Source organism: Ranitomeya variabilis, chromosome 1 (assembly GCF_051348905.1).
Source record: "Ranitomeya variabilis isolate aRanVar5 chromosome 1, aRanVar5.hap1, whole genome shotgun sequence".
Classification (NCBI taxonomy): Eukaryota; Metazoa; Chordata; class Amphibia; order Anura; family Dendrobatidae; genus Ranitomeya; species Ranitomeya variabilis.
In genome coordinates, this window is record NC_135232.1 from 150,499,527 (window position 1) to 150,571,615 (window position 72,089).

A 72,089-nucleotide genomic window follows, 5' to 3' on the forward strand; every position below is an offset into this window, starting at 1 on the left:
TGAGGGGACTGCATTATATTCTCTGGGGGGTTACATTATAATCAGGGGGCTACAATATATTCTGTGGGGTGGCTGCTTTATACTCTGGAGTGGCATCATTATACTATAGTGGGCTGCATTATACTGTATCAAGGACTATGGGGAATACATTATACTATATGAAGAACTATGGGGTGCATTATACTATGGGAAGTGAATTGTACTACATGGATGACAATGGCGGTGCATTATACTATATGGAGCACTATGAGGAGTGTATTATACAATTTGGAGGACTGTGGCAGTATATTATACTATATGGAGGACTGAGGTGTGTATTATACTTTATGGAGGACTGAACAGTGTATTATACTATATGGAGGACTGAGGAGTGTATTATACTATATGGAGGACTGAGGAGTGTATTATACTATATGGAGGACTGAGGAGTGCATTATACTATATGGAGAACTGAGGAGTGTATTATACTATATGGAAGACTGAGGAGGGTATTATACTATATGGAGGACTGAGGTGCACATTATAATATATGGAAGACTATGGGGTGTATTATACTAAACAAGCAAAATGCTGCCTATTCATTGAGTGATTGGATTGTTTATGTGGGAACAGAAATCCTTGTTCTCAGCAGCACATCGCCGATGTAAACTGTAGATGTGCTGCTGATAACATGATACTGTATAGGGACAGATTGATCTAATTGTGATTGTTCTGTCCCATCATTCTTTCTCAGTTTTTGTAAAGAGGCTGGGAAACAAGCGAACGACTTCAGTATTGTTGATCACACTCGTTTAGCGGCCTGAGATCAGCGCATGTAAATTCAGCAGAAGTGCTTCGCAGAAAGGTGAGGCAAGAATGATGACAGTTGTAGTTAGCACTCGACGCCTGGGAATAGTGCTAACTCTACTGCTTTTCCCAGCTGCCAAAGCATTTAATTCTGGTATGTGTAATGATTTTTAGGGTTGATGTCAGCTGCGTAATGCCAGCTGCTATCAATCCCTGGTGTAAGTAATGGAGAGGTGTCTATCAGACACCCCCACTACTAGCCCAGACCTGGCGAGACCCAGCGACTCTGAAGAGCGGTGACGGTAGTAACAGTACCGCTCTTCACAGTCGCCGAGCTCAGCACAAGACCCGGAATATCTGAAGAGCGGTGACGTTACTGATGTCACCGCTCTTCAGAGTCTCGTGCTGCGCAGCCGATCCAAAAGTGGCTGTAGGCAAAGTTTATGGAGCATCAGAATGAGGTTCCATAGCCTTTGGTCATCTTAAACCCTTCATTATCTATGAGATCCAGTTAGGTAGGTAAAGTAGCGCGGCTTTTCTTGGTACTGCAACTAAAAGCAATAAATAGGACTGAGCTGTAATACTGGATACAGCTGTAATTATATGTTATGTAGTCATGTTACACTCCCCTCACTTCTTGTAACCTACAAGTGTACAAAGATATTATACAGTCACCATGTGACAAGTGGGCCTGTGTAACTTCAAATGCCAGGGCTGAATTTTAGTCCCAGTCCGGCCCTGCGTCCAACGCATCAACCTCCACAACAAAGGGTTTGGAAACATCAGGTTAACTGAGAATAGGGGCAAAACAGCTCTTTAGGGAGGAAAAAGCCTGCTGGGCGGCATAAAACAATTTGGAAAAATCACACCCCTTCCTTGTCATGTCAGTTTCACAACAAAGGGTTGAAATTGACATGACAAACAACAAATTGTGAAACAAAGGGTTTCACAATTACTGAATAATTTTGGATAAATTTCCAGTAAAAATTAGTAAAGCCCAGAAAACATTGTAGAGCCTTTAAATGTTTGGGACAGGCCCAATCAAGGACAGCATGGACCTACTCAGGATCCATCCGAAAACCTGAAGTTGACAACAGATACCACAAAAACTGCACCTCCTGGATGGCGTAAACAACATTTTTCTAGTTTGACATATAGTTTTTTATCACTTAATATTTGTATCACCTGTTTAACATGCCCCCAATGTGTCTCAAAATCAGATGAGTAAACCAAAATATTTTCCAGATAGACCACCACAAACTTGCCCACCAAATGATGGAAAATATCATTAATGAAATGTTAGAATACCGCAGGTGCATTGGTCAGACCAAAAAGCATGACTAGACTATCAAAATGACCCTCGGGGGTATTGAGCGCCATTTTTCATTCATCCCCTTCTCTGATTCTAACCAGGTTGAAGGACCCCTTAAATTCAACTTGGAGAACACCTTCAGGGCCAGAAACATTATACAGTCTGGAATTTGGAAGTTTAGCTCCGGGGGTTAGGTTAATAGGACAGTCATATGTATGGTGAGAAGGCAAATCCTGACAGACCCTCTCTGAAAAAACATCCTCAAAACCCGACAAAACACAGGTACGGTTACCATAGAGACTGTGGAAACAAAAATATTTAAGCAGTTCTCAAGGCAGCAATCCTCCCACTTAATGATCTGCCTGGCTTGCCAATCCACCAACGGATTATGTTTCACCAACCAGAGAAGACCCAATACAATTGGAGTGGAAAGACCGTCCTGGACATAGTAAGGAATTATCTCACAATGAATCGACCACATCCTCAGTCTTACATTATGTACAATCTAAGTCAGAGTTCCAGGGTGATCGAGCCGTATCGGGTGTCAGCCATTGTCAGCCCAGGCACTTTCCAGTTGGAGTAACCCCCAGTTATTGATGTACACAACTCATTCCCCAGGTCGGCGCTCTGGAGGTTTGTGGCGCCTCCGGAGCATTCGTTGTTGGCATTTCCATCAGGCCTTTTGCCATAAACCTGAGGGTCAGGTGACTGCCGAGGAGAACTCTGGTGGATCGAGGCGTCCTCCCTGAAGGTTGTTTTCTGGTGAGGTCTAGTGTTGAAGGTCCAGAGGCCCCTCTTTGAAAGGGGGGTACTGTCACGATCCATTTTTGGATCTGTGGCAGATCTGGTTTTTCATATTTAAAACTTTATACCTTTCAGGTCATCGGGGGTTAATGCAGCTTTCCCCGGTGGCCTGCTGGTGTAATTGCATTGCTGCTGGGTCAGCTGATGTGGGTGGTGACCACTCCCACCATCCTTCAAAATGTCACTTGATGCATCAGCTGACTGTTGGTTATACAGGTCCTTTTGGATACCAACCGTGCTGAAGACTGGAGGTTGCTGGTGCAGTGGTGCTTCAGTTGAATGCTATGATTTGGTGCCTTACACTGCTGTGCTCTGCATTTCAGCAGAGAAGAGCTAAGTGTTGTTTTGTGTTTCCTTTTCCCGATGGTGTTTGTCTTACCTTACCTTGTGTTGTTTTAATGCAGCGGTGGGACCAGTGTCTTCACTTGCCAATTCCCTACTTAGGGATAGGAGCAGGGCAAGTGAGGATTTAGGTATCCTGCTCAGCGATGGGGTGAAATAACCCATATAGGGACATTAGGGAGATTAGGGTACAGCCTCAGTTGAGTGCAGGAGGTATCCATTTCCCTATTCCCTATTGTCAGGGACCACCGTTGTTATTGTGTCTCCAGTGTACCCTTTTGTGTTTCGCTGTTTTGTGACCGTCCACTCGTTGGGTCGTGTCACGCTAGGACATTCAGTTTGTGACATTATAACCAACCGTCCCATTTATTCTGGTGAGCCATGGCTCAAATGCAGGCCTTTGCCTAACTGCTTCAGACCCTCACTGAGGAGTTTAAGGTGCTGCGCGGTGAGGTGGTGCAGCAGCTGCAGCAGTTGGTGGGGTTTTGAGCTTCGGCCCAGGTGCAGGCTCAACCAGAACCCAAGATATCTCTTCCTGACAGGTTCTCTGGAGGGAGAGATAAAGTTTTGTTTATTCAGGAAGCCTGTATATTGTACTTCAGGCTCTGCTCTTGTTCATCGGGGTGTGAGGAACAGCGTGTGGGGATTATAATCCCCCTTCTTAAGGGTGATCCCAATCCTCGGCTTTCTCCCTGCTGGACAGTTCTCCATCTTTATGGTCAGTGGATGAGTTTTTTGCGGCATTGGCGCTTGTGTATGGGGATCCAGATGGCGTCTCCCTGGCGGAATCCCGTCTGCATAAAATCAAGCAAGGGGGACAGCCGGCTGAGGAGTACTGCTCAGAGTACAGGAGGTGGGCCACTGACACACAGTGGAATGACCATGCCCTTAGGAGCCATTTTAGGCAGGATCTGTCTCCTAGGTTGCAGGATACTCTTGTGCAGTATGCTGCCCCTAGGTCATTGGAGGCCGCCATGTCCCTTGCCATCCGGGTAGATAGATGCTTGAGGGAGAGTCATACACCGAATGTGCCCACTGTAGTCCTTGCTAGGGAGGGGGACACACCTGAGGAGTTGGACAAACCCATTCAGGGGGGAGAAGTTGGTTCCAAAACCGGGTTGCCTGCGGTTCACCGTGGTGTGGGGGCATGTTTTACTGTGGGCAGACTGGTCATTTCATCGGTGTCTGCCCAGCTTGCGTCAAAATATCTTTACCACCTAAGCCGCGTCCCCCTGGTTGTGTGGAGGGAGGCGACTAGGGAGTGTATATTTCTTCCATTTCTTCCCACCAGTGTACCTTGTCAGTTGAAAGTTGAAGTGTTGGTTGGCGGGGTAACTGAGTGTATACCAGTGCTTGTGGACAGTGGATCAGGTGTCAATCTGGTGGATGCTCATTTTGTCCAGACCCATGGCCTGAGGTGTAGGACACTAACTAAACCCCTAAGCATCCAGTCTATTGACTCCATACCACTCAGCCAGGGGACAGCAGAGGTGCTGCCAGGGAGTAGGGGCAGGACTCAACCCTCACCACAAGCTAACCCTGAGGGTCAGAGTCCTCTTAGGAGGAGGGTTCAGAGGAGGGTGGTGGTTCCCTCTCAGCTTTGTGGGGGTTTGAGTGTGGTGACACAGGGGTATGCGTCTGTTGTCGATTCCTCAAAGAGTTTGTCATCTTGTAGCAAATGTATGCGTGGCAATAAACGTTCAGGTCCGGACCTGTGTGTGAATGAGTACATATGGGTGTCCACCAAAGACATCAGGTGGAAGTGTGCAACTGGGACCTGGAGTTCCAGGGTGATCGAGCTATATCGCGTGTCAGCCATTGTCAGCCCAGGCACTTTCCAGTTGGAGTAACCCCCAGTTATTGATCTACACAACTAATTCCCCAGGTCAGCGCTCTGGAGATTTGTGGCGTCTCCGGAGCCTTCGTTGTTGGCATTTCCATCAGGCCGTGTTTGCCATAAGCCTGAGGGTCGGTCAGGTGACTGCCGAGGTGAACTCTGGTGGATCAAGGCGTCCTCACCGAAGGTTGTTTTCTGGTGAGGTCTGGTGTTGAAGGTCCAGAGGCCCCTCTTTGAAAGGGGGGTACTGTCACGATCCGTTTTTGGATCTGTGGCAGATCTGGCTTTTCATATTTAAAATGTTTTTCCTTTCAGGTCATCTGGGGTTAATGCAGTTTTCCCTTGTGGCCTGCTGGTGTAATTGCATTGCTGCTAGGTCAGCTGATGTGGGTGGTGACCACTCCCACCATCCTTCAAAATGTCACTTGATGCATCAGCTGACTGTTGGTTATACAGGTCCTTTTGGATACCAACCGTGCTGAAGACTGGAGGTTGCTGGTGCAGTGGTGCTTCAGTTGAATGCTATAATTTGGTGCCTTACTCTGCTGTGCTCTGCATTTCAGCAGAGAAAAGCTAAGTGTTGTTTTATGTTTTCTTTTCCCGATAGTGTTTGTCTTACCTTACCTTGTGTTGTTTAGTGCAGCGGTGGGACCAGTGTCTTCACTTGCCAATTCCCTACTTAGGAATAGGAGCAGGGCAAGTGAGGGTTTAGGTATCCTGCTCGGCGACGGAATGAAAGAACCCATATAGGGATGTTAGGGAGATTAGGCTACAGCCTCAGGTGAGTGCAGGAGGTGTCCATTTCCCCATTCCCTATTGTAAGGGACCACCGTTGTTATTGTGTACCCTTTTGTGTTTCACCGTTTTGTGACCGTCCACTTGTCGGGTCAGGTCACGCAAGGACAGTCACTTCGTGACACAGAGCTTTCTGTACAAGTGTCATTTAATTGATGGTGAAGATGGGAACCAAAGTTCAGCAAGCCAGCCCATGAGTTCTAGCAAACTCCATATCAATCATGCTGACTCCAGCTCCACTTTAAACAAATACAGAAATCTCCTCGGTTTTGCTCTCTAGCACCACCTCTGCTGTCAGAACAAACCAGGAACTGCAGGTTGTTTATTCAACTCCAGACTACCAAGGGTTAAACAAGTTTCCTTTTGCTTAGGCATCAAAGGACAGGCCCCAATAAAATGTCCCTTAAAAAAAAAAAAAAACACACACTCCCTCATTTTTCGAAATCTCCGGGAAAATGTATGGTGCAGAGGCACCTCCTAAGTGCATGGGTTCCTCCACCTTCCCCAGAACTGGTTCACCGCTAGATCGCTTCCCTGACATAGGGGCAAAACCCCAAAAAAGAGGCTCCAGAGAAGGTGGTCAACCCACAGATCCCGAAGGCGTCTATCAATGCGAATAGCCAATGGCATAGCAGCCTCCAAGGATTCAGGGGTTTCATACACTGCCAAAGCATCCTTCAACCTTTCAGTAAGGCCCTAAAGAAATTGGCTTTTGAGAGCTGGATCATTCCATTTAGTATCAGTTGCCCAACTGCGAAATTCGGACCTATACTCCTCCACAGACCGATTCCCTTGCTGAAGGCGACACAACCTGGACTCAGCCAAGACAGCTCTGTCAAAGTTATCATAGATAAGGGCTAGAGCTACAAAAAATCTCTGCACAGACTGGAGACAAACCAAAGCCTATGGCAAAGAGAAAGCCTAGCATTGAGTTTTACCTTGTAGCAGAGAGATCACAATACCAACTCGTTGCTCCTCATTTCCAGAGGAGTGAGATAGATGTTTAAAATACAGTTTGCAAGGTTCCTTGAAAACAAAAAACTTGTCTCTACCTCCGGAAATCCTGTTCAGGAGGGCAACCTTGGGTTCCAGCTGGACTGTCCAACCTGGAGAAACCCCAACATTAGCAACCTGGAGCCACTGTTGCTGCTGCAGAACCTCATGGTGGAGGTCAGTCACCTCCAGAGACAGACAGCGTAGCTGCTCTGCCAGCCCTGCCACCGTATCCATAACCAAGGGAGAAAGGGAAAAAAACACGCCCACAAATAAAACCATGTTTTTTAATGACTTTAGGAGGAGATCTAATTCGTTATCTACCGTATTTTTTGGACTATAAGACAAACCGGACCATAACACGTACCCCAAATTTGGGGGTGAAAATAGCAGAAAAATTTTTTTTAAGTCTTTTAAATCCATGTGGAAGGACTACCTGTATCAAAACAGTAAAATGAATAAATTATCAGAGGTGTCCAGAAAAAAATAAATTAATTGCACTTCAAAATTAATTAAAAATCAACAACCGAAATGTCAATCCATCCAAGGCAAAGAAGAGATCCAGAGATAAAAATATATACGTTTATTTCAACAAGATTAAACAATCTGAAAGATATGTTAAAAAAACAAGATGTCTCAAAAGTAGGGGAGATGCTGCTATGGGGCTGCATTATACTATAGGGTGCATTATACTACTATGGGGCTGCATTATACTACTATGGGGCTGCATTAAACTACTGTGGGGCTGCATTTTACTATGGGGCTGCATTATAATATAGGGCTGCATTATACTATGGGGGTGCATTATACTATTATGGGGCTGCATTATTCTATGGAGTGCATTATACTACAATGGGGTGCATTATATTATGGGGTGCATTATACTACTATGGAGGTGCATTATACTGCTATGGGGCTGCATTATACTATGGGGCTGCATTATAATATAGGGTTCATTATTCTAATATGGGGCTGCATTATACTATAGGGGTGCATTATAATATGCAGGTGCATTATATTATGGCATGCATTATACTACTATAGGGGTGCATTATACTATGGGGTATTATACTATGGGGCTGCATTATACTATGGGGTGCATTATATTGTTATGGGGCTGCAATATTCTATAGGGGTGTATTATACTGCTATAGGGCTGCATTATACTATGGGGGTGTATTACACCGCTATGGGATGCATTATACTATTATGGATGACTATGGGGCAATATGGAGAGACATGAGGTGGGATGGGTGGACACGTTGGGTCCAGAATGTGGAATATTATTACTGTAGGGCTAAATAAAGGAAATTATTTTTGAGGACACTGTTTTCAGTGTGGGGAGGAGAGGTCCTGTTAATGTGCAGGGCAACATGGTCGCTTTTTTCATCTGGCGTAATAAAGAGGTTGGGGAAAAATTGGGGAATGTGCTCTAGATAACTGTGTTATTTTCTGCAGAGACGAGTCCTGGCTGGAAGAAGTGAAGGCGGTCTGAACTGGATGAAGAAGAAAAGTGAAGATGAAGGACAACTAGAGACATCACCGGTGTGTCAGTGTGTTACCTGAACACTTATACTATCTACTGTATACTATATACAGGGCTCATGTGTATAGTGTCACTAGTGATCACTGTATTACCTGTACACTCACAATATATACAGAGCTCCTGTGTATAAATGTCACTAGAGATCACTGTATTACCTGTACACTGACACTGTATACAGAGCTCCTGTGTATAGTGTCACTGGTGATCACTGTATTACCTGTACACTATATGCAGCGTTCGTGTGTATAATTTCACTGGTGATCCCTGTATTACATGTACACTGACACTATATACAGAGCACCTGTGTATAATGCCAATGGTGATCACTGTATTACCTGTACACTGACACTATACATTATATGCTGTATACAGAGCTTCTGTGAATAATGTCACAGTGATCACTGTATTATCTGTACACAATACACTATATACAGAGCTCCTGTGCATAATGTCACAGGTGATCACTATATTACCTGTGCATTATACACTATATACAGAGCTCCTGTGCGTAATGTCACTGGGGATCCCTGTATTACCTGTACACATACACGGTATGCTAAGTACAGATCTCCTCTGTATAATGACATTAGTATTGTGTTTTTTTTATTAATGATCAGTATTGTAGTATTCGGTCACTATGCGATGGTAACATGTCATCTGGTCATGGTGTGGCGGTATTTGTTCCATGTATGTGGTATTATCCAGCCACTATGTGGGAGTAATATGTAGTCTGGCGATGGCGTGGCGGTATTTGATTCTTGTATGTGGTATTATTAGTCACCATGTGGTGGTAATATGTTATTCAGTCATGGTACGGTAGTATTTGTCCCTTGTATGTGATATTATTGGTCATTTTAAAAATTGAAATATAAATAAATATATGCTTAAAATGTATTGGATATTTTAACACATATTTAATAAGTTACAGTAGAGTAGAGCACGGCCAAAAGAGTCTACCTTGTCATGGTGGCGAATTAATACATCTTTTGGACAAAACAAAAGCTGCTGGCTATATATGTGATCTGGTGATGGTAACTGTTAATGTGTGATTGATGAGGACATGGTGCAGAAGTGGAGATTTTCCAAGAGACGGTGGTGGGACTGTGAAAGGTTCAAGGGGTGGAGCCTGGGCAGAGTTTTAAGGGGGCCCAAAAAATGTTGCAGTATGGGGCACCAAAACTCCTTGACTGGCACCAGACTTTATTTTCACAGTAACACCCATACCCAGAACTGGACTTAGTGATCCCAGGGATATTATCAATAAAAATGCTAAGACAATCTCCAACATGCCTTCAAAACAACCAGGGCAGTCATCCCAGACATATAAACAGGGTGTATAATCACATAGCACCCAATGGGTGAAACAGCAAGATAATTTCTCAGGAACTCCAGCTCTGAATGGCCTTCTAATGATACCTAGGACAGCTCTACTGAATTCTCATGGGAATCCCCTCACTCTCCTTCAAAACCTCATTTACCATTTTTAGTCTACAATGACCTCCAACAGTGTCAACTACAGTGGGGAAAAAAGTATTTAGTCAGCCACCAATTGTGCAAGTTCTCCCACTTAAAAAGACGAGAGAGGCCTGTAATTGACATCATAGGTAGACCACAACTATGAGAGTCAAAATGAGAAAACAAATCCAGAAAATCACCTTGTCTGATTTGGCAAGATTTATTTTGCAAATTATGGTGGAAAATAAGTATTTGGTCACCTAAAAACATGCAAGACTTCTGGGTCTCACAGACCTGTAACTTCTTCTTTAAGAAGCTCCTCTGTCCTCCACTCATTACCTGTAGTAATGGCACCTGTTTGTTATCACCTAACTTGTTATCATTATAAAAGACACCTGTCCAGAACGTCAACTAGTCACACTCCAAATTCCACTATGGTGAAGACCAAAGAGCTGTTGAAGGACACCACAAATAAAATTGTAGCCCTGCACCAGGCTGGGAAGTCTAAATCTGCAATTGGCAAGCAGCTTAGGGTGATGAAATCAACTGTGGGAGCAATAATAACATACAAGACCACTGATAATCTCCCTCGATCTGGGGCTCCACAAAAGATCACACCCCGTGGGGTCAAAATGATCACAAGAACGGTGAGCAAAAATCTCAGAACCACACGAGGGGACCTAGTGAATGACCTGCATAGAGCTGGGACCACTGTTGCGAAGGCAACCATCAGTAACACTACACCACCAGGGACTCAGATCCTGCAGTGCCAGACGTGTCCCCCAGCTTAAGCCAGTACTTGACTGGGCCCATCTGAAGTTTGTTAGAGATCATTTGGATTATCCAGAAGAGTATTGGAAGAATGTCATATGGTCTGATTAAACCAAACTACAACTGTTTGGTAGAAACAAAACTCATTGTGTTTGGAGGAGACAGAATGCTGAGTTGCATCCAAACAACACCATACCTACTGTGAGGCATGGAGGTGGCAACATCATGCTTTGGGGCTGTTTCTCTGCAAAAGGAACAGGACGACTGATCCATGTACATGAAATAATGAATGGAGCTATGTATCATGAGGTTTTGAGTGCAAACCTCCTTCCATCAGTAAAGGCATTGAAGATGAAAGGTGGATGGGTCTTTCAGCGTGATAATGATCCCAAGCAGACCGCCAGGGCAACGAAGGAGTGGCTTCCTAAGAAGCATATGAAGGTCCTGGAGTGGCTTAGCCAGTCTCCAGTTCTCAACACCACAGAAAACATTTGGAGGGCCTTCGTGTAGCCCAGGCTCAAGATCCCGCCCCACAGTATGAATAAGAACACACTGCGGGGTGGGAACTCGAGCCTGGGCTACACGCAGGCGCGAGATGAATACATCAAATGATGTGAGTTGAAGGGCAGCACAAACGGCGCATGCCCGAAAAAGGAAAGCACATCGCAGGCACCGGGTACGTGGCTGAAGACAGAGGAGGCGGCGCCTGGCGTACTGAGGGGCTGACTGATGGCTGGGAGGTGGTTGTGTCTGGGGGAAAAGACGTGCCCCACAGACAGACTAAATGTATGGTCCGAAAATTATAAAATTTAATATTGCAGCGTTAGAAGGGAGCACTAAAAGAAGAGCCACCTTGACAGAATGCAGCATTAGTGCTGCACAAGGTGGCTCTTTTACTTAAAAACGCCAGGGGTGGTGACAGGTTCTCTTTAAATATCTGACTAGAACAAAGCCAAATGGAAAATGTGGTCTGACTTCTGGAAAACACATGGTAGAAGAGTGCTTTACTACCTGAATACTCAGGCAGCACTCGGCCACCTGAAACAGTTTTGAAGGGTCAATGCCTGTAAATGGACTAGCACAGATGGAGCTGGAGATTGATGAAGGAAGCACTGATAGACCCAAAAGAGGTAACATCTGAATACTATAAATATGTATTAAGAAATTAATCAGAACAGAATTTCAGACTATTAGTTGTGTTTGTATGAGATGTCAACTCTTTCTGAAAAACATATAACAAGAGAGCAGCATGAACTTTTAATAACTTGAATAAATCTATACTTGTACATTTTGTGCTATCATAGTACAGGTTATTATTTGATTACGAGTAACAAAACAAAAATGAAAACTTAGTCATTCCTTCATAATGTGATGCAATTTATTCACAAGAGGTGATTATTATATGTCATTTGAAATGCATCAAACAGAAGGTTAGCTGGAACATATGTATCAATTATGCAAGTTTACGCCTCACTGCTTTCTCTGCCAATAAGTGGATTACCTTCCTGACTAGAATTATATGGGTTTCTGTCACTGATTATGTCATTTAGTAAAAGAACGAGTAAAATTCTATAAACCTGATTGATTAAATCCACTGATTCTCATCTCGGCTGCATTTGCTGCAGACATCTATTAGATGATGATTCATGGAGCATCTATAATATTAGTACAAGAGAGGGAGAGGGAAGAAGGTGATATAAAGACATGAAATATTATTGTCTACAAAAATGATTAGGCAACATGTATAGGACATGGTAATTAAACCTCAAATTCCAGAAACACAATCAATGATAACATCTAGTTAAAGGCAATTTGTCAGCAGATTTCACAATACAAAATGCATAAATGATTAAATACCGGTAGATCTCATATTCCTGATGAGACTGATGTATTTATTTTGCAAATCCATGTCAGAATGATGTGTAATCCATTTTGAAGGTTTGATTCAATCTCACTCCACCTACCTCGTCTGATTAACAGCGCCTCAGTGTCTAACCTGCCTGCTGCTGAGATCTCACACTGCTCTGTCCAAGCTGCAGCTGTCAGTCAGACTGGGATGGGTGGAGATTGAATAGATTTGGAATCATGAGCTCTCTCTTGTTACTTTGGCTAATTTCTATTTTGATATCAAGATTCCTAGCCGTTTAAAAAAACTATAGATTTTAAAAGTATATAACCAGTCTAATAAAGTCTAATTTATGCAGTCTGTGTCAAAAGATCTGCATGGGTAACAAGAAAGGATACTTGCAATCAGAGGCTGCAACAGTGCAAGTACTAGTGTCACTGATGTGTGCAATCACAAACTTATTACTACTTATGAGAGTTTTCCAGAAGTTTTCAATCACTCCTTACCTGACTATGCAAGGTGTTTCTCAGTACTGCAGGTATATATGAACAGCACTGAATCCATGTCTACAGGGCTGCCATCAGGGCATTACTGCCCTTACTGGTTCAGGGGGCTCAGATCACCAGCACCAGGGGCAGGAGGATCCTGCCGGTTTAGTAACTGAACATGCGTCCTTGGACGGCGATAGTTAAAAGCCGCCAGCCAATCACAGGCTGGCAGCTGATGTCAGCGCACACATTGCTGGTGTATGACACTGTCACTGTCATACGTTGGCGAGTTCGTGCTTCAAATGGATGGAGGAGACAATGCTGGGTAAGGAAAAGGGGATTTCTTTTGTATTTTTTTATATTGAAAGCGGCAAGCTGCAATATGTACACAGATTGGGCAGCATCATGGGACAGGATGGAGACAGATGGGGCAGGAACATGGGGCAGGATGGAGGCATATGGTGAAGGGTCATGGGGCAAGATGGAGACAGATTGGTGCTGAATGTAGACACATTGTGCAGGATCATGGTGCAGGATCATAGGGCAGGAACATTGGGCAGTATCATGGGACAGGGTCATGGTGCAGGATGGAGACACATGGTGCAGGATTATGGGGTATGATGGAGATAGGTTGGGCAGGAGAAAGACGCATGGTGCAGGATCATCGGGAAGGGACATGGGAAAAGATGGACACACTTGGGGCAGGATGGAGACAGATGGGCAGGATCATGGGGCAGGATGGAGAAAGATGGGGCAGGATGGAGATGATGGAGACACATGGGGCAGGATCATGGGACACATGGAGAAGGATCATGGAGACAGATGAGTCAGGATCATGGGACAGATGGGGCAAGGCAGAGAGATCATGTGTGGCAGGATGGGACATCACATGGGGTCAGAATGGAGACACATGAGGGCAGGATAGGAGAACATATGGCTGGAGTCAGAAATGAGACACAAAAGGGGGACAGGATGGGGAATATTATTACTGTAGGGGCTAATTAAGGGATATTATTACTGCAGTGATGTATTTTAGTTTTGAGGATACTGTTTTCAATGGGGGGGGGGTGCTTGTACTTTACAGGGCCACAGTATGTTGCCTTTTTTTCTTCAACTGGTGTAGTGTAGAAGTTGTGACAAAATTAAGTAATGTGCTCTGCAAGCAGTGCTCTAGATAACTGTGTTATTTTCTGCAGAGATGAGTCCTGGCTGGAAGAAGTGATGGTGATCTGTGCTGTACAATTACCTGTACACGTACACTATACACTGTATATTATATACCGAGCTCTTGCGTATAATGTCACCGATGATCCCTGTATTACCTGTACACTGACACTTTATACAGAGCTTCTGTGTAAAATGTCACTCTGATCATTGTATTACCTGTACACTGACACTGTATACTATGTGCAGAGCTCCTATGTATAGTGGCACTTATAGAAATATTCATTTTTTTATTATTAATGATCAATACTGTAGTGTTCGGTCACTACATGGTGGTAATACTGTATGTGACCTGGTCATAGTGTGGTGATATTTGTACCTTGTATGTGGTATTATTCCATCACTAAGGTGGTATTATGTGGTCTGGCTATGGTGTGGTGATATTTGTTCCTTGTATGTGGTATTATTCTGTCACTATATGGTGGTAATATGTGGTCTGGTCATGGTGTGGTGGTATTTTTTCCTTGTATGTGGTATTTTTCAGTCACTATGTGGTGGTAATATGTGGTCTAGTTATGGTGTGGTGGTCTTTTTCCCTTATATGTGGTATTATTCAGTCACTATGAGGTGGTAATATGTGGTCTGGTCATGGTTTGGTGGTATTTGTCCAATTTATGTGGTATTATTGGTCATATTAAAAATGTAAAAATAAATGAAAATATACCTAAAGAGTATTGGATATTTTAATAATTTAATAGGTTAAAGTAGAGAAGGGCCCGGCCAAAAGTGTCTACCTTTTCGTGTTGGCGGAATAAAAAATCTTTTGGCCCAAACAAAAGCTGATGGCTACCTATGTGATCTGTTAATGGGAACTGTTAATATGTGAGGATTTGCAGAAATGAAGTTTTTCCAAGAGTGAGAGGCGGGACCTGTGGAAGGTTCGAGGAGTGGAGGCGGGGCTGGGGCGGAGTTTCAAGGGAGCCCGAAAATGTTGCCAGTATGGGGCCCTGAAATTCCTGGTGGCTGCCCTGCATGTATAGTTAGTTATATGAGAAGTTCTACATCATTGGTGGACCTGATACTCAAGAACATTGCCGGCTCTTCGAATGTTTATCCTTTGCAAAGAGAGCAGGTTTTAAGATGAGACCATATACTGACAAGGAGTGCAGGGCTGGGATGTATGGTGTATGACCTGTTTAGAATGACCAAATTTCTGTATTTGAACAAAGAAGCATTGGCATAAAATTTAGTAATATTTCCAAGTATAAATTGCAAGCTCTTAACATTATAAATGTGTATATATTAAAGATTGTGCATATTACATACTCCTTCTTGGCTGAACATACTACTCAAAAATGGTAGGGGAGGTAATTTTACCTTGCTGTAAAATATGTCGTACAACCTATTCATGCAAGGCTTAGAACTGCAATTGCAAAAATAGACAAAATCGCTGCCTGTCTGTCATGTGGGCACTGTTAGTAGTCACCTTGCAGCTTTATAAAATGGCTGCCAAGAACAGGCTTGGTACTAGCCACTCCATTTACCAGATACCAGGGATTGCTCAGGATTTTACCCTTTAATCCCTGTACAGGGATCTGGCTCACACATGTACCACTGGGCTGGGGCCATCGTTTGGTGGTGCAAGTGTAATGCCGAGATGCACTATTATGCCATAGGTCATGACCATGTGGTGTGCGGATGGTATCACTTTGCTATGTAAAGGTACCTTCACACTAAACGATACCGCTAGCGATCCGTGATGTTGCAGCGTCCTGGCTAGCGATATCGTTTAGTTTGACACGCAGCAGCGATCAGGATCCTGCTGTGATATCGCTGGTCGTTGAACAAAGTTCAGAACTTTATTTGGTCGTCAGACCGGCGTGTATCGTCCAAAAGCAACGATACCAGCAATGTTTTACACTGGTAACCAGGGTAAACATCGGGTTACTAAGCGCAGGGCCGCGCTTAGTAACCCGATGTTTACCCTGGTTACCAGTGTAAAATGTAAAAAAACAAACAGTACATACTCACCTTCGCGTCTCCCGGCGTCCGCTTCCCACACTGACTGAGCGCCGTAAAGTGAAAGTGAAAGTACAGCACAGCGGTGACGTCACCGCTCTGCTGTTAGGGCCGGCGCTCAGTCAGTGCAGGAAGCGGACGCCGGGGGACGCGAATGTAAGTATGTACTGTTTGGTTTTTTTACATTTTAAGCTGGTAACCAGGGTAAACATCGGGTTACTAAGCGCGGCCCTGCGCTTAGTAACCCGATGTTTACCCTGGTTACCCGGGGACCTCGGCATCGTTGGTCGCTGGAGAGCGGTCTGTGTGACAGCTCTCCAGCGATCAAACAGCGACGCTGCAGCGATCGGCATCGTTGTCGCTATCGCTGCAGCGTCGCTTAATGTGAAGGTACCTTTAGGCACAAAATAAAAGAAAAGAAAACAGTTTGTGATGCCAGGGTGCACTTAGATAACCTCTGTTTCCTTCTAGTGTGATGTAATGTGGTGCACTCAAAATAGTCCAAAAACAGGGAGGACAGAGAGGCTAGTCATAAAACTTTTTTGTTGTGCAAATACACAGGTACATGTAGATAAACGATGGTTTAACAGAGATTCAATTCCAATGCAGCAGTCACAGTTGCTTTCCGGTATAGTCATGCAGATATAACAATGGTGCAATGATCCCTGAGTTCCAACTTCTGCTTATATGCACAGCCCTTATCATACAGCTGTCTGAAGTGAAGGCTGTGGTTCCTCTTTTATTGGAGTTCTGCTCGTTTCCTACCTGATCCTTCAGTTTTCCTGAGTAAGGGTGCGTGTCCATGGTCCGGATTGTCAGCGCTTTGGACAGAGCGGAAAAACCGCGCCTCCCCCTTCTGTACGCGTGGTGATTCGGGTGTGTTCATTGCACACATCCGGAATCGCTGCACCCTCTACATAGGACCCTGTTATTTACCTTGTGGCGTTCAATCCGCAGCTAATACGGATGTAATCCGGCCCATGGACACATACCCTTACACAACACGAGCAAACAAATTGTCTCCTCCTTTCTCAGTGCTAAGTCCAGGACCTGGTCATGTGGTCTAACCATGTGATCTTATGGTCATTTATGGAAAGCAGGGCTGCTTTGTTAACTCTTAACCTCCTGATAGCAGAACATAAGAAGTACATCACTGTTTGCACATATAAACCATTTCTATGTATTCCTATGTACTGAAATCTAAGGTACATTATCTGCAAAAGGAATGTGAACTTTGTGCAAGCCTATTGAGGTAGCTGCTAGCTCTGCTGCATCTTAAAGTCACATACACTACAACTTTTGGCATTACACAAGCTGACTAGAAGAACAGTCACGTAGCTGGGTCAGAACCAGCGTTCATGTTTCAGTCAAGGAGACGCCACCGATTCAGTCACCTCTCTGAGTATACAGCGCAGCAGCAGTAACCGCTCCCCTGAACCCAGCTGACAATCTTTCTGCATTGGGGCTGGCTGTCAGTCAGGGACAGGGTCACGTTTCCAGCCGCCACTCTGTGAACTCAGTGGTGACTCAAACGGTGGCTGAACCAACCCCAGCGCCATCCCACTGACTGAAACTCACTACTGCAAAGGGGAATAAAGTTCATTTTCTCGACGCAGAGTTCGGCTATGTGCAGGGCAGTTTAATAACGCTATTAACATGCCGATTAACCCCATATATTCAGATTGATAGCATTTTTTCTGGTGACAGTTTCCCTTTACTATCAGTAAAACGTCAAAACATAACTAAAGGGTAACGTTTCTCCTTATGGAGAGTGACATACCAGCTCTGGCTTGTCAAGGTAAGGAGGCTTATTCGCCGTGCAATGCTCCTCTAGGTAATTTAATATGCAAATTTCCTCTTCAGAGAAAAAGATGACTTAAACTCTATAGCGCCACCTGTTGGAAGTGACTTGTAGGATCGCTACTTCCAACAGATGGCGCTATAGAGTTTAAGTCCTCTTTTTCTCTGAAGAGGCAATTTGCATAAAATATAACTAAGACACAGGAGCTGAGATTCCCACAAGAGCTAGTCTATATATATATAATCATCTAAGGGGCACTTCCGTCTGTTTGTCTGTCTGTCTGTCATGGAAATCCCAAGTCGCTGATTGGTCGCAGCCAGCGGACGCGACCAATCAGCGACAGGCACAGTCCGGCCACAAAATGGCCGCTCCCTACTCCCCTGCAGTCAGTGCCCCCTCCATACCCCCCCAGTCAGCGCCCGCCACCCACATAGCATTTTAGCAGTCCGTTAAACCAACTGCGTTAAACCGACTGCGTTACACCGCGCATAACGCTGTGTAACGCAGTCTGTAAGCGCTGCTCTCAACACTGTGTGACGAACTTTTTACTATTGATGCTGCCTATGCAGCATCAATAGTAAAAAGATATAACGTTAAAAAAAAATAAAAAAAATAAAAAATGGTGCTATTCTCACCCTCCGGCATGCACCGATGCGCGCCGGAGGGTGAGTATATAACTATTTTTTATTTTAATTCTTTTTTTTAACAGAGATATGGTGCCCACACTGCTGTATACTACGTGGGCTATGTAATATACTGCGTGACTGATATATACTGTGTGGGCCGTGTTATATACTACGTGGCTGCTATATACTACGTGGCTGCTATATACTACGTGGCTGCTATATACTACGTGGCTGTGCTATATACTACGTGGCTGTGCTATATACTACGTGGCTGTGCTATATACTATGGGCAGTGCTATATACTACGTGGCTGCTATATACTACATGGCTGCTATATACTACATGGCTGTGCTATATACTACGTGGCTGTGCTATATGCTACGTGGCTGTGCTATATACTACATACTATGTGGCTGTGCTATATACTACGTGGCTGTGTTATATACTACGTGGCTGTAATATACTGCACCCCGAACCCCCGACATCCAGCGCCCCGAACCCCCGACATCCTGTGACCAATCAGCGAGAGACGCAGTCCAGCCACAAATTGACGCGGGATTTAAACCACGCTTCGCTGATTAGTCGTGCCCGGCCGGCTGCAACCAATCAGTGATATTAGAAAGTCAAAACCGCACCCTTTTATATATAAATTGAAGGTCTCAGCGGACACAAGGGCACACGTCCAAAGCCAGGGAGCCCATCCCGGCCAGTACCAAGACCACAAAGAACAAAAAGACAGCGCCACAATGGATGGTGAAAAAATAGGAGCTTACATTTATTCTGCCTCCTGTAGCGACGTTTCAGTCAACAGATGGCTTGATAAAGGTCTGTTGACCGAAACGTCGCTACAGGAGGCAGAATAAATGTAAGCTCCTATTTTTTCACCATCCATTGTGGCGCTGTCTTTTTGTTCTTTGCAATCAGTGATATTGGCATGGGATTTAAACACCGCTTCAGTGATTGGTAGCTCACGGCCGGCCGCGACCAATCAGTGATATTGGCGCAGTATTTAAACACCGTTTCGGTCATTGGTCGTACCCAGCTGGCCGCGACCAATCAGCGACAGGCGCAGTCCGGCCGCGAATTGGAGCCAGATTTGAACCACGTTTTACTGATCGGCCAGCCAGGCGTGACCAATCAGCGATATTGGTGCGGAATTTAACCCCCACTCACAGCGCGATTTACATACATACATACATATTCTAGAATACCCGATGCGTTAGAATCGGGCCACCATCTAGTTAGGCTATAATGGGCAGTGGGAACTGATTCTCAGATGTTTAAATTGCAAACAGCCAGACCATGGCAAGAAGACAAATTAACTAGGATTTACTGTAACTCCAAGGCTTCTTGACTTGCCACAACTCCCATGTGGCTGGAGGTACCTGGTTTGATGCAGGGCATTACTATCTGTGTATTTTACGTGTCAGATCAGTGGCCCAAAGTCATTTAACCCCTTAATAACATCAGATACTTATTCAAATATGTGAAAATGAGCCCTTTGCCCACTTTGATGCCAATTCTGGTGCGCAGAACCCATTTGGGCCAGGCAGAAGGCACCTAGGTTTGATGCAGGGCATCACTATCTGTGTATTTAAAGTGTCAGATCAGTGGCCCAAAGTAATTTAACCCCTTAAAAACATCAGTTACTTATTCAAACCTGTGAAAATCGGCTGTTTGCCCACTTTGATGCCAGTTCTGATGCCCATAACCCATTTGGGATAACCTAGAGGGACCTGGGTTTGATACGAGGCATCACTATCTGTGTGTTCGAAGTGTGAGATCAGTGGCCCAAAGTCATTTAACCCCTTTAAAACACAGCTTATTCAAAGGGCCAAAATTGACTGCCTGCCCACTTTGATGTCAGTTCTGATGCCCGGAACCCATTTGGGCCAGTCTGGAGAGACCTGGATTTTATGTGGAGCTCCCTGTTCTATATGTCTGCAGTGTGAGATCAGTGGCCCAAAGTCATTTAACCCTTTCTTCAACGCTCTTCGGTGCCCACTTTGATGCCCATTTCTGTGCCAGTTTTATTGTTTTTGTAGCTTTTTTGTTGTTTTATTATTATTATGATTATTTTTTGTTGATAAACCTATAAAAAACATAAAATAAAAAATTGACGAATAAGAAACTGAATGAATAAGAAACCAACTTCAGCCTCGTGAAACTTTGGGAAAGTGCATCAGCTTTTATGTTTTTAGTACCAGGTTTGAATGTTACAATAAAATCAAATCTAGAAAAGAACAAAGCCCGACTATCTTGCAAGTGTTTGAGTCTTTTGGCAGACTCTGTGTATAGCTCTTGAGGCCGGTTTCACACGTCAGTGGCTCCGGTACGTGTGGTGACAGTTTTCTCACGTACCGGAGACACTAACTCACGTAGACACATTAAAATCAATGTGTCTCTGCACATGTCAGCGTGTTTTCACGGACCGTGTGTCCGTTTGAAAAACACAGAGCCATGTCAGTGTTCGTGGGAGCGCATGGATCACACGGACCCATTAAAGTCAATGGGTCCGTGTAAAACACGTACCGCACATGGATGCTGTCCGTGTGCCGTCCATGTGCCATGCAGGAGACAGCGCTACAGTAAGCGCTGTCCCCCCAGCTTGTGGTGCTGAAGCCGCCATTCATTTCTTCTCTCCAGCAGCGTTCGCTTGAGAGAAGAAATGAAAAATATTTTTTTTTGCGGTTGAAATAAAGATCTTTGTCACCATCCCCCTCCCACCCCCTGTGCGCCCGCCCGCTGGAAATAAAATACTCACCCAGCTCCCTCGATGCGTCCTCTCCGCGCCGCAGCTTCTCCTGTATGAGCGGTCACGTGGTGCCGCTCATTACAGTGATGAATATGCGGCTCCACCTCCCATAGGGGTTTGTGGAGGCAGAGCTTATTGTGTAGGCAGAGCAAGGAACAGGCACAGGATTGCGGAGCCATAACTGGCGAGCATGGAAGGAGGTAGTATAATAATGAAGACAGGAGGCAGGGATTTCTTCCAGTCACTGTACACCCCGGAGCCTGGAAGAAATCATTAGCATAAGGAAAGAATATAAGATTTCTCAACAACAAGACCATTAATATGAGGCATACAGGTAGGACTAGTGTAACATTTCTATTACGGGTATGTCAATATTAATAGGTCATATATTTCCCAGGGGGTGATAGATTCTCTTTATGGGGTGTGCAGGATAATCGCATGACTTCCAAAGTAAAGTTTAGTGTTCTAGTTAATGTAAAATAAATCTACACAGCAGAGTTCCATCCCCAGGTCCCAGCTAACAGAACAGTGGTGACCCTGCTAATTACAAAGTGAAGTTTTCTGTTCCATCGGGTTTCAATAACTTTTTTTTTCAATTATTTATCTACTCTTAAAAAAAACCTAACCAATCCATTTTAAATAAGCATGATTCACTCTAAAATATAGTTACATCAAAGCTGATCTATCAAACTGTACTGCAGCTTCTTGTTTAGTGGATCATCAGGAATGCCTTAACACTTGGAAAAGCTTGATAATATTTGCAGCACTTAACCAACATCAAATGTCATCTCTTTCTGTAATGAATAGATATTACATAAACAGACAAACAGATGTAGCATTTTAAATAGAACCTGTCATCATCAGATTAAAGCGGACAATGGCTGCGCAATCACGGCCAGGTATGCTTTACTCTGAAAAATGTTGCATCTTTATATGTTTTTATGACATTCCAAGGCAGCTTCGTCTAAATGAGTGGAACTGGGGAACGGCAGGGTGTGGCTAATCCTGACCGGCAAATTCTTCAAAATTTATGGTACTTTAATGGTGAATTTCGTTAGAAATGTATGCCACACACTACCACTACTGGCAGTGACACCCGGCGCTTGTAAGTGTAGCGCCAGCGTCCCTGCACGCTTCCCCGGTTGGGACGTTGGCTTATCCACCACCATGGCTCCTATCCTACACCTCCTCCTCCCTCTCTGGCTGTTGCCCAGGATCCGTGCACTGCGCTCAGATCCTGGGCACTGTGCTTAGGTTGCCATGCTCCCTCCTTCTCAGAGGAGCCACGCTAAGTGTCTGCAGCCAATGGCTGAAAGACACTTATTATTTAAGGCACGCCCACCTGCATTGAGCTGCCTGTGCAACGTTGTTAATCTGTTCCCAACACACTTGCTAGTTTTCAGATCCTTGGCTGCTAATACCAGCTAGTTCTGCTTGTTTCTCTAAGTTTGCCCCTAACCTCCTTGCTAGTGCCTGCATTCTCAGTCTTTTTCAGCCAGAACCTGCTTGCACCTGCCATGCAAATCTGTATATAAGCCGGACCCACCTGCACCTGCCATGCCAGTCTGTATATCAACCGGACCCGCCTGCATCTGCCGTGCCAGTCTGCATATCAGCCAAACTCTCCTACTGGGCCGTTCAAGCTACTTGTCCCTTGGGGGTCAGCTGCTGTGTGTCCGTGGTCTGTCCTGGAGTATTACCTGGTGTCCATCGGTAGTCAAGCCTAATCCCACCATCAGGGGCTCTAGTGAAAAGTCAGGTGCTCACCAAGTCATGCCCCTCCAGGCTCTCCTCGGACCACAGTGCAGTGGCTCTACCATTCCGATTACAGTAAGACACGCCTGTTAATGAATTAAGTGTTTGCACAACATCAATGTTAATCAATCAGGCCTATATGTCTCGCCTGGCTATTCCGATGCGATACCGGGCCAGCTTCTCCCCACTCCAATTCCTTTGACTGGCAAGGTTTCTCCCTATATGTTCTCATAGGGAAAGACCTGTCAGTCCATTGGAGTAGGGTGGAAAAAATCCAGCTGGGCTCTGCATTGGACTAGTCAGCCTAGACACCTAGTTCCGGGTGTGATTTTCAAACTTTGTTTGTTCTGAAATGCCACTGGATACATGGCTGCAATGGATGCAATCATGGGTCAGGCAGCATCAATCTCATGGTTGGTCCCTTTAATGCACTGAGTGTGTATATTAGTATATTATTTTTCTATGACTCTGACTCTGTAATTGAAAAAAGGAACAGTATGGATGATTCTAGCTGAACATGTCTTTTACTGCTCACCATAGATTACATGTCGATGGTCTATTATTTGCTAATGTTATTCAAGTCAGATTCTTAATAAAAGTTGGGTGAAAAAAAGCAGCAATGAATTTATTTATTCATTCAATAATGTTGTTACACCAGAAATCAAAGCGCTGGGTGTTGAGCCGCAAGCATTTTAATTTCTTCTAGTGAAAATCTAATTAAGTTTTGCTTTCATTTCAACAGGAACTGCTTGAATTTTGTTGTCATGCATTTTGGCGAAGACTGAGCTTCTCTTTTAAATGTAGAATCCTCTTTCTGTATGCTGCGACTTGAAATAATTCATGTTTAACACAGCGGGGTATGGTAGTCAGGTCTAGTTGTCATGGCAACAGACTCTGAAAATTTAAACATCCAGGATGACGGCTGTTTGCTGTGAGCGGATCTCCTTAGCATCGGTTTTATAATGAGTGACACACTCAGTTTCTGTATAATGAGAAAGAAGAAATAATCTCCTGCAGCGCAATGCACGGACAACAGCCACAATTTATACACAGGCGAATGTACGTAGCGCAAATGAGTGATCCAAATGGAAGTGATGATTGGGAACAGTAATTAATATGGTGTAAAATGGATGAATTACATCAGAAGAAAATTCATTTAATCAGTGTTATCAATGTAATAATATCTTCATGTATTATTGGTAAAAAGCTAAAATCCCAAAGAGTAGTCAGATATAGACAAATACATCAGCTGCAATGTATGTACACCATGTTTGCAGCAAGCAATATTGTTCTCGTTGTTGACATTCCGCAATGTGTTCCTTTCACTGACTTAATAGAAAAGTGGGTCAGAAGGTCCCAAAATCTGAAAAGCCAGCCTGATTTTCACAGATAATAAAGGGAGTCTGTCAGCACAGAATGACTGTTCAAACCAGCACCAGGTGCTCAGTGCACCTTTAGGGTATTTGCACACATTGCGGATTTTGCTGTGGATCCGCAGCGGATTGGCTGCTGCGGATTCGCAGCAGTTTTCCATGTGTCTACAGTACCATGTAAACCTATGGAAAACAAAATCCGCAGTGCACATGCTGCGGAAAAAAACCGCTCAGAAACGTAGCGTTGTTTATTCCACAGCATGTCAATTCTTTGTGCGGATTCCGCAGTAGTTTACACCTGCTCCACAATAGGAATCCGCAGGTGTAAAACCGCAGGTGGAATCCGCCAAAAAAAGCCGTAAATCCGCCGTAATTCCTGCAGATTTATCAAAATCAGTGCAGAAAAATCCGCACAATATTCCACAACGTGTGCACATACCCTTAGGCCGGCGTCACTCTCAGCTTAGGGAAATACGGTCCGTATTTTACATGCGTAATACGCAGAAATGATCCCAAAATAGTGATCCGTATGTCATCCATAGGCAGGGTGTGGCAGCGTATTTTACGCATGTCATCCTCCGTATGTAATCTGTATGGCATCCGTACAGCGAGATTTTCTCGCCGGCTTGCAAAATGGACATAGAATGGATCCATTGGCTCAAATATTCGTGAAAAAATACCGTATTTTCCGGCATATAAGACGACTGGGCGCATAAGACGACCCCCAAGTTTTCCAGTTAAAATATAAAATCTTCTTAAAAGTCAGGGGTCTTCTTATACGCCGTATGTCGTCTTATAGGGCCGGTGACTAATGTGCCTTTTGGGGGGAGTGGTCCTGATGACGAAGAGGGGGCATCTCACAGGAAAGTGTGAGTGGAGTATCCCCCATTACCTCATTGTAGCTGCAGTGTGGGGTGCTGGGGAGCAGTGCCGGCCACCGCCCCACAGCACAGCACCCATGCGGCACAAAGAGGAGCAGCAGCTGCCGCCTCTCCCCAGCACAGAGACCCCATGCTGCAGCTACAATGAGGTAATAGGGGATACTCCACTCACACTTTCCTGTGAGACGCCCCCTCTTCGTCATCGGGACCACTCCCCCCCACCCACCATATACACATTGGTGTCTGCACTCGGCGTACAAGACGGCACCCGGTGTATAAGACGACCCCCGACTTTTAAGAAGATTTTCAGGGGTTAAAAAGTAGTCTTATACGCCAGAAAATACAGTATATACAGTCATATATATATATATATATATATATATGTATATATATATATATGTCAGTGAGACACATATATATATACATATATTTATATTTCATACTGCGCTAGATAGCAGAAAAGCCGGTAATTCAATTGCCGGCTTTTGCTATCTCCTTCCCAAACCCCACATGATATGAGACATGGTTTACATACAGTAAACCTTTTTATATCCTTTTACTAATGTTAGTAGTGTGTGTGCGCAAAATTTGGGGGCTCTAGCTGTTAAAATAAAGGGTTAAATCGTGGAAAAAACTGGCATGGGCTCCCGCGCAATTTTCTTCGCCAGAGTGGGAAAGCCAGTGACTGAGGGATGATATTAATAGCCTAGAGAGGGATCATGATTATTGCCCCCCCCCCAGTTAAAAACATCTGCCCCCAGCCACCCCAGAAAAGGCACATCTGGAAGATGCGCCTATTCTGGCACTTAGACTCTGTCTGTCTCTGTCCGTCGGAGGGGTGAGTATATCCATATTTTTTAATTTTATTCTTTATTTTTTACATGAATATGGATCCCAGGGCCTGAAGGAGAGTTTCCTCTCCTTCAGACCCTGGGAACCATCCAGGATACCTTCCGATATTTGTGTCCCATTGACTTGTATTGGCATCGGGTATCGGTATCGGCGATATCCGATATTTTTTGGATATCGGCCGATCCAATCCGATACCGATACTTTTGAATATCGGAAGGTATTGCTCAACACTATTCGTGTGTAATCCATATTTTTCTCGCCCCCATAGACTTTTATTGGTGGATTTTTTGCGCAATACGCTGACAAACGCAGCATGCTGCGATTTTCTACGCCCGTAAAATACAGCTGAGAAATATACGGCAGATAGGAGCTGCCCCATAGAAAATCATTGGTCCGTGTGCAATGGGTAATTTTTGCGCCTCTCATACGTCCGTAAAACTCGCTAGTGTGATGCCGGCCTTAGTGTGACCAAACATTTAAGTGCACCTTCCCATCTACCTTTTTTTTCATCCATCTTCACCCTTCTTTAGCTTTAGGGTATGTGCACACGTTGCGGATTCGTGTGCGGATTTTTCAGCGCAGAATGTGAAAATTATCTGTGGATTTACTGCGGTTTTTGTGCAGATTTCACATGCGTTTTCACACCTGCGGATCCCAATTATGGAACAGGTGTAAAACTCTGTGGAATCCGCATAAAGAATTGACATGCTGCAGAAAATAAACAACAGCGTTTCCACGCGGTATTTTCTGCAGTATGTGCACTGCGGATTTGGTTTTCCATAGGTTTACATGGTACTGTACAACGCATGGAAAACTGCTGCGAATCTGCAGCGTCAAATCCGCAATGTGTGCACAGACCCTTATAAAGCCAGACCTGTCAATAAAGAAAGACGGACGTTATACTCTGGTATGTTTCTACTTTAGCGTGTATACTATATTGCTTTATGCATTTTATAGGACTATCACCAGGGTAGCCAAGTATGGCTGTATACAGGGTCACGCCATGATATATCTTTGTTTTACCATTGTTCATTTATACAGTATACTGTATGGATGCCGTCCATGGCTTTCTTTGGGCACTTGTTGTGCCGTGTTCTTACATGTGTTCCCATGTTTTCCATGTACCTGTTTGTCTATTTTTATGATAAATAAAGTATTTTTTGCTATTTTGGATAATTAAACTGCTTGTGGTGCTTTTGTTCTTTCTTAATAAAGAAAGAGGGGGGTGGAGATCAGCGGAAACAAGTAGGTGGAAAACTGCACTTGCATGTTCGGCCACACCAAGGGTGCACTGAGCACCTGTCATTTTGTGCTGACAGACTCCCTTTAGGGTGCACACTGTTCTCCGTGTGCGGGACGCTTTGCGGATCGTGCTGCTGGAGATAAACGGACATGTCTCCGTGTTTTTAACACGGACACACGGTCCGTAAAAACACGGAGACATGTGAATAGACCCATTCATTTGAATGGGTCTACGTGTGTCAGTGTCTCCGGTATGTGAGAAAACTGTCAGTACACGTACCGGAGACACTGACGTGTGAAAGAGGCCTCAAAGTTATCCCAACTATTAAAAGTTGTCAGGATCTTTGCATGTGGATAATGTTTTCAGCAATGAACACTTTACAAATGGTCCTAAAATTAGGGCTCTCTCCCTCTTATGAATAAATCGGACAAATGAAATCTGGACTGGGAGTCAGCAGTTCTCTGAGCCGGCTGTCAAGCTGAAAGCCAGCACAGAGAAACTGCTGCGCGCGATGCAGATGCGAGTATAATTGAAGCTCTGACCGCTGGGTCAGAGCGACACCAGCAGTATGATTATGTTATGTGATTTGTTGTGAATTTACCTTTTGGCTCCCTCTAGTGGCTACTAGTGTTTTTACTCTGGGTATGTCTATCATCCCTTGTATGCTCACCTGGGTCGTTAGGTCAGGGGTGTTGCTATATTAGCTCCCTGGACCTTCAGTTCAATGCCTGGCAACGTTGATATCAGAGCTAATCTGTAGTGCTCTTGTCTACTGATCCTGGTTCCTGCTTGATTAAGCTAAGTCTGCTTTCTTGCTTTTTGCTATTGTTTTGGTTTTGTATTTTTGTCCAGCTTGTACATAATCTGTATCCTATCCTTGCTGGAAGCTCTAGGGAGGCTGGAGTTCTCCCCCCGGGCCGTTAGACGGTTCGGGGGTTCTTGAATCTCCAGTGTGGATTTTTGTTAGGGTTTTTGTTGACCATATAAGTTATCTTACTACATTCTGCTATTAGTGAGTGGGCCTCTCTTTGCTAAACCTAGTTCATCTCTGTGTTTGTCATTTCCTCTTACCTCACCGTTATTATTTGTGGGGGGCTTGTATCCAACTTTTGGGGTCTATTCTCTGGAGGCAAGAGAGGTCTTTGTTTTCCTCTTCTAGGGGTAGTTAGTCCTCCGGCTGGCGCGAGACATCTAGCGACCAACGTAGGCATGTTCCCCGGCTACTTCTAGTGTTGGCGTTACGAGTAGATATATGGTCAACCCAGTTACCACTGCCCTATGAGCTGGATTTTTGTACTTCGCAGACTTGCTGATATCTCTGAGACCCTCGCCATTGGGGTCATAACAGTGATTGTAGCGCCCCCACTGCCGCAGGGTCGAGAGGTACCCGGTACCGGGCCTCTGAGTCTCTGTCCTGGGGTTGTCACGATGGCTAGACCCGGTCCGTGACCCTGCTGAGGGGCGCCCAATGAAAGGTGTGGGTGGTGATGATGTTATGGTGCGGTGCAGGTCGCAGTAAATAACGAGGACACCAGGTTGCAGTCTCTTTACCTCTTTACTGAAGGCTTCAGGATCCTCAGTCCGGAATACGGTTAACCGGGCTGCGCAAGTCCGGCCGGTCCGATGGCACCTCCAGAGTTCCCTTTGCAGGTGGAAATCTGTGCCTACCTTCTAGCGCTTGTGTGTTGTGGTCCTCCCCTGCTGTGCTTACGAGATAGTCCACACAACTGTTGTGTCTGTTTCTGAAGTTCCCTCACAACTCGATTATGATGTTCTTCTTCGTCCCCCAGATGATATGGCTAGGACGCACCCATATGACGGGTAGGCTCGGAGCTCTTCCTGGACCCTAGTGTCGCCCCTCTCCTGTTGTTGCCCCCTATGTCTTCTTAGGTGATTTGGGTGAGACAGCCCGCCTATAACTGACTGTCCTGCCGTAGGTTTGAAGTTAGGCCTGGAGCTCTATACTTCCTCGGCGTTCCGGCCACCGGCTGCGCGCCTCAGTAGGATGTTGCCTCGTCTTACAGCACGACTCCTACTGGTGTTTCTCCTTGTTGCGTTGATCTCGTTTCTCACTCAGCACAATAAACCTCGCTTCTTGTCCTTTCTTAGGGTACCGCCGCGATCAGGTGCAGGTGCGTTCCCGTAACATTCTCTTTGTTCGCTAGGCCTCTGTCAGGATCCCACCCCTGACAGGGACCCCCCTGAATCTTCCCCTGCAACACCCTCTGCCACAGGATGTTGCCTGGTTCCAACCCAGTCAGCTTTCTGTCTAACTTCCTATCCAACCCCCAGTTTTACCAGACTGTGAGGAGTGGCCTAATACATAGCGCCCTTAGCTCCCCCTGGAGGCCAGCCTGTGAAGTGTATTGGTGTCTGTGATACCTGGTCAGGTGAACTCCTTCAGTGCCATCAGATGTACCATAGCCCCCCTGAGCGGCGGAGCATCAGTACTGCAACGACCATGACTCTGGGGCGCTGCCCTCCCCCCCGGTTAAATCCAGTACTCCTGGACTGGGAAGAAAACAACAATACATGTCAGCAAAAAGGCATACAATTTTGAAATGCAGTAACAATAAGCAAATTTGAACAGAGCTTCCCATTATGGGAGGTAAGGACACTTGAACGTTACAAACATGGTTAATTACTTTAAATAACATACTATAAATAGCTTCTCTTACCCAACCGGGTATTCTACCAAGTGCAAGTTTCTGAACAATAATTTAACATTGCCTTTAAGGACGTACACACTGAATCCACTAAAGACCTTCTTATAAAACACTATAAGGCTAATCAACTTTTCCTTCATTTTCCATCCTTACATCTGCAGGACCGCCTGTCTATCTGCCCCAGGCCTACTGCCTCTCGTTCTGTTGCAGGACCGCCCCTTTCCACCCGGGCCTACTGCCTTTCTGCTACTATACACAGTATAGAACTTATCTTCCTTCTCTCAGTTCAGGATCACCGAGCCATCTCTGTATGGCTCCTAGGAGGACTCACCAACTAACCCCATGTGTTGTGAAATTGGATTTTGGGCTCCCCCGGTGGCCACTGGTGGAATTGAACTGGTGTGCATCATCCTCTCTGTTCACCTGTTTCCATCAGGAGGTGGGAGTCGCTATTTAGCCTTGCTCCTCTGTCACTTCCATGCCGGTCAACATTGTAATCAGAAGCCTTTCTGTGCATGTTCCTGCTGCTAGACAACTCCCAGCTAAGTTGGACTTTAGTCCTTGTTTGTTTTTGCATTTTGTTCCAGTTCACAGCTGTAGTTTCGTTTCTGTGTCTGGAAAGCTCTTGTGATCTGAAATTGCCACTCTGATGTTATGAGTTAATACTAGAGTCTTAAAGTAATTTCAGGATGGCGTTTTGATAGGGTTTTCAGCTGACCATGAAAGTGCCCTTTCTGTCTTCCTGCTATCTAGTAAGCAGACCTCAATTTTGCTAAACCTATTTTCATACTACGTTTGTCATTTCATCTAAAATCACCGCCAATATTTGTGGGGGCCTCTGTCTGCCTTTCGGGGAAATTTCTCTAGAGGTGAGCCAGGACTATATTTTCCTCTGCCAGGATTAGTTAGTCCTCCGGCCGGCGCTGGGCGTCTAGGGATAAACGCAGGCTACGCTACCCGGCTACTGTTAGTTGTGCGGCAGGTTTAGTTCATGGTCAGTTTAGTTTCCATCCTTCCAAGAGCTAGTTCTTATGTTTGCTGGGCTATGTTCTCTTGCCATTGAGAACCATAACTGTCGTGATTCTCAATGGCGAGAGAACATAGCCCAGCATATATGAGAACTAGCTCTTGGAAGATGGAAACTATACTGACCATGAACTAAACCTGCCGCACAACTAGAAGTGGCCGGGTAGCATGCCTACGTTTTTTTTATCCCTAGATGCCCAGCGCCAGCCAGAGAACTACCTAATCCTAGCAGAGGAAAAGACAGTCCTGGCTCACCTCTAGAGAAATTTTCCCAAAAGGCAGACAGAGGCCCCCACATATATTGGTGGTGATTTTAGATGAAATGACAAACGTAGTATGAAAATAGGTTTAGCAAAAATCGAGGTCCGCTTACTAGATAGCAAGAAGACAGAAAGGGCACTTTCATGGTCAGCAGAAAACCCTATCAAAACACCATCCAGAAATTACTTTAAGACTCTAGCATTAACTCATAACACCAGAGTGGCAATTTCCGCTCACAAGAGCTTTCCAGACACAGTAACGAAACAGCAGCTGTGAACAGGAACAAAATGCAAAAACACACAAGGACAAAAGTCCAACTTAGCTGGGAGTTGTCTAGTAGCAGGAACATGCACAGAAAGGCTTCTGATTACATTGTTGACCGGCATGAAACTGACAGAGGAGCAAGGTTATATAGCGACTCCCACATCCTGATAGGAGCAGGTGAACAGAGGGGATGATGCACACAAGTACAATTCCACAAGTGGCCACCGGGGGAGCCCAGAATCCAATTTCACAACAGTACCCCCCCCTCAAGGAGGGGGCACCGAACCCTCACCAGAACCACCAGGGCGATCAGGATGAGCCCTATGAAAGGCACGGACAAGATCGGAGGCATGAACATCAGAGGCAGTGACCCAAGAATTATCCTCCTGACCGTATCCCTTCCATTTGACCAGATACTGGAGTTTCCGTCTGGAAACACGAGAGTCCAAGATCTTTTCCACAACGTACTCCAACTCACCCTCAACCAACACCGGAGCAGGAGGCTCAACGGAAGGCACAGCCGGTACCTCATACCTGCGCAACAATGACCGATGAAAAACATTATGAATCGAAAAGGATGCAGGGAGGTCCAAACGGAAGGACACAGGGTTAAGAATCTCCAATATCTTGTACGGGCCGATGAACCGAGGCTTAAACTTAGGAGAAGAAACCCTCATAGGGACAAAACGAGAAGACAACCACACCAAGTCCCCAACACAAAGCCGAGGACCAACACGACGACGGCGGTTGGCAAAAAGCTGAGTCTTCTCCTGGGACAACTTCAAATTGTCCACCACCTGCCCCCAAATCTGATGCAACCTCTCCACCACAGCATCCACTCCAGGACAATCCGAAGATTCCACTTGACCGGAGGAAAATCGAGGATGAAACCCCGAATTACAGAAAAACGGGGACACCAAGGTGGCAGAGCTGGCCCGATTATTGAGGGCGAACTCCGCCAAAGGCAAAAAAGCAACCCAATCATCCTGATCCGCAGACACAAAACACCTCAAATATGTCTCCAAGGTCTGATTAGTCCGCTCAGTCTGGCCATTAGTCTGAGGATGGAAAGCAGACGAAAAAGATAAATCTATGCCCATCCTAGCACAGAATGCCCGCCAAAATCTAGACACGAATTGGGTCCCTCTGTCAGAAACGATATTCTCCGGAATACCATGCAAACGAACAACATTTTGAAAAAACAGAGGAACCAACTCGGAAGAAGAAGGCAACTTAGGCAAGGGAACCAGATGGACCATCTTAGAGAAACGGTCACACACCACCCAGATGACAGACATCTTATGAGAAACAGGCAGATCCGAAATAAAATCCATCGAGATGTGCGTCCAAGGCCTCTTCGGGATAGGCAAGGGTAACAACAATCCACTAGCCCGAGAACAACAAGGCTTGGCCCGAGCACAAACGTCACAAGACTGCACAGAGCCTCGCACATCTCGTGACAGGGAAGGCCACCAGAAGGACCTTGCCACCAAATCCCTGGTACCAAAGATTCCAGGATGACCTGCCAACGCAGAAGAATGAACCTCAGAGATGACTCTACTGGTCCAATCATCAGGAACAAACAGTCTACCAGGTGGGCAACGATCAGGTCTATCCGCCTGAAACTCCTGCAAGGCCCGCCGCAGGTCTGGAGAAACGGCAGACAATACCACTCCATCTTTAAGGATACCTGTGGGCTCAGAATTACCAGGGGAGTCAGGCTCAAAACTCCTAGAAAGGGCATCCGCCTTAACATTCTTAGAACCCGGTAGGTAAGACACCACAAAATTAAACCGAGAGAAAAACAACGACCAGCGCGCCTGTCTAGGATTCAGGCGCCTGGCAGACTCAAGGTAAATTAAATTTTTGTGGTCAGTCAATACCACCACCTGATGTCTGGCCCCCTCAAGCCAGTGACGCCACTCCTCAAAAGCCCACTTCATGGCCAAAAGCTCCCGATTCCCAATACCATAATTCCGCTCGGCGGGCGAAAATTTACGGGAAAAAAAAGCACAAGGTCTCATCACGGAGCAGTCGGAACTTCTCTGCGACAACACCGCCCCAGCTCCGATTTCAGAAGCGTCGACCTCAACCTGAAAAGGAAGAGCAACATCAGGCTGACGCAACACTGGGGCGGAAGAAAAGCGGCGCTTGAGCTCCCGAAAGGCCTCCACAGCATCAGGGGACCAATCAGCAACATCAGCACCCTTCTTAGTCAAATCAGTCAATGGTTTTACAACATCAGAAAAACCAGCAATAAATCGACGATAAAAGTTAGCAAAGCCCAAAAATTTCTGAAGACTCTTAAGAGAAGAGGGTTGCGTCCAATCACCAATAGCCTGAACCTTGACAGGATCCATCTCGATGGAAGAGGGGGAAAAAATGTATCCCAAGAAGGAAATCTTTTGAACCCCAAAAACACACTTAGAACCCTTCACACACAAGGAATTAGACCGCAAAACCTGAAAAACCCTCCTGACCTGCTGGACATGAGAGTCCCAGTCATCCGAAAAAATCAGAATATCATCCAGATACACAATCATAAATTTATCCAAATAATCGCGGAAAATGTCATGCATAAAGGACTGGAAGACTGAAGGGGCATTTGAAAGACCAAAAGGCATCACCAAATACTCAAAATGGCCCTCGGGCGTATTAAATGCGGTTTTCCACTCATCCCCCTGCTTGATTCGCACCAAATTATACGCCCCACGGAGATCAATCTTAGAGAACCACTTGGCCCCCTTTATACGAGCAAATAAATCAGTAAGCAGTGGTAACGGATATTGATATTTAACCGTGATTTTATTCAAAAGTCGATAATCAATACACGGCCTCAAAGAGCCGTCTTTCTTAGACACAAAGAAAAAACCGGCTCCTAAGGGAGATGACGAAGGACGAATATGTCCCTTTTCCAAGGACTCCTTTATATATTCTCGCATAGCCGCGTGTTCAGGCACAGACAGATTAAATAAACGACCCTTAGGGTATTTACTACCCGGAATCAAGTCTATGGCACAATCGCACTCCCGGTGCGGAGGTAGTGAACCAACCTTGGGTTCTTCAAAAACGTCACGAAAGTCAGACAAGAATTCAGGAATCTCAGAGGGAATAGATGATGAAATGGAAACCAAAGGTACGTCCCCATGAGTTCCTTTACATCCCCAGCTTAACACAGACATAGCTCTCCAGTCAAGGACTGGGTTATGAGATTGCAGCCATGGCAATCCCAGCACCAAAACATCATGTAGATTATACAGCACCAGAAAGCGAATAACCTCCTGGTGATCCGGATTAACACGCATAGTCACTTGTGTCCAGTATTGTGGTTTATTACTAGCCAATGGGGTGGAGTCAATCCCTTTCAGAGGTATCGGAGCCTCCAATGGCTCCAAATCATACCCACAGCGTTTGGCAAAGGACCAATCCATAAGACTCAAAGCAGCGCCAGAGTCGACATAGGCGTCCGCGGTAATAGATGACAAAGAACAAATCAGGGTCACAGATAGAATAAACTTAGACTGTAAAGTGCTAATTGAAACAGACTTGTCAGGCTTCTTAGTACGCTTAAAGCATGCTGATATAACATGAGTTGAATCACCACAATAGAAGCACAACCCATTTTTTCGTCTAAAATTCTGCCGCTCGCTTCTGGACAGAATTCTATCACATTGCATATTTTCTGGCGTTTTCTCAGTAGACACCGCCAAATGGTGCACAGGTTTGCGCTCCCGCAGACGCCTATCGATCTGAATAGCCATCGTCATGGACTCATTCAGACTCGCAGGCACAGGGAACCCCACCATAACATCCTTAATGGCATCAGAGAGACCTTCTCTGAAAATCGCCGCCAGGGCGCACTCATTCCACTGAGTAAGCACAGACCATTTGCGGAATTTTTGGCAGTATATTTCAGCTTCATCTTGCCCCTGAGACAAGGACATCAAGGCCTTTTCCGCCTGAAGCTCTAAATGAGGTTCCTCATAAAGCAACCCCAAGGCCAGAAAAAACGCATCCACATTGAGCAACGCAGGATCCCCTGGTGCCAATGCAAAAGCCCAGTCTTGAGGGTCGCCCCGGAGCAAGGAAATTACAATCCTGACCTGCTGTGCAGGGTCTCCGGCAGAGCGAGACTTCAGGGACAAAAACAATTTGCAATTATTTTTAAAATTTTGAAAGTGAGATCTATTCCCCGAGAAGAATTCAGGCAAAGGAATTCTAGGCTCAGACATAGGTGCATGAACAACAAAATCTTGCAAATTTTGTACCTTTGTGGCGAGATTATTCAAACCTGTAGCTACACTCTGAAGATCCATTTGAAACAGGTGAACACAGAGCCATTCAAGGATTAGAAGGAGAGAAAGAGAGGAAGGCTGCAGTATAGGCAGACTAGCAAGTGATTCAATTAAGAGCACACTCAGAACTAGAGGAAAAAAAAAAAATTGTAGCAAACTTCTTTTTTCTCTCCTTTCTCAGCCAGTAATTTAACCCTTTTTTTTGGCCGGTCAAACTGTCGTGATTCTCAATGGCGAGAGAACATAGCCCAGCATATATGAGAACTAGCTCTTGGAAGATGGAAACTATACTGACCATGAACTAAACCTGCCGCACAACTAGCAGTGGCCGGGTAGCATGCCTACGTTTTTTTTATCCCTAGATGCCCAGCGCCAGCCGGAGAACTACCTAATCCTAGCAGAGGAAAAGACAGTCCTGGCTCACCTCTAGAGAAATTTTCCCAAAAGGCAGACAGAGGCCCCCACATATATTGGTGGTGATTTTAGATGAAATGACAAACGTAGTATGAAAATAGGTTTAGCAAAAATCGAGGTCCGCTTACTAGATAGCAAGAAGACAGAAAGGGCACTTTCATGGTCAGCAGAAAACCCTATCAAAACACCATCCAGAAATTACTTTAAGACTCTAGCATTAACTCATAACACCAGAGTGGCAATTTCCGCTCACAAGAGCTTTCCAGACACAGTAACGAAACAGCAGCTGTGAACAGGAACAAAATGCAAAAACACACAAGGACAAAAGTCCAACTTAGCTGGGAGTTGTCTAGTAGCAGGAACATGCACAGAAAGGCTTCTGATTACATTGTTGACCGCCATGAAACTGACAGAGGAGCAAGGTTATATAGCGACTCCCACATCCTGATAGGAGCAGGTGAACAGAGGGGATGATGCACACAAGTACAATTCCACAAGTGGCCACCGGGGGAGCCCAGAATCCAATTTCACAACACATAACAGTTTGACCGGCCAAAAAGGGTTTTTCAGGTTTTGCGGTCTAATTCCTTGTGTGTGAAGGGTTCTAAGTGCGTTTTTGGGGTTCAAAAGATTTCCTTTTTGGGATATATTTTTTCCCCCTCTTCCATCGAGATGGATCCTGTCAAGGTTCAGGCTATTTGTGATTGGACGCAACCCTCTTCTCTTAAGAGTCTTCAGAAATTTTTGGGCTTTGCTAACTTTTATCGTCGATTTATTGCTGGTTTTTCTGATGTTGTTAAACCATTGACTGATTTGACTAAGAAGGGTGCTGATGTTGCTGATTGGTCCCCTGCTGCTGTGGAGGCCTTTCGGGAGCTTAAGCGCCGCTTTTCTTCCGCCCCTGTGTTGCGTCAGCCTGATGTTGCTCTTCCTTTTCAGGTTGAGGTCGACGCTTCTGAAATCGGAGCTGGGGCGGTTTTGTCGCAGAGAAGTTCCGATTGCTCCGTGATGAGACCTTGTGCTTTTTTCTCGCGTAAATTTTCGCCCGCCGAGCGGAATTATGATGTTGGGAATCGGGAGCTTTTGGCCATGAAGTGGGCTTTTGAGGAGTGGCGTCATTGGCTTGAGGGGGCTAGACATCAGGTGGTGGTATTGACTGACCACAAAAATCTAATTTATCTTGAGTCCGCCAGACGCCTGAATCCTAGACAGGCGCGCTGGTCGTTGTTTTTCTCTCGGTTTAATTTTGTGGTGTCCTACCTGCCGGGTTCTAAGAATGTTAAGGCGGATGCCCTTTCTAGGAGTTTTGAGCCTGACTCCCCTGGTAATTCTGAACCTACAGGTATCCTTAAGGATGGAGTGATATTGTCTGCCGTTTCTCCAGACCTGCGGCGGGCCTTGCAGGAGTTTCAGGCGGATAGACCTGATCGTTGCCCACCTGGTAGACTGTTTGTTCCTGATGATTGGACCAGTAAAGTCATTTCTGAGGTTCATTCTTCTGCGTTGGCAGGTCATCCTGGAATCTTTGGTACCAGGGATTTGGTGGCAAGGTCCTTCTGGTGGCCTTCCCTGTCTCGAGATGTGCGAGGCTTTGTGCAGTCTTGTGACGTTTGTGCTCGGGCCAAGCCTTGTTGTTCTCGGGCTAGTGGATTGTTGTTGCCCTTGCCTATCCCGAAGAGGCCCTGGACGCACATCTCGATGGATTTTATTTCGGATCTTCCTGTTTCTCGGAAGATGTCTGTCATCTGGGTGGTGTGTGATCGTTTCTCTAAGATGGTCCATTTGGTTCCCCTGCCTAAGTTGCCTTCTTCTTCCGAGTTGGTTCCTCTGTTTTTTCAAAATGTGGTCCGTTTGCATGGTATTCCGGAGAATATCGTTTCTGACAGAGGTACCCAATTCGTGTCTAGATTTTGGCGAGCATTCTGTGCTAGGATGGGCATAGATTTGTCTTTCTCGTCTGCTTTCCATCCTCAGACTAATGGCCAGACCGAGCGGACGAATCAGACCTTGGAGACATATTTGAGGTGTTTTGTGTCTGCAGATCAGGATGATTGGGTTGCTTTTTTGCCTTTAGCGGAGTTTGCCCTCAATAATCGGGCCAGCTCTGCCACCTTGGTATCTCCCTTTTTCTGTAATTCAGGGTTTCATCCTCGATTTTCTTCTGGTCAGGTGGAATCTTCGGATTGTCCTGGAGTGGATGCTGTGGTGGAGAGGTTGCATCAGATTTGGGGGCAGGTAGTGGACAATTTGAAGTTGTCCCAGGAGAAGACTCAGCTTTTTGCCAACCGCCGGCGTCGGGTTGGTCCTCGGCTTTGTGTTGGGGACTTGGTGTGGTTGTCTTCTCGTTTTGTCCCTATGAGGGTTTCTTCTCCCAAGTTTAAGCCTCGGTTCATCGGCCCGTACAAGATATTGGAGATTCTTAACCCTGTGTCCTTCCGTTTGGACCTCCCTGCATCTTTTTCTATTCATAATGTTTTTCATCGGTCATTATTGCGCAGGTATGAGGTACCGGTTGTGCCTTCCGTTGAGCCTCCTGCTCCGGTGTTGGTTGAGGGCGAGTTGGAGTACGTTGTGGAAAAAATCTTGGACTCCCGTGTTTCCAGACGGAAACTCCAGTATCTGGTCAAATGGAAGGGATACGGTCAGGAGGATAATTCTTGGGTGACTGCCTTGGATGTTCATGCCTCCGATTTGGTCCGTGCCTTTCATAGGGCTCATCCTGATCGCCCTGGTGGTTCTGGTGAGGGTTCGGTGCCCCCTCCTTGAGGGGGGGGTACTGTTGTGAAATTGGATTTTGGGCTCCCCCGGTGGCCACTGGTGGAATTGAACTGGTGTGCATCATCCTCTCTGTTCACCTGTTTCCATCAGGAGGTGGGAGTCGCTATTTAGCCTTGCTCCTCTGTCACTTCCATGCCGGTCAACATTGTAATCAGAAGCCTTTCTGTGCATGTTCCTGCTGCTAGACAACTCCCAGCTAAGTTGGACTTTAGTCCTTGTTTGTTTTTGCATTTTGTTCCAGTTCACAGCTGTAGTTTCGTTTCTGTGTCTGGAAAGCTCTTGTGATCTGAAATTGCCACTCTGATGTTATGAGTTAATACTAGAGTCTTAAAGTAATTTCAGGATGGCGTTTTGATAGGGTTTTCAGCTGACCATGAAAGTGCCCTTTCTGTCTTCCTGCTATCTAGTAAGCGGACCTCAATTTTGCTAAACCTATTTTCATACTACGTTTGTCATTTCATCTAAAATCACCGCCAATATTTGTGGGGGCCTCTGTCTGCCTTTCGGGGAAATTTCTCTAGAGGTGAGCCAGGACTATATTTTCCTCTGCCAGGATTAGTTAGTCCTCCGGCCGGCGCTGGGCGTCTAGGGATAAACGCAGGCTACGCTACCCGGCTACTGTTAGTTGTGCGGCAGGTTTAGTTCATGGTCAGTTTAGTTTCCATCCTTCCAAGAGCTAGTTCTTATGTTTGCTGGGCTATGTTCTCTTGCCATTGAGAACCATAACACCCATGCGGGTTCACTTCCTGTCCTCATTCTTCTAGTAACATCATTAAACATTTCTCACAATTAACTAGCTATCTACATATAACTTTTACATGTAAGCATTATCAGTACTTCCTTTTAAAGCATCATTATACTCTAAGTTCTATTAATGAACGTCCCTTTTAAGAAGGGACCAAGTCTCTATGAGGTAGTGCAACTTCTCAAGCTGCAAGTCCGTATGCAGTAAGGACTCCGGTGCTGTTTCCAGGAACAGTTTCTTCGCAAAGAGTCCTTTCTTTTGTAAAACCAGTAGAGGGCACCTTTAAGAAGGTGCAAACTATTTACAATGAGTTTGTAATCATGCAGTGTTCATGATCCAGCAGTTCTTTCAACAATGATAAAACGAGAAACAAAAACAAAAGCAGCAGAAGGGATCCCGGGTAAACGAAGGGATCCCTTTAAGAGTTAACCCTAGCTGGGTTGTAGCAGCAGAGAAAACACAAAAAGGACAAACAGTTAACTATTTACATGTTCAGAAGATTAGGACATTTACTTGAACCACTCAGGAGGCAGCACCGGTGGAGGCAACCCCTTTGGATATTGGCGGCCGCCTGGTACTGCGTAAGGGGGAGTGTTGTCCCATCTGGGTGTCTGCGTACCCACTGTCTTCAGTCCTGGGGCAGCAGAGGCACCGACCACCTGAGGAGGCGCCTCCTTGGCCACAACGGTGGTTGAGGTGACGATGCTGCAGGTCGTGGTTTTGATAATGGTGCACGTTGGAGTGGCCACGGTGGTCTTGGTGATGATTGCGGGCTGACCACAAGGGGGCACCTTTGCTATGGGGGACAGCCTCACCGGCACCTTAGTCGGGGGTGTCACGGGGTATTGCTTCTTATGAACATTCAGGGCGAACCACCCCTTCCCTCCAAAGTGCCGGGTGTAAGTGACGTCGTCCCCCGGGTAGAGATCCCGGTCTGGATGGCCTTCCCTGAGATGAGACTCCACATCCCGCCGGTTGACGAAGACTTCGGCGTACAGGCCCGGCTCTTTTATAAAGCCCCAGCCTCCGCGGAGCTTGAAGGCGACGACGGTGCCCTGCCTGCGCGGGGCCTGGTGAGCGGTGGGGTCCTTGCGGGCCCGGTCCTTGACCGCCAAGTCCCTTTGGTGGTAGGCCTCTAGCCCGGCCTGGTACGCCTTTTCCTTCTCCTCCCACTGCTGTTCCAGCTGGGCATGGTATTCCTCCCAGCTCAGGGACTGCACCATCTCCCCTTCCTGTGTCTTCACCCCGGGGAATCCCATAAGGTCGGGTCCTGGGTTCACCCAGCGGCACACTGTACGCTCCGCACAGACCTCTCCCGGCAGGGCAATTGGTGGAATCGGGGCTTTCATGAAGTGTTCCATACCCGTTCTCTCCTCCCATGGTAACAGGCGCTGCAGTCTATGGGTCCCAGGGAGAGGGGGTGCCGCGACGAGGCCTATTAACAGACCCTCGGCCAGCGGGACAGGGTCGGCGGACTCACCAGTCGGTGTAGGCCCCTCCTCCTTGGTCGGCTCCGCTGGTGATATGGTCGATGGGGACGTCGGCTGGGGTTCCGGCGGCAACGCAGGTTCAGACGTGAGAGGGTCCTCCGCCGGCGCTTCCATCCACAGCTGGAGGAGTTGTTCGATCAGGCCTTCCATTTCAATCTGCAGGAGGCCGGTCCCAATCGCGGAGAGCTGACCACTGTGCTCGTCCGGGTGGCTGGGGGAGTCCTCGGCTCCGACCCCGCATTCCTGGTCTGAGTGGCTGGTCATGGCGTCCTCCACGTGGGTCGCTTCCTGGTCCTTGTCCCGCTCTCTCCGTCGTGGGCGGTTCCGTTTTCGTTATCTCCGCCCTCCATTCAGGATTAGGAGGTGGATCTCGGCTGCTGACGGACACGTCCTCACGGTGCAGAAATATTTAGACTGGGCGGCCATTGTCTTTCGCGCTCTTCAGCTGGTCCACGCCTACTCCACGCCCCTCTTCTCCTCCTGCGCTCTCTTCAGCGCTGTAATGGCGGCGGTTTTTGGCGGTAAATGGCAATGCACAGTCTTTACAATAAGTCACAGTCCAAGCACAATAAATCACAGTTCCAAGGCACACATGACCTGATTCTTCAGGCTTAAGTAGATCCTGTTTGTGACTAGTGTTGAGCGATACCTTCCGATATCGGAAAGTATCGGTATCGGAAAGTATCGGCCGATACCATCAAAGTATCGGATCTAATCCGATACCGATACCCGATCCCAATGCAAGTCAATGGGACGAAAATATCGGAATTAAAATAAACCCTTTCTTTCCTTGTAGGTTAATTCTACATGAAGGAAAACAACTAAGAATAATGTAGGATGTATTGGGAGACATTAAAGGCACAGAGGTTTAGCCCAATCTAATATAATAGCAGGATTTTGTTTTGTTTTTTATGACGTTCGGCGTTAGAAAGATTTTGACTATGTTAATTTTTTTTTTATTTTGTCAGATATTGATGTTTCACTACTTCCACGCCCTTCACCTTCTTTTTTACTTCTCCCACACTTTCTTCTTCATTATCCTCATCATCAGCTTCTTTGACATCAACTTCTTCACCTTATTCATCTTCTTCTTCATCTTCTACCTATTATTTTTTTGGTTACATTGTTCATATTCTTTTTATTTTACTATTATCTTCTTCATATTCAACTTCTTCATCATATTCTTATTTGTGACAGGCATTCCCGTAGTTGTTATCTATAAAAGTTTGAAGATTACACCTTCCGTTCTGCCTGTCACAAAACAGTTACATTTGTCCGCGTTCAGTTTGGCCTGCAGCATCAGGCTTTATCCAGGGGCACCACGAGGAGGAACGGACTCACCCCCATACACTGCTTAGTCTTCTTCTGCTTATAATTTAGATAATATCTTTTGCTCTGATATTTAGTCTTATGCTTATTGTTCTTCTGCTCTTTGTTCTGCAGCCTCTTGTTCTTCTGCTTCTCGGTCTTCCAGGTCGTCGTCGTCTCCAGGGTCGTCGTCTCCGGGGTCGTCGTCATCGGGGTGGTCTTCAGGGTCATCGTCTCCGGGGTCGTCGTCATCGGGGTGGTCTTCAGGGTCATCGTCTCCAGGGTCGTCGTCATCACGGTGGTTGTCGTCTCTGGTGTCGTCGTCATCTTAGGGGTGGTCTTCCGGGTCATTGTGTTTAGTCTCTTGAACTTGGAAATGTAGCAGAAGGTACAAGAAGGCTGAGAAAATGCCGAGAACCAGCTGATGGAACTGGAACTCGGATGGCTACCCGAAGGTCCAAGAGCCAATGGAACTACCGAGGACCAGCTGACGTTACTGGAACCCGGTTACTAAGCAGGAGGTACCCGTGCCTGAAAGCACTACCAAGAACCACCTGACGTTGGTGGAACTCGGATACCAAGAGGGAGGCACCTAAGCCAAAGGCTCTGCCCGGAACCAGCTGACGGTGCTGGAACCAGGATGGGGACCTATTCAAGCTTGTCTTCCTAGAGCCCCAACTAGCAGTGTTGGAGCAAAGGGTCAGCAGGAGGAGGAGAGGGAGCAGAGTGTAGGCCGAAGCCTGCACTGGCGGCAGCTTTGGGTCTGTTGTGTCTGCGTGGCAGTTGCAGGACACATTGCCGGCTGCACAGCAGGGGAACAGCTGGCGGTGCTGAACCCCACTGACACATTGGCTGGTGTTTTGCTCTGTGCAGCTAGCAGTACCGGGCCCCAACTGGCGGTGTTGGAGCCCGGGCTCTGCAGGGGGAGCAGAGTGTAGGCCGAAGCCTAATTGAACCAATTTCAAAGGTAACCTTTAACCCCCCCTCAGGGGTTACAAAGTAGAAGAGCCACAGCTTATGCAGCAGTAGTGCTGCACAAGTCAAAGGTTGCTCTTTTAATGTTTCTCCTTGCACACGCTGAATGAAACACGTATAACATTTAGCCCTTTATACAGTCAAACTGTGTTGGAGGCGCGAGTTCCCTTCGTAATGAGACGCAGCACAGATGTCAAGAATCCCACCTTGGTGCTGGGTGCAGCCTCCTGAGCGTTGTTATTTGCTGTACAGGAGTCTGCGCTGTCGTGTTATCCCCTGGCCTAGCGCTGTTAGCGCTGCCCATCTTCTGGCATCATTTAATGTCGGCCGGTGCGGTTCGCGATGACCATGAATCCCAGCCCCGCAGTGTCTTAACATTGTTAAAACACTGCGGGGCTGGGATTCATGGCCTGGCGCAGCACATATGTTCGCCTCTCACACTCGGGTCCTTACACCCGCTTCAGACTGTGCGGCGTCAGCTGATCCCTTATCGCATGCCACGGCCATGAAGCCGCACAGTCTGTTGAAGGCGGAAGGAGATGAGGGACAGGCGAACTGATGCACTGCTCATGCCCATCAATCACACCCTCGCAGTCCCAATAAATAAGACACCGAGGGGCGTTGTGTGGGTCAGGGCGGCCGCAGAGGCGCAGGCAGCCAAACAATGATGCCAGAAGACGGGCAGCGCTACCAAGGGGGTTGCAGCGTGTCATTACAAAGGAAAGTCACACCTCCGGGACGGTTAAATGGTCACACAGAGGACACATTTTAGGCGTGTTTTCAGTTCCACATGTGCGAGGAGAATATGTTTATGAGCCACCTTGCACACATGCAGCATTACCGCTGTACAAGGTGGCTGTAAAACATACAAACGCCTGGGGGAGGGGGGACAGGTTCCCTTCAATTTCAGTTCTTGTGTCTGCGTGGCGGTCGCAGGACACATTGCCGGCTACACAGCAGGGGAACAGCTGGCGGTGCTGAACCCCACTGACACATTGGCTGGTGTTTTGCTCTGTGCAGCTAGCAGTACCGGGCCCCAACTGGCGGTGTTAGAGCCCAGAGTCAGCAGGAGGAGGAGAGGGAGCAGAGTGTAGGCCGAAGCCTGCACTGGCGGCAGCTTTGGGTCTGTTGTGCCTGCGTGGCTGTTGCAGGACACGTTGCCGCCTACACAGCAGGGGAACAGCTGGCGGTGCTGAACCCCACTGACACATTGGCTGGTGTTTTGCTCTGTGCAGCTAGCAGTACCGGGCCCCAACTGGCGGTGTTGGAGCCCGGGCTCTGCAGGGGGAGCAGAGTGTAGGCCGAAGCCTAATTGAACCAATTTCAAAGGTAACCTTTAACCCCCCCTCAGGGGTTACAAAGTAGAAGAGCCACAGCTTATGCAGCAGTAGTGCTGCACAAGTCAAAGGTTGCTCTTTTAATGTTTCTCCTTGCACACGCTGAATGAAACACGTATAACATTTAGCCCTTTATACAGTCAAACTGTGTTGGAGGCGCAAGTTCCCTTCGTAATGAGACGCAGCACAGATGTCAAGAATCCCACCTTGGTGCTGGGTGCAGCCTCCTGAGCGTTGTTATTTGCTGTACAGGAGTCTGCGCTGTCGTGTTATCCCCTGGCCTAGCGCTGTTAGCGCTGCCCATCTTCTGGCATCATTTAATGTCGGCCGGTGCGGTTCGCGATGACCATGAATCCCAGCCCCGCAGTGTCTTAACATTGTTAAAACACTGCGGGGCTGGGATTCATGGCCTGGCGCAGCACATATGTTCGCCTCTCACACTCGGGTCCTTACACCCGCTTCAGACTGTGCGGCGTCAGCTGATCCCTTATCGCATGCCACGGCCATGAAGCCGCACAGTCTGAAGAAGGTGGAAGGAGATGAGGGACAGGCGAACTGATGCACTGCTCATGCCCATCAATCACACCCTCGCAGTCCCAATAAATAAGACACCGAGGGGCGTTGTGTGGGTCAGGGCGGCCGCAGAGGCGCAGGCAGCCAAACAATGATGCCAGAAGACGGGCAGCGCTACCAAGGGGGTTGCAGCGTGTCATTACAAAGGAAAGTCACACCTCCGGGACGGTTAAATGGTCACACAGAGGACACATTTTAGACGTGTTTTCAGTTCCACATGTGCGAGGAGAATATGTTTATGAGCCACCTTGCACACATGCAGCATTACCGCTGTACAAGGTGGCTGTAAAACATACAAACGCCTGGGGGAGGGGGGACAGGTTCCCTTCAATTTCAGTTCTTGTGTCTGCGTGGCGGTCGCAGGACAAGTTGCCGGCTACACAGCAGGGGAACAGCTGGCGGTGCTGAACCCCACTGACACATTGGCTGGTGTTTTGCTCTGTGCAGCTAGCAGTACCGGGCCCCAACTGGCGGTGTTGGAGCCCGGGCTCTGCAGGGGGAGCAGAGTGTAGGCCGAAGCCTAATTGAACCAATTTCAAAGGTAACCTTTAACCCCCCCTCAGGGGTTACAAAGTAGAAGAGCCACAGCTTATGCAGCAGTAGTGCTGCACAAGTCAAAGGTTGCTCTTTTAATGTTTCTCCTTGCACACGCTGAATGAAACACGTATAACATTTAGCCCTTTATACAGTCAAACTGTGTTGGAGGCGCGAGTTCCCTTCGTAATGAGACGCAGCACAGATGTCAAGAATCCCACCTTGGTGCTGGGTGCAGCCTCCTGAGCGTTGTTATTTGCTGTACAGGAGTCTGCGCTGTCGTGTTATCCCCTGGCCTAGCGCTGTTAGCGCTGCCCATCTTCTGGCATCATTTAATGTCGGCCGGTGCGGTTCTCGATGACCATGAATCCCAGCCCCGCAGTGTCTTAACATTGTTAAAACACTGCGGGGCTGGGATTCATGGCCTGGCGCAGCACATATGTTCGCCTCTCACACTCGGGTCCTTACACCCGCTTCAGACTGTGCGGCGTCAGCTGATCCCTTATCGCATGCCACGGCCATGAAGCCGCACAGTCTGAAGAAGGCGGAAGGAGATGAGGGACAGGCGAACTGATGCACTGCTCATGCCCATCAATCACACCCTCGCAGTCCCAATAAATAAGACACCAAGGGGCGTTGTGTGGGTCAGGGCGGCCGCAGAGGCGCAGGCAGCCAAAAAATGATGCCAGAAGACGGGCAGCGCTACCAAGGGGGTTGCAGCGTGTCATTACAAAGGAAAGTCACACCTCCGGGACGGTTAAATGGTCACACAGAGGACACATTTTAGACGTGTTTTCAGTTCCACATGTGCGAGGAGAATATGTTTATGAGCCACCTTGCACACATGCAGCATTACCGCTGTACAAGGTGGCTGTAAAACATACAAACGCCTGGGGGAGGGGGGACAGGTTCCCTTCAATTTCAGTTCTTGTGTCTGCGTGGCGGTCGCAGGACACGTTGCCGGCTACACAGCAGGGGAACAGCTGGCGGTGCTGAACCCCACTGACACATTGGCTGGTGTTTTGCTCTGTGCAGCTAGCAGTACCGGGCCCCAACTGGCGGTGTTAGAGCCCAGAGTCAGCAGGAGGAGGAGAGGGAGCAGAGTGTAGGCCGAAGCCTGCACTGGCGGCAGCTTTGGGTCTGTTGTGCCTGCGTGGCTGTTGCAGGACACGTTGCCGGCTACACAGCAGGGGAACAGCTGGCGGTGCTGAACCCCACTGACACATTGGCTGGTGTTTTGCTCTGTGCAGCTAGCAGTACCGGGCCCCAACTGGCGGTGTTGGAGCCCGGGCTCTGCAGGGGGAGCAGAGTGTAGGCCGAAGCCTAATTGAACCAATTTCAAAGGTAACCTTTAACCCCCCCTCAGGGGTTACAAAGTAGAAGAGCCACAGCTTATGCAGCAGTAGTGCTGCACAAGTCAAAGGTTGCTCTTTTAATGTTTCTCCTTGCACACGCTGAATGAAACACGTATAACATTTAGCCCTTTATACAGTCAAACTGTGTTGGAGGCGCGAGTTCCCTTCGTAATGAGACGCAGCACAGATGTCAAGAATCCCACCTTGGTGCTGGGTGCAGCCTCCTGAGCGTTGTTATTTGCTGTACAGGAGTCTGCGCTTTTGTGTTATCCCTTGGCCTTGCGCTGTTAGCGCTGCCCATCCTCTGACATCATGTAATGTCGGCCGGTGCGGTTTGCGATGACCATGAATCCAAGCCCCGGAGTGTCTTAACATTGTTAAAACACTGCGGGGCTGGGATTCATGGCCTGGCGCAGTACATATGTTCGCCTCTCGCTTGGGTTCTTACACCCGCTTCAGTCTATGCGGCGTCAGCTGATCCCTTATCGCATGCCACGGCCATGAAGACGCACAGTGCGAAGAAGGCGGAAGGAGATGAGGGACAGGCGAAGAAATGCACCGTTCATGCCCATCAATCACACCCTCGCAGTCCCAATAAATAAGACACCGAGGGGCATTGTGTGGGGCAAGGCGGCCGCAGAGGCACAGGCAGCCAAACAATGATGCCAGAAGACGGGCAGCGCTACCAAGGAGCTTGTTGCGTGTCAATACAAAGGAAAATCACACCTGAGGGACGTTTTAATGGTCGCAGAGGACTCATTTTAGACGTGTTCAGTTCAACCTGGGCAAGGAGAATAAGTTTCTGAGCCACCTTGCACACATGCAGCATTACTGTCGTACAAGGTGGCTGTAAAACGTAGAAACGCCTGGGGGAGGGGGGACAGGTTTCCTTCAATTTAAGTTCTTGTGCCTGCGAGGCTGTTGCAGGACACGTTGCCGGCTACACAGCAGGGGAACAGTTGGCGGTGCTGAACCCCACTGACACATTGGCTGGTGTTTTGCTCTGTGCAGCCAGCACATCTGGGCCCCAACTGGCGGTGTTAGAGCCCAGGGTCAGCAGGAGGAGGAGAGGGATTAGAGTGTAGGCCGAAGCCTGCACTGGAGCAAGTTGAAAGGGAAACTTTAACCCCCCCCCCCCCAAGCGTTTGTAGCTGAAAGAGCCATCGTGTACAGCACTAATGCTGGAAAAGGTAAACTTAGCTCTTTTAATTATGGTCCTTGCACATGCTGAACCTAACAGTTATGAAAAGTGTCCCCTCCTACCGTGATACCGTCCGGTTGGTGGAACTTTCCTTTGTGATGTGACGCAGCGCAGCCGTCATTCTTACCCCCTTGGCGCCGTGCGCCGCTTCCTCTGCGTTGTTTGAATCAGTCCCGGAGCCTGCGCTGTTAGGTTAGCCCTTGGCCATGCACACATTTTGCGCTGCCCGTCTTCTGACATCATTTGGTGTCAGGCTGGCTGCGCCTGTGCGGCCGCGCTGGCCGAGAGCCCACCTCGCAGTGTCGTCTAATGTAATCCCACCGCGGGCCTGGGATCCGTGGCCATGCGCAGTGCATATCCTCACCTCTCACTCCCCTCCCTACGGCTTCTTCAGACTGTGCGGTGTCACGGCCGTGGCATGCTATTAGGGACCAGCTGACACCGCACAGTCTGAAGAAGCCGTAGGGAGGGGAGTGAGAGGTGAGGATATGCACTGCGCATGGCCACGGATCCCAGGCCCGTGGTGGGATTACATTAGACGACACTGCGAGGCGGGCTCTCGGCCAGCGCGGCCGCACAGGCGCAGCCAGCCTGACACCAAATGATGTCAGAAGACGGGCAGCGCAAAATGTGTGCATGGCCAAGGGCTAACCTAACATCGCAGGCTCCGGGACTGATTCAAACAACGCAGAGGAGGCGGCGCACGGCGCCAAGGGGGTAAGAATGACGGCTGTGCTGCGTCACATCACAAAGGTAAGTTCCACCAACCGGACGGTATCACGGTAGGAGGGGACACTTTTCATAAGTGTTAGGTTCAGCATGTGCAAGGAGCACCAAGAAAAGAGGCACTTTTTCCCTTTGCATCATTACTGCTGCACAAGGTGGCTCCTTCAGTAACAAACGCCTGGGGGGGGGGGACAGGTTCCCTTAAATTTAACTTGTTGTGCCTGTGTGGCGGTCGCAGTACACGTTGCCGTATACACAGCAGGGGAGCAGCTGGCAGTGCTGAACCCCACTAACACATTGGCGAGGTGTTTGGCTCTGTGCGGACAGCACTTCTGGACAACAACTAGCGGTGTTGGAGCCCAGGGACAGGTGGAGGAGGAGGAGGTGGAGGAGATAGGAGGGATTGCCACACACACGGCTGGGGAACAGCAGACGTTACTGAACCCCAATAACAGAGGAGGGACTGTTGGGACTGTGTGGACAGCACTTCTGGACGGCAACTAGCGGTGTTGGAGCCCAGGGACAGGTGGAGGAGGAGGAGGTGGAGGAGATAGGAGGGATTGCCACACACACAGCTGGGGAACAGCAGACGTTACTGAACCCCAATAACAGAGGAGGGACTGTTGGGACTGTGCGGACAGCACTTCTGGATAGCAACTAGCGGTGTTGGAGCCCAGGGACAGGTGGAGGAGGAGGAAGTGGAGGAGATAGGAGGGATTGCCACACACACAGCTGGGGAACAGCAGACGTTACTGAACACCAATAACAGAGGAGGGACTGTTGGGACTGTGCGGACAGCACTTCTGGACGGCAACTAGCGGTGTTGGAGCCCAGGGACAGGTGGAGGAGGAGGAGGTGGAGGAGATAGGAGGGATTGCCACACACACAGCTGGGGAACAGCAGACGTTACTGAACCCCATTAACAGAGGAGGGACTGTTGGGACTGTGCGGACAGCACTTCTGGACGGCAACTAGCGGTGTTGGAGCCAAGGGACAGGTGGAGGAGGAGGAGGTGGAGGAGATAGGAGGGATTGCCACACACACAGCTGGGGAACAGCAGACGTTACTGAACACCAATAACAGAGGAGGGACTGTTGGGACTGTGCGGACAGCACTTCTGGACGGCAACTAGCGGTGTTGGAGCCCAGGGACAGGTGGAGGAGGAGGAGGTGGAGGAGATAGGAGGGATTGCCACACACACAGCTGGGGAACAGCAGACGTTACTGAACCCCAATAACAGAGGAGGGACTGTTGGGACTGTGCGGACAGCACTTCTGGATGGCAACTAGCGGTGTTGGAGCCCAGGGACAGGTGGAGGAGGAGGAGGTGGAGGAGGTGGAGGAGATAGGAGGGATTGCCACACACACAGCTGGGGAACAGCAGACGTTACTGAACCCCAATAACAGAGGAGGGACTGTTGGGACTGTGCGGACAGCACTTCTGGACGGCAACTAGCGGTGTTGGAGCCCAGGGACAGGTGGAGGAGGAGGAGGTGGAGGAGATAGGAGGGATTGCCACACACACAGCTGGGGAACAGCAGACGTTACTGAACCCCAATTACAGAGGAGGGACTGTTGGGACTGTGCGGACAGCACTTATGGACGGCAACTAGCGGTGTTGGAGCCCAGGGACAGGTGGAGGAGGAGGAGGTGGAGGAGATAGGAGGGATTGCCACACACACGGCTGGGGAACAGCAGACGTTACTGAACACCAATAACAGAGGAGGGACTGTTGGGACTGTGCGGACAGCACTTCTGGACGGCAACTAGCGGTGTTGGAGCCCAGGGACAGGTGGAGGAGGAGGAGGTGGAGGAGATAGGAGGGATTGCCACACACACAGCTGGGGAACAGCAGACGTTACTGAACCCCAATAACAGAGGAGGGACTGTTGGGACTGTGCGGACAGCACTTCTGGATGGCAACTAGCGGTGTTGGAGCCCAGGGACAGGTGGAGGAGGAGGAGGTGGAGGAGGTGGAGGAGATAGGAGGGATTGCCACACACACAGCTGGGGAACAGCAGACGTTACTGAACCCCAATAACAGAGGAGGGACTGTTGGGACTGTGCGGACAGCACTTCTGGACGGCAACTAGCGGTGTTGGAGCCCAGGGACAGGTGGAGGAGGAGGAGGTGGAGGAGATAGGAGGGATTGCCACACACACAGCTGGGGAACAGCAGACGTTACTGAACCCCAATTACAGAGGAGGGACTGTTGGGACTGTGCGGACAGCACTTCTGGACGGCAACTAGCGGTGTTGGAGCCCAGGGACAGGTGGAGGAGGAGGAGGTGGAGGAGGTGGAGGAGATAGGAGGGATTGCCACACACACAGCTGGGGAACAGCAGACGTTACTGAACCCCAATAACAGAGGAGGGACTGTTGGGACTGTGCGGACAGCACTTCTGGATGGCAACTAGCGGTGTTGGAGCCCAGGGACAGGTGGAGGAGGAGGAGGTGGAGGAGATAGGAGGGATTGCCACACACACAGCTGGGGAACAGCAGACGTTACTGAACCCCAATAACAGAGGAGGGACTGTTGGGACTGTGCGGACAGCACTTCTGGATGGCAACTAGCGGTGTTGGAGCCCAGGGACAGGTGGAGGAGGAGGAGGTGGAGGAGGTGGAGGAGATAGGAGGGATTGCCACACACACAGCTGGGGAACAGCAGACGTTACTGAACCCCAATAACAGAGGAGGGACTGTTGGGACTGTGCGGACAGCACTTCTGGACAGCAACTAGCGGTGTTGGAGCCCAGGGACAGGTGGAGGAGGAGGAGGTGGAGGAGATAGGAGGGATTGCCACACACACAGCTGGGGAACAGCAGACGTTACTGAACCCCAATAACAGAGGAGGGACTGTTGGGACTGTGCGGACAGCACTTCTGGATGGCAACTAGCGGTGTTGGAGCCCAGGGACAGGTGGAGGAGGAGGAGGTGGAGGAGATAGGAGGGATTGCCACACACGCAGCTGGGGAACAGCAGACGTTACTGAACCCCAATTACAGAGGAGGGACTGTTGGGACTGTGCGGACAGCACTTCTGGACGGCAACTAGCGGTGTTGGAGCCCAGGGACAGGTGGAGGAGGAGGAGGTGGAGGAGGTGGAGGAGATAGGAGGGATTGCCACACACACAGCTGGGGAACAGCAGACGTTACTGAACCCCAATAACAGAGGAGGGACTGTTGGGACTGTGCGGACAGCACTTCTGGACGGCAACTAGCGGTGTTGGAGCCCAGGGACAGGTGGAGGAGGAGGAGGTGGAGGAGATAGGAGGGATTGCCACACACACAGCTGGGGAACAGCAGACGTTACTGAACACCAATAACAGAGGAGGGACTGTTGGGACTGTGCGGACAGCACTTCTGGATGGCAACTAGCGGTGTTGGAGCCCAGGGACAGGTGGAGGAGGAGGAGGTGGAGGAGATAGGAGGGATTGCCACACACACAGCTGGGGAACAGCAGACGTTACTGAACCCCAATAACAGAGGAGGGACTGTTGGGACTGTGCGGACAGCACTTCTGGATGGCAACTAGCGGTGTTGGAGCCCAGGGACAGGTGGAGGAGGAGGAGGTGGAGGAGGTGGAGGAGATAGGAGGGATTGCCACACACACAGCTGGGGAACAGCAGACGTTACTGAACCCCAATAACAGAGGAGGGACTGTTGGGACTGTGCGGACAGCACTTCTGGATGGCAACTAGCGGTGTTGGAGCCCAGGGACAGGTGGAGGAGGAGGAGGTGGAGGAGATAGGAGGGATTGCCACACACACAGCTGGGGAACAGCAGACGTTACTGAACCCCAATTACAGAGGAGGGACTGTTGGGACTGTGCGGACAGCACTTCTGGACGGCAACTAGCGGTGTTGGAGCCCAGGGACAGGTGGAGGAGGAGGAGGTGGAGGAGGCGGAGGAGATAGGAGGGATTGCCACACACACAGCTGGGGAACAGCAGACATTACTGAACCCCAATAACAGAGGAGGGACTGTTGGGACTGTGCGGACAGCACTTCTGGACGGCAACTAGCGGTGTTGGAGCCCAGGGACAGGTGGAGGAGGAGGAGGTGGAGGAGATAGGAGGGATTGCCACACACACAGCTGGGGAACAGCAGACGTTACTGAACCCCAATAACAGAGGAGGGACTGTTGGGACTGTGCAGACAGCACTTCTGGACGGCAACTAGCGGTGTTGGAGCCCAGGGACAGGTGGAGGAGGAGGAGGTGGAGGAGGTAGGAGGAGGTAGGAGGGATTGCCACACACACAGCTGGGGAACAGCAGACGTTACTGAACCCCAATAACAGAGGAGGGACTGTTGGGACTGTGCGGACAGCACTTCTGGACAGCAACTAGCGGTGTTGGAGCCCAGGGACAGGTGGAGGAGGAGGAGGTGGAGGAGGTAGGAGGAGGTAGGAGGGATTGCCACACACACAGCTGGGGAACAGCAGACGTTACTGAACCCCAATAACAGAGGAGGGACTGTTGGGACTGTGCGGACAGCACTAATGGATGGCAACTAGCGGTGTTGGAGCCCAGGGACAGGTGGAGGAGGAGGAGGTGGAGGAGGTAGGAGGAGGTAGGAGGGATTGCCACACACACAGCTGGGGAACAGCAGACGTTACTGAACCCCAATAACAGAGGAGGGACTGTTGGGACTGTGCAGACAGCACTTCTGGACGGCAACTAGTGGTGTTGGAGCCCAGGGACAGGTGGAGGAGGAGGAGGTGGAGGAGGTAGGAGGAGGTAGGAGGGATTGCCACACACACAGCTGGGGAACAGCAGACGTTACTGAACCCCAATAACAGAGGAGCGACTGTTGGGACTGTGCGGACAGCACTTCTGGACGGCAACTAGCGGTGTTGGAGCCCAGGGACAGGTGGAAAAGCAGAGGAACACAATGTAGGCCAAAGCCTGATTGGAGAAAGTCGAAAGGGAACCTTTAACCCCCCCCCAAGGCGTTTGTAGCTGAAAGAGCCAGCTTGTGCAGCACAAAAGATGCAAAAGGAAAAGGTGGCTCTTTTCATTATGCTCCTTGCAAACACAGAACTAAACACTTATAAAATGTGTCCCCTGAAACCGTGAGACCGTCCCGGAGGTGGGACTTTCCTTCATAATATGACGCAGCACAGCCGTCATTCTTACCCCCCCGGCGCCGTGCCCCGGCTCCTCAGCGTTCTTTGATTCCGTCCCGGAGCCTGCGCTGTTATGTTATCCCGTGGCCAGGCACACTTAGCGCTGCCCGTCTTCTGACATCATTTGGTGTCAGGATGGCTGCGCCTGTGCGGCCGCGCTGGCCGAGAGCCCGCCTCGCAGTGTCGTCTAATGTAATCCCACCGCGGGCCTGGGATCCATGGCCATGCGCAGTGCATATCCTCGCCTCTCACTCCCCTCCCTACGGCTTCTTAAGACTGTGCGGTGTCACGGCCGTGGCATGCTATTAGGGACCAGCTGACACCGCACAGTCTGAAGAAGCCGTAGGGAGATGAGTGAGAGGTGGAGGTTCAGATATGCACTGCGCATGTCCATGGATCTCAGGCCCCCAGTGGGATTAAATCAGAAGACACTGCGAGGCGGGCTCTCGGCCAGCGCGGCCGCACAGGCGCAGCCATCCTGACACCAAATGATGTCAGAAGACGGGCAGCGCTAAGTGTGCCTGGCCACGGGATAACATAACAGCGCAGGCTCCGGGACGGAATCAAACAACGCTGAGGAGTCGGGGCACGGCGCCAATGGGGTAGGAATGACGGCTGTGCTGCGTCATATTACGAAGGAAAGTCCCACCTCCGGGACGGTTTTACGGTATCAGTGGACACATTTTATAAGTGTTAAGTTCTGCGTGTGCAAGGAGCTAAACAAAAATAGCTACCTTTTCCTTGTGCAGCATTACTGCTGCACAAGGTGGCTCTTTCAGTAACAAACGCCTTGGGAGGGGGACAGATTCCCTTACATTTCAGTTGTTGTGTCAGCGTGGCGGTCGCAGGACACATTGCCGGCTACACAGCTGGGGATCAGCTGACGTTACTGAAACCCAATAACACTGGGTCATATATTTTGACTGTGCAGACGGCACTTCTGAGCCTCAACTGGCGGTGTTGGAGCCCAGAAATTTAAGTTCAGGTGGTAGAAAGATGAACACAACAGGAGACCTGGATAACGTAGACAGTGACCTAATTATTTAATCAGGAAGAGGAGTGGCAAATTCCTGCGAGATCCAGGCCTTGTTCATTTTCAGGAAAGTAAGCCGGTCAACGTTATCGGAGGATAGTCGCATGCGACGGTCAGTTAGTACACCACCTGCAGCACTAAAGACACGTTCCGATAATACACTGGCCGCAGGGCAAGACAGCACCTCCAATGCATACTGGCTTAGCTCTGGCCATGTATCCAGCTTTGAGACCCAAAACTTGAAAGGTGAAGAGCCGTCTGGGAGTACAGCAAGAGGGCAAGACATGTAGTCTGTCACCATCTGACGGAACCGTTGCCTCCTGCTGACTGGAGCCGTCTGTGATGGTGTAGACTTTTGTGGCGGGCACAGAAAACTGTGCCACAGTTGGGCCATACTGGTCTTGCCTTGGGCAGAGGCACTGCTTCTGCTCCCTCTTTGTGCAGAGCCTCCACCACTGCCTGGACGCACTGAGCTGCTTTGGAATGCACTAGCAGCACTTCTCTCAGTTGGAATGGAGAAGATGATGGAATTCACCAGTGTTTCTTGGTACTCCCGCATTTTTCGCTCCCGGTTTAACGGTGTGATGAGGCTTTCTACGTTGTCCCGGTAGCGAGGATCGAGGAGGGTGAACACCCAATAATCAGACATGTTGAGAATGTGGGCGATGCGGCGGTCGTTTCTCAGGCACTGCAGCATGTAATCCACCATGTGCTGCAGACTGCCAACTGCCCAAGAAACGCTGTCCCCTGCTGGAGGCATGATCTCTGCCCGCTCGTCATCACCCCACCCTCGCTGTACACACTGAGTACTGGACAATTGTGGAACTCCCTCCTCTGGACGGATGTCTTCCTCCTCCATTGACTCCTCCTCATCCTCCTCACAAACTGTCCCCTGCCTATGCGTTTGTGAGGAACCACGTGGCGCTGACTGTCCAGAAGATGATGAAAATGGTGAATCCTCATCCTCCACTTCTTCCACAACATCATCCCTTAGCGCTTGCAGTGATTTTTCAAGCAGGCAGATAAGGGGGACAGTCATGCTGACTAGTGCATCATCTGCACTCGCCATCCGCGTGGAATAATCAAAGGGACGCAAAACCTGGCAGACGTCATTCATAGTGGCCCACTCTGTGGTTGTGAAGTCTGTACGGCGCTGAGTGCGACTTCTTTGCGCCTGAAGCAGCTGGTACTCCATTACAGCTTGCTGCTGCTCACACAACCGCTCCAACATATGTAACGTGGAATTCCACCTGGTAGGTAGGTCACATATGATGCGATGTTCTGGCAGGCGGTGTCGGCGCTGCAGAGCCGCAATGCGCGCTTTTGCCGTGCTGGAACGCCGCAAGTGAGCACACTCTAGGCGGACCTTGTGCAGCAGTGCATCAAAATCCGGATAGTCCCTCAAAAAGCTCTGCACGACCAAATTGAGCACATGTGCCAGACATGGGATGTGAGTGAGGTTGCCGAGGCCCAGAGCTGCCACCAGATTTCGGCCATTATCACACACTACCATGCCTGGCTGGAGATTCGCTGGCACAAACCACACATCGCTCTCCTGCTTGATGGCATTCCAGAGCTCCTGCGCTGTGTGGCTTCGATTCCCCAAATAAATTAATTTCAAGACGGCCTGTTGACGTTTGGCCACGGCTGTGCTCATGTCGGTCGTAACAGGTAAACGTTCATCACGGGTCCATGTGGAGGTGGACTGTGACGGCTCCTGCAGCGATGATTCTGAGGAACTGGTGTAAGAGGAGGAGTCAATGCGTACAGAATGGATTCCTGCAATCCTTGGAGTGGGCAGGACACGTCCTGCGCCACTCGCACGATCTGTACCCGGCTCAACGACATTAACCCAATGGGCAGTGAGGGAAAGGTATCGCCCCTGTCCATGTTGACTGGTCCACGCATCGGTGGTGAGGTGGACCTTGCTACTGACGGCGTTCAGTAGCGCGTGTTTTATGTGTCCCTCCACATGCTTGTGCAGGGCAGGGACGGCTTGCCTGCTGAAGTAAAAGCGGCTGGGCACATTGTACTGTGGGACTGCCAATGACATCAAGTCACGGAAGCTGTCAGTCTCCACCAGCCTGAATGACAGCATTTCCAGTGACAGAAGTTTGGCAATGCCTGCAGTCAGAGCCTGTGCTCGTGGGTGGTTTGACGAGAAAGGCCGCCTTTTCTCCCATGCCTGTACTACCGATGGCTGTAGACTGGGCTGGGAGTGTGTGGATGACTGGGAAAGTGGTGCTGCGGGTGGAATTACAGCGGGTCTCTGGACAACAGGGCCAGAGGTTCTTCCACGGCGATCCTGGGAGGAAGCCGAACCAGCTGCGTGTGAGCTGGAGGAAGAGGCAACACGAGCTGAAGAGGTGGTAGCTGCCGCTGTTGGTTGGCCTAGCTCTTCAGTGTGTTTTTCTAACTCCGTCGGGTGCCTGGTGCGCACATGTTTCCACATGTTGGAGGTATTGAGGTTGCTGACATTTTTCCCTCTTTTGACTTTGTGATGACACACCTTGCATTTGACATAGCAAATGTCATCTGCAACTGTGTCAAAAAAGGACCAGGCACTGCAAGTCTTGGGAGCGCCCTTTTTGGCTTTTGGAAGAGACATGCTCCTAACGGGTGCCAAAGCGGAGGCTGCAGGATCCGCAGTCTTCCCCCTCCCTCTCCCTCTTTGGGCCGTACGGGGAATCTCTTCCTCAGAGCTGCTCCCACCACCTTCCTGTCCCTCACGCCAAGATGGGTCAAGGACCTCATCATCTACACTACCCTCTGCCCCCAACTGCTCCTCCTGGGTAGTCTCAGCAGCAGAGCACGCACCAGTAAGTGGCACCTGAGTGTCATCATCAGCTGATGCGGCCTGCGATGTGGTGAACGGAGCCACTGGCCCACCCGCCTCTTCAGAGGAAGAGAGAAAAAGCTGTTGGGCATCACTGCACCCTGCCTCTTCTTCCATTTCTCCAATGCTGCTTGGCTGGCCCCCTGTTTCCAAGCCAAGAGATTCAGAGAACAGAAGTAGAGACGGCTCCTGTCCTGGGCTCTCTGTCTGCCTGGGCAATTTGGCAGGTGGTGAAGAGACAGATGGCTGCTCTCCAGTGCTCTGTGTCTGAGAGGATGTGGCACTAATTGAAGTTGATGCATTAGCTGCCATCCATCCGACAACGGCTTCAATTTGTTCTTCACGCAGCAGCGGTGTACGGCGCTCTGCGACAAAGCTGCGCATGAATGACTGTTCCCTTGTGAAAGTGGGTGCTGATGAGTCACCGGTGCCCGCAGCAGGCACAGAATCCCCACGTCAGAGTCTTCTCCTGGGACAACTTCAAATTGTCCACTACCTGCCCCCAAATCTGATGCAACCTCTCCACCACAGCATCCACTCCAGGACAATCCGAAGATTCCACCTGACCAGAAGAAAATCGAGGATGAAACCCCGAATTACAGAAAAAAGGAGACACCAAGGTGGCAGAGCTGGCCCGATTATTGAGGGCAAACTCCGCTAAAGGCAAAAAAGCAACCCAATCATCCTGATCTGCAGACACAAAACACCTCAAATATGTCTCCAAGGTCTGATTCATCCGCTCGGTCTGGCCATTAGTCTGAGGATGGAAAGCAGATGAGAAAGACAAATCTATGCCCATCCTAGCACAGAATGCTTGCCAAAATCTAGACACGAATTGGGTTCCTCTGTCAGAAACGATATTCTCCGGAATACCATGCAAACGGACCACATTTTGAAAAAACAGAGGAACCAACTCGGAAGAAGAAGGCAACTTAGGCAGGGGAACCAAATGGACCATCTTAGAGAAACGGTCACACACCACCCAGATGACAGACATCTTCTGAGAAACAGGAAGATCCGAAATAAAATCCATCGAGATGTGCGTCCAGGGCCTCTTCGGGATAGGCAAGGGCAACAACAATCCACTAGCCCGAGAACAACAAGGCTTGGCCCGAGCACAAACGTCACAAGACTGCACAAAGCCTCGCACATCTCGAGACAGGGAAGGCCACCAGAAGGACCTTGCCACCAAATCCCTGGTACCAAAGATTCCAGGATGACCTGTCAACGCAGAAGAATGAACCTCAGAAATGACTTTACTGGTCCAATCATCAGGAACAAACAGTCTACCAGGTGGGCAACGATCAGGTCTATCCGCCTGAAACTCCTGCAAGGCCCGCCGCAGGTCTGGAGAAACGGCAGACAATATCACTCCATCCTTAAGGATACCTGTAGGTTCAGAGTTACCAGGGGAGTCAGGCTCAAAACTCCTAGAAAGGGCATCCGCCTTAACATTCTTAGAACCCGGCAGGTAGGACACCACAAAATTAAACCGAGAGAAAAACAACGACCAGCGCGCCTGTCTAGGATTCAGGCGTCTGGCGGACTCAAGATAAATTAGATTTTTGTGGTCAGTCAATACCACCACCTGATGTCTAGCCCCCTCAAGCCAATGACGCCACTCCTCAAAAGCCCACTTCATGGCCAAAAGCTCCCGATTCCCAACATCATAATTCCGCTCGGCGGGCGAAAATTTACGCGAGAAAAAGGCACAAGGTCTCATCACGGAACAATCGGAACTTCTCTGCGACAAAACTGCCCCAGCTCCGATTTCAGAAGCGTCGACCTCAATCTGAAAAGGAAGAGCAACATCAGGCTGACGCAACACAGGGGCGGAAGAAAAGCGGCGCTTAAGCTCCCGAAAGGCCTCCACAGCAGCAGGGGACCAATCAGCAACATCAGCACCCTTCTTAGTCAGATCAGTCAATGGTTTAACAACATCAGAAAAACCAGCAATAAATCGACGATAAAAGTTAGCAAAGCCCAAAAATTTCTGAAGACTCTTAAGAGAAGAGGGTTGCGTCCAATCACAAATAGCCTGAACCTTGACAGGATCCATCTCGATGGAAGAGGGGGAAAAAATATATCCCAAAAAGGAAATCTTTTGAACCCCAAAAACGCACTTAGAACCCTTCACACACAAGGAATTAGACCGCAAAACCTGAAAAACCCTCCTGACCTGCTGGACATGAGAGTCCCAGTCATCCGAAAAAATCAAAATATCATCCAGATACACAATCAAAAATTTATCCAAATAATCACGGAAAATGTCATGCATAAAGGACTGAAAGACTGAAGGGGCATTTGAAAGACCAAAAGGCATCACCAAATACTCAAAGTGGCCCTCGGGCGTATTAAATGCGGTCTTCCACTCATCCCCCTGCTTAATTCGCACCAAATTATACGCCCCACAGAGATCTATCTTAGAGAACCACTTGGCCCCCTCTATGCGAGCAAACAAATCAGTCAGCAGTGGCAACGGATATTGATATTTAACCGTGATTTTATTCAAAAGCCGATAATCAATACACGGTCTCAAAGAGCCATCTTTCTTAGCCACAAAGAAAAAACCGGCTCCTAAGGGAGATGACGAAGGACGAATATGTCCCTTTTCCAAGGACTCCTTTATATATTCTCGCATAGCAGCATGTTCAGGCACAGACAGATTAAATAAACGACCCTTAGGGTATTTACTACCCGGAATCAAATCTATGGCACAATCGCACTCCCGGTGCGGAGGTAATGAACCAAGCTTAGGTTCTTCAAAAACGTCACGATATTCAGTCAAGAATTCAGGAATCTCAGAGGGAATAGATGATGAAATGGAAACCACAGGTACGTCCCCATGCGTCCCCTTACAACCCCAGCTTAACACAGACATAGCTTTCCAGTCAAGGACTGGGTTATGAGATTGCAGCCATGGCAATCCAAGCACCAACACATCATGTAGGTTATACAGCACAAGAAAGCGAATAATCTCCTGATGATCCGGATTTATCCGCATAGTTACTTGTGTCCAGTATTGTGGTTTATTACTAGCCAATGGGGTGGAGTCAATCCCCTTCAGGGGTATAGGAGTTTCAAGAGGCTCCAAATCATACCCACAGCGTTTGGCAAAGGACCAATCCATAAGACTCAAAGCGGCGCCAGAGTCGACATAGGCATCCGCGGTAATAGATGATAAAGAACAAATCAGGGTTACAGATAGAATAAACTTAGACTGTAAAGTGCCAATTGAAACAGACCTATCAAGCTTCTTAGTACGCTTAGAGCATGCTGATATAACATGAGTTGAATCACCGCAATAGAAGCACAACCCATTTTTTCGTCTTAAATTCTGCCGTTCACTTCTGGACAGAATTCTATCACATTGCATATTCTCTGGCGTCTTCTCAGTAGACACCGCCAAATGGTGCACAGGTTTGCGCTCCCGCAGACGCCTATCGATCTGGATAGCCATTGTCATGGACTCATTCAGACCCGCAGGCACAGGGAACCCCACCATAACATCCTTAATGGCATCAGAGAGACCCTCTCTGAAATTCGCCGCCAGGGCGCACTCATTCCACTGAGTAAGCACAGCCCATTTACGGAATTTCTGGCAGTATATTTCAGCTTCGTCTTGCCCCTGAGATAGGGACATCAAGGCCTTTTCCGCCTGAAGCTCTAACTGAGGTTCCTCATAAAGCAACCCCAAGGCCAGAAAAAACGCATCCACATTGAGCAACGCAGGATCCCCTGGAGCCAATGCAAAAGCCCAATCCTGAGGGTCGCCCCGGAGCAAGGAAATCACAATCCTGACCTGCTGAGCAGGATCTCCAGCAGAGCGAGATTTCAGGGACAAAAACAACTTGCAATTATTTTTGAAATTTTGAAAGCAAGATCTATTCCCCGAGAAAAATTCAGGCAAAGGAATTCTAGGTTCAGATATAGGAACATGAACAACAAAATCTTGTAAATTTTGAACTTTCGTGGTGAGATTATTCAAACCTGCAGCTAAACTCTGAATATCCATTTTAAACAGGTGAACACAGAGCCATTCCAGGATTAGAAGGAGAGAGAGAGAGAGAGAAAGGCTGCAATATAGGCAGACTTGCAAGAGATTCAATTACAAGCACACTCAGAACTGAAGGGAAGGGAAAAAAAAAAAAAAAATCTTCAGCAGACTTCTCTTTTCTCTCCTTTCTCTGTCAATTAATTTAACCCTTTTTGGGCCGGTCAAACTGTTATGGTTCTCAATGGCAAGAGAACATAGCCCAGCAAACATAAGTACTAGCTCTTGGAAGGATGGAAACTAAACTGACCATGAACTAAACCTGCCGCACAACTAACAGTAGCCGGGTAGCGTTGCCTACGTTTTTTATCCCTAGACGCCCAGCGCCGGCCGGAGGACTAACTAATCCTGGCAGAGGAAAATATAGTCCTGGCTCACCTCTAGAGAAATTTCCCCGATAGGCAGACAGAGGCCCCCACATATATTGGCGGTGATTTAAGATGAAATGACAAACGTAGTATGAAAATAGGTTTAGCAAAATTGAGGTCCGCTTACTAGATAGCAGGAAGACAGAAAGGGCACTTTCATGGTCAGCTGAAAACCCTATCAAAATACCATCCTGAAATTACTTTAAGACTCTAGTATTAACTCATAACATCAGAGTGGCAATTTCAGATCACAAGAGCTTTCCAGACACAGAAACGAAACTACAGCTGTGAACTGGAACAAAATACAAAAACAAACGAGGACTAAAGTCCAACTTAGCTGGGAGTTGTCTAGCAGCAGGAACATGCACAGAAAGGCTTCTGATTACAATGTTGACCGGCATGGAAGTGACAGAGGAGCAAGGTTAAATAGCGACTCCCACATCCTGATGGAAACAGGTGAACAGAGGGGATGATGCACACCAGTTCAATTCCACCAGTGGCCACCGGGGGAGCCCAAAATCCAATTTCACAACACCATCCGCGTGGAATCATCGAAGGAACGCAAAACCTGGCAGACGTCCTTCATAGTGGCCCACTCTGTGGTTGTGAAGTCTGAACGGCGCGCAGTGCAACTTCTTTGCACCTGATGCAGCTGGTACTCCATTACTGCTTGCTGCTGCTCACACAACCGCTCCAACATATGTAACGTGGAATTCCACCTGGTGGGTAGGTCACATATGATGCAATGTTCCGGAAGTCGGAATCGGCACTGCAGAGCTGCAATGCGCGATCTTGCCATGCTGGAATGCCGCAAGTGAGCACACTCTAGGCGGAGCTTGTGCGGCAGTGCATCAAGATCCAGATAGTCCCTCAAAAAACTCTGCACAACGAAGTTGAGCACATGTGCCAGACATGGGATGTGAGTGAGGTTGCCTAGGCCCAGAGCTGCCACCAGATTTCGGCCACTGTCACACACTACCATGCCTGGCTGAAGATTTGCTGGCACAAACCACACGTCGCTCTCCTGCTTGATGGCATTCCAGAGCTCCTGCGCTGTGTGGCTTCAATTCCCCAAAGAAATTAATTTCAAGATGGCCTGTTGACGTTTGGCCACGGCTGTGCTCATATCGGTCGTAACAGGTAAACGTTCACGGTTCCATGTGGAGGTGGACTGTGACGGCTCCTGCAGCGATGATTCTGAGGAACTTGTGTATGAGGAGGAGTCAATGCATACAGACTGGATTCCTGCAATCCTTGGAGTTGGCAGAACACCACTCGCACGATCTGTACCCAGCTCAACAACATTAACCCAATGGGTAGTGAGGGAAAGGTATTGCCCCTGTCCATGGTGACTGGTCCACGCATCGGTGGTGAGGTGGACCTTGCTACTGACGGCGTTCAGTAGCGCGTGTTTTATGTGTCCCTCCACATGCTTGTGCAGGGCAGGGTCGGCTTGCCTGCTGAAATAAAAGCGGCTGGGCACATTGTATTGTGGGACTGCCAATGCCATCAAGTTACGGAAGCTGTCAGTCTCCACCAGCCTGAATGACAGCATTTCAAGGGACAGTAGTTTTGCAATGCCTGCATTCAGAGCCTATGCTCAGGGGTGGTTTGCCGAGAATGGCCACGTTTTCTCCCATGCTTGTGCTACTGATGCCTGTAGACTGGGCTGGGAGTGTGAGGATGACTGGGAACGTGGTGCTGTGGGTGGAATTACACTGGGTCTGTGGACAACAGTGCCAGAGGTTCTTCCATGGTGATCCTGTGAGGAAGCCGAACCAGCTGTGTGGGAGCTGGAGGATGAGGCAACAACACGAGCTGAAGAGGTGGTAGGTGCCGTTTTAGGTAGGCCTAGGTCTTCAGTGTGTTTTTGTAACTCCACCGCGTGCCTGGTCCGCACATGTTTCCAAATATTTGTGGTATTGAGGTTGCTGACATTTCTCCCTCTTTTGACTTTCTGATGACACACCTTGCATTTGACAAAGCAAATGTCATCGGCAACTGTGTCAAAAAAGGACCAGGCACTGCAAGTCTTGGGAGCACCCGTTTTGGCTTTTGGAAGAGGCATGCTCCTAACGGGTGCCAAAGTGGAGGCTACAGGCTCCGCAGTCTTCCCCCTCCCTCTCCCTCTTTGGACCGTTCGGGGAATCTCTTCCTCAGAGCTGCTCCCACCACCTTCCTGTACCTCACGCCATGATGGGTCAAGGACCTCATCATCTACACTCCCCTCTTCCACCAACTGCTTCTCCTGTGTAGTCTCGGCAGCACAGTACGCACCTGAAAGTGGCACCTGAGTCTCATCATCAGATGCGTACTGAGGTGTGCTGACCGGAGGCACTGGCCCACCCGTCTCTTCAGAGTCAGAGAGACAAAGCTGTAGGGCATCACTGCATACTGCCTCTTCTTCCATTTCTCCAATGCTGCTTGGCTGGCCCCCTGTTTCCAAGCCAAGAGATTCAGAGAACAGAAGTAGAGATGGCTGCTGTCCTGGGCTCTCTGACTGCCTGTGTAATTTGGCAGGTGGTGAAGAGACAGATGGGTGCTCTCCAGTGCTCTGTGCCTGAGAGGATGTGGCACTAATTGAAGTCGATGCATTAGCTGCCATCCATCCGACAACGGCTTCAATTTGTTCTTCACGCAGCAGCGGTGTACGGTGATCTCCTACAAAGCTGTGCATGAAGGACTGTTCCCTGCTGAAACTGGGTGATGATGAGTCACCGGTGTCCGCAGCAGGCACAGAATCCCCACGTCCTCTCCCTGCTCCACGCCCATGCTCCACGCCCACGTGCCTTACTCCCTGCCTTCTTCATCTTGGTTGACTGATAAAGATAAGCAGAAAAGTACTAAAGGCTTAGTGTGCTTACTCCGGAAAAGCTCCTAACAGGTATAAGAAACACTAATTGTCTAAAATGTGGACTAGACTTTAATATGAGCTAATGTGGCCTACACAACTGTAATGTGGTGTGTTTGGTGAACTTTATACATTTTTTTTTTTTTTCAGAACTGACTACAGAGTGAGCTGCACTCACACACAGACCATGCAGACAGCCGTGAACAGCACTGCAAGGCCAAAACAAGCTCCTCTATGTAGTCTTATATAGTGTTTTTCCACAATCTAGCAGGATACGGAGGGAAAGCCACTAATAGGATAAATTTGAAAAAATGTGCAGCTGGCTGCACTAATTGACAAAGACAGTGGAACGGTATGAGGCAGTGATGCACCCTGAGCTGACTACAACCAGCTGTGGCTGCGGACAGACTACAGAGCGATGTGCACTCACACAGAGACCATGCAGACAGCCGTAAACGGCGCTGCAAAGCCCAAAAAAGCTCCTCTATGTAATCCTATGTAGTGTTTTTCCAAAATTTAGCTGGATACGGATGGAAAGCCACTAATAGGAAATATTTGAAAAAATGTGCAGCAGGCTGCACTAATTGGAAAAAAGGACAATGGATTGAACAGTATGAGGCAGTGATGCACCCCTGAGCTGACTACAACCGGCTGTGGCTGCAGACAGACTACAGAGTGAGCTGCACTCACACACACAGAGACCTTGCAGACAGCTGTGAACAGCGCTGCAAGGCAAAAGCAAGGTTCTCACACAGCGGTTGCTAAATTAGCCTGGGTAAAGCACAATGAAGCAAATCGCTATCTCTAAACTGGCCCTCAGTCAGAACACAGCGTCCTGTCCCTAACTGAATTCACAGCAGAGTGAGCCCAAAAAGGCAGCAGCAACTTTTATAGTGCATCATGACATAATTTCAGCAGCCAATCACAGCCATGCCAGTAGTTACATGCCCACCATGCAGAACAGGATGTGCCCACACTTCTAATCATTCCTCATTGGCTCAATTCGGGCACTTTGAACTCTGGGAACTTCGGATTCCGGTATCCGATATACGGAAAATATCAGAACTCGGTATCGGAATTCCGATATCGCAAATATCGGCCGATACCCGATACTTGCGGTATCGGAATGCTCAACACTATTGAGGACACAAATTTGGGGAGCAAGGAATTGACAGGTGCAGATACAATATGGGGAGTGGGAGAAGTTTGAAGACACAATATGAGGAGGAAGGTATGAGACGGGGACATGTATGGGGGAAGGGTGCAGACACAGTATGGTGAGTGGTGCAGCACAGTATGAGGAGTGAGGGGAAAATGTATGAGGACACAGCATGGGGGTGATGCAATGGGTGCGAACACGGCATGGAAAGTCGGAGGGATCTGTGAGAAGGCAGTATGGAAAGTGAGAGGGTAATTGTATAAGGAGGGAGGGGGAAACATGCAAGGAGACAGTATGGGGGGAAAAAAGCGTGAGTGGGCCCAGAATTGAGACTGAGTAGTGAGGAGGGTGTAGTATGGGGCAACAGTGTAAGGGCACAGCCAGGAGGTGACAGTATACCAAGGGGAGTGTGATGAGGGGGCATAGTTTAGAGACTGGGCCCTATAGGGGGGACTCAGTATGATAGAAGTGTGAAGAGGGGGCCCAGTATGGAAAGGAGGGAGCAGTGTGGAGAGCATGTATCGAAAGAGGGACAACGTGGGGTCATATTTTGGGCAGGGAATATAGTGAGGGGTAATCTATATATATAATTGCCTAAGGGGTACTTCCGTCTTTCTGTCTGCAACTTCCATCATGGAAATCCCGTGTCACTGGTAGGTCTCGCCAGCTGCCTGTCATGGCTGCAGCGACCAATCAGCAACGGGCACAGTCCGATTAGTCCCTCCCTACTCCCCTGCAGTTAGTGCCCTGTGCCCGCATACTCCCGTCCGGTCACCGCTAACACACGGTTAATGCCAGCGGTAATGGACCGCACTCCGTTACCGCTGCTATTAACCCTGTGTGTCCAGAACTTTTACTATTGATGCTGCCTAAGCAGCATCAATAGTAAAAATATGTAATATGTAAATATGTAATGTTAAAAATAATTAAAAAAAAAAACCTGCTATTCTCACCCTCCGTCGTCCGACGATGCGCTCGCGCCTGCCGCCATCTTCCGTTCCCAGAGATGCATTGTGAAATTACCCAGAAGACTTAGCGGTCTCACGAGACCGCTAAGTCTTCTCGGTAATTTCGCAATGCATCCTGGGAATGGAAGATGGCGGCTGCCGTGCGCGAATCACCAGAGCTTCGGTGAATCCCGCCGGGTGAGTATATCACTATTTTTTATTTTAATAATTTTTTTTAACAGGGATATGGAGCCCACACTGCTAAATACTGCGGGGGCTGTGCTATATACTACATGGCCAGTGTGATATACTGCGTGGGCTGTGTGATATACTGCGGGGGCTGTGCTATATACTACATGGTCAGTGTGATATACTGCAAGGGCTGTGTGATATACTGCGGGGGCTGTGCTATATACTACATGGGCAGTGCAATATACTGCAAGAGCTGTGTGATATACTGTGGAGGCTGTGCTATATACTACATGGGCAGTGTTATATACTACGTGGGCTGTGTGATATACTGTGGGGGCTGTGCTGTATACTACATAGCCAGTGTGATATACTGCGTGGGCTGTGTGATATACTGCGGGGGCTGTGCTATATACTACATGGTCAGTGTGATATACTGCAAGGGCTGTGTGATATACTGCGGGGGCTGTGCTATATACTACATGGGCAGTGTTATATACTATGTGGGCTGTGTGATATACTGCGAGGGCTGTGCTATATACTACATGGGCAGTGTTATATACTGCATGGGCTGTGCTATATACTACATGCCCTGTGATATATACTGCGTGGCCTGTGTTATATACTACGTCGCCTGTGTTATATACTGCGTGGCTGCTATATACTGCGTGGGCTGTGTTATATAGTACGTGGGCTGTGTAATATACTGTTTCGGCTGTGTTATATACTGCGTGGCCTGTATTAATGCATCAGGCATTCTAGAATATGTATGTTTGTATATAGCAGCCACATAGTATATAGCACAGGCCACGTAGTATTTGTCTGCTATATACTACATGGCTCTTATATACTACGTGGCCTTTGCTATATTCTATGTGGCTGCTATATACATACATACATACATATTCTAGAATACCCGATGCGTTAGAATCGGGCCACCATCTAGTTATATTTATAATGACACTGCTATCTTTAATGGCATCGTGTGGAGATGTGCTGCACAAGACCTGAGAAGACGGAAATCTGCAGAGACAGCTGTGGATGAGAAAACTCATGGAGCCTGGACAAGATGAAGAAGAATAGAAAGAGAACGACTCCAGAGACAACATCATCTATCAGGTACCTGGATGTAAAATATTTTTGTGATGCTAATTCTTATATTTTTATTTATGCTAGGAGCAGTAAAGGGGTTGTCAAAGTTTGTGATAAGTCTACAGTCATTCTATGTGACTGCAGACTTCAGAATTCTCACGGTGCACGCTGTCAGGATTCTCTGGTGCCTTGATTTGCATACATGTGGTCACGTCTTGACTAGATATGCATGGCCTCAATCAATGAAAATTAATTGGGTAAGGCCGGGCACATCTAGTCAGAATATGGCCAGAAGTATCCAAATCACATACTTGTGCAAATGAGTATCCTAAAAGTGTGCAGTGCATTATATAGGGACTGCAGATTTTCATCTCAAACCTGAAAGCACCTTTCAATTATAAAATGAAGCCCTGCAGCCAATCCTAACAGTGTGTAATTTCCTCACTGTGAGGATTCTGCTTGCTGGTTCCAGCAGTCATCACATGGCTGGTTCACTCATATGCGATTTTCCTACTTACGCTGTTATGTGACAATGAGCTTCTCTTCCTGCCTCTCTCAGTTTTTCATTGAACATTGAATTAGGGAGAGCAGCTCGTCAGCATGTGACTAAGTGTTCAAATCGCATGTGCTTGGGGGAGGGGGGCGCCAAACTGAATTCTTGCCCCTAGTGCCAGAAAACCTAGATACATCTCTGGCTAAAGCCATTTTCACACATGCTTGACATACGGACCGTTCTTGCCTCCTGACCTGAGCTAACTGATGTATATGAAGTGAGTAGCTCAGTTCGGGCTGGTTGATCTGATCCGATGCAGGTCCATTTTTCATGAATGCGTGAAACCAGTCTTACTTAGGGTAATTGTAAAGTTCAAAAATAACAGATGCATTTCCAGCATAAAATATCTTCAGTACAGCATTAATAATATAAATACACATCGGCCCGACAAGGCTCCAACTAACATATGCTATGTTATACCACCTATAATAACTGTAAACGCGGTCATCATTAACGCCGGTAACTAACCAGGGTGTTCACTGGCACAAGCTCTACACAAAAACCATGACCATACCTTTCTTATCTCCGTAATGTGCTCAGTGACTTCATTTGAGCTGGCTAATGCAATGAAAGGAGGGATGGCCCCACCAACAACCTACCTAGTATCTTATAAAAAAAGGCCCCCCCCCCAAAAAAAAAAAAAAATCACCAATGCACCAGTAAACTAAGTCTACTGCGAAAAATACCAATATTACATCATACAAGTATTGCGGCCCCCTCAAGTTCCACCAGGGACAACATCTACAAGGAGTTTTTGTGGGTTTCCTCCAGTTTCCACCCATACTCCAAAGACATACAGTGGAGAGCAAAAGGGTAACAATGTTATGAATTTTTGACTTTCAGACTCCTTATTTCACCATACATTACTGCTTTGATTGTGAGACTACCATAATTTTATATCTCATACATGAATTTGACTTGCAACTATTTATCATATGATTATTTAGTGTACAGTTGATTCAGGGATTACCAGTGACTTATAAACAGGAGCTCTGTATACACTGACAAACAAAAGGGTAACAAATGTTTTGAACGTTTGAATTTCAGGCTAGATACCCTACCATCCACTACTACATTTTACCATTTAGCATATTATTAGTTATGCAGGTTATTGTCATGTCACAGCATAAGCCAAAAGGTGGATATCCAGGCAAAATATCAGAGTCAACAAGTTGGCTCATTCCAAGGTCTATCAGTTTGGGTGCGACAAACATGGCAGTGAAAATGTCTCGTATGCTACGTATAATGAGATCATGCATGTTGATGCAACCAGTGTGTGATGCAAATTACACAGGTCTAGAATGGTGGCCCTAAAAAAAGGTGAAGAAGCCTCAACTTCAAAATTGTCATAAGAAGCGTCGGTTCAAGTTTGCAAATAAATAAGAACAGTAAACATTTAAAGATTTGAAACGAGTGATTTGGAGCAACGCTACGAAAGTCAATAGACTAGGCTCTGATAGGTGCAAATGGATCTGAAAGAAACAAGAGAAAAAGGGGCTAAAGGATGGAGAAATTGAAAGAAATGTCAAGTTCTGTGGAGGACGCTTGATATAGGGTTGTTTCGCAGCCAAAGGCATTGGATAATTGACCAGGATTGATGGTGGGCTCAATGCTGAGCTATATGTGAATATCCTAGAAGATGAGTAACTTCATACACTCAAGTAATATGGGTATGAAAAAGACAACATAGTGTTCCAACAGGACAACAACACAAAGCATACGTCGAGATTGGCGAAGAAATGGTTCAATGATAATGAAGTAGAGGTGTGGAATGGCCCGCACAGCCCCCAGAGCTCAATCCAAATACTTCTGCGTAGAATTGAAGAAAATACTGTATATATACCCAAATGAGTCGACCAGCATGCACCAACTTTGGAAATGTGTAGAAGAGACCAAATTTTGGTCGACACATGTTTAAATCTGATCAACAGATCTGCCATCAAGGGTTCAAGAAGTGTTGAAAGCAAAAAGTGGATTTACAAAATACTAACAAAATAAAATAGTTCTCCTGCTGGCGGTGCCATCAGAAAAATCCCATAAGTTCACAGCCAATGAACTCACTTCACCTATCTGAGGTCAGCGCAAGCGCCTTGGGAAAATTTAATTGGCTGTGAACTCCCAGGACCTGTCTGACGGCACCGCTAGCAGGAGAATTTCTCATACTTGCGGTGCCATCAGACAGGGATTATGAGTTCACAGGGAGACACTGGGCAGTGGTGGCAGATGTTGCTCAGTGCCTCTGCTGCTTGACAGGCTGTATGGTCACATAATGCAACCATGCAGCCTGCATAGCCTTTTCTGGTTATTAATTATAGGGGGACCCCACGTCTTTTTTTGGGGGGAGCCCCCCTATTTTATTAGCCAGTAAAGGCTAAATGTACAGCTGCAGGCTCATATTCATAGCCTGGAAAGATCCATATGTATTACCCCCTTTCCAGGCTATAAACATCAGCCCTCAGTCGCTGGCTTTCCCTCTCTGGTTTGGAAAATT